The 69016-nt window shown below is 50.6% G+C and overlaps 3 protein-coding genes across 9 annotated transcripts in view; 1 reads left to right on the top strand and 2 right to left on the bottom strand.

Annotated features, from left to right (window-relative positions):
• Positions 1-4136, bottom strand: part of Pltp (phospholipid transfer protein) — a 17646-nt gene extending 13510 nt beyond the window's left edge. Inside the window, exons 1-5 of the mRNA XM_027423440.2 lie at positions 3998-4136; positions 3297-3407; positions 3114-3213; positions 1548-1676; positions 914-1069 (exon numbers count right to left, since the gene is read on the bottom strand). Coding sequence (XP_027279241.1) covers positions 914-1069; positions 1548-1676; positions 3114-3213; positions 3297-3396 — 485 coding nt within the window. The 5' untranslated portion in view covers positions 3397-3407; positions 3998-4136. The remainder of the gene's footprint in view (positions 1-913; positions 1070-1547; positions 1677-3113; positions 3214-3296; positions 3408-3997) is intronic.
• A 22312-nt stretch (positions 4137-26448) lies between these two features.
• Positions 26449-38481, top strand: Pcif1 (PDX1 C-terminal inhibiting factor 1). 3 transcript variants are annotated; one of them, XM_027423430.2, is made up of 17 exons: positions 26449-27141; positions 30140-30312; positions 31372-31514; positions 31597-31721; positions 32666-32803; positions 32965-33095; positions 33187-33341; positions 33777-33924; positions 34009-34092; positions 34291-34390; positions 35471-35633; positions 36194-36366; positions 36497-36583; positions 36665-36849; positions 37518-37611; positions 37704-37879; positions 37981-38481. In XM_027423430.2, exons 1-17 carry the CDS (start codon positions 26965-26967, stop codon positions 38207-38209), a joined length of 2481 nt encoding a protein of 826 aa, XP_027279231.1. In that variant the 5' UTR covers positions 26449-26964; the 3' UTR covers positions 38210-38481. The 3 variants fall into 3 exon arrangements, with proteins under 3 accessions (XP_027279231.1, XP_027279234.1, XP_027279233.1); XM_027423433.2 differs by having other exon boundaries at positions 26449-26599; positions 37981-38209; XM_027423432.2 differs by lacking the exon at positions 26449-27141 and adding an exon at positions 27622-27758 and having other exon boundaries at positions 37981-38209.
• Znf335 (zinc finger protein 335) lies at positions 29966-58602 on the bottom strand. 5 transcript variants are annotated; one of them, XM_035446614.1, is made up of 28 exons: positions 58469-58602; positions 57553-57803; positions 56137-56374; positions 55118-55195; positions 54624-54929; positions 54396-54542; positions 52734-52880; positions 50255-50498; positions 49985-50162; positions 49416-49528; positions 48634-48652; positions 48395-48511; positions 48243-48319; positions 48003-48163; positions 47362-47591; positions 46031-46124; positions 45834-45928; positions 43412-43671; positions 42334-42466; positions 41878-42252; positions 41004-41146; positions 40762-40904; positions 40528-40631; positions 40022-40099; positions 39789-39872; positions 39638-39717; positions 39475-39556; positions 29966-39380 (listed from the first exon to the last, which is right to left on the bottom strand). In XM_035446614.1, exons 2-28 carry the CDS (start codon positions 57751-57753, stop codon positions 38952-38954), a joined length of 4356 nt encoding a protein of 1451 aa, XP_035302505.1. In that variant the 5' UTR covers positions 57754-57803; positions 58469-58602; the 3' UTR covers positions 29966-38951. The 5 variants fall into 5 exon arrangements, with proteins under 5 accessions (XP_035302505.1, XP_035302507.1, XP_035302506.1 ...); XM_035446616.1 differs by having other exon boundaries at positions 42334-42445; XM_035446615.1 differs by having other exon boundaries at positions 54396-54539.
• Between the last annotated feature and the right edge of the window lie 10414 nt (positions 58603-69016).

The raw sequence follows: 69016 nt of genomic DNA, 5'->3' as shown, positions 1-69016 counted from the left end.
TCCTGCCCTGTGGCCTCCTGACAAGACTCAGATGCCTCCTCTACCAGGTGTCTTCTCCATTCGCCCTCCATGGAAATCCCACCACCCTGAACACTCTCTGGGTTCTACTTCCTGGGTCCTGCTGACACCTTTTTAAATCCTAGCTGGGCTCTAAACTGCATTCTAGATCTTCAAGGCCCAGGACACACTATGCTTGTTGAACAAACACAATCTGACGGTGTGCAAACACCAGATGACCGATCTATCATGTTTCCCCTCCAAAAACCAACACCAAGGACCTAGGACCCCCAATGTGTCACTTTTTGTTATTATTATTGTTGTTAAGAATGCAGTACAGGCCCAGTTGTGTACACAGTTTCAGGGTGTTCTGGGTTTTGTTTGACACAAGTTCTCACTGTGTGGCCCTAACTGGCCTAGAACTCAAGACATAGTCCAGGCTGGCCTCCAACTCACAGAGTCCCTTCCGCCTCTGCCTCCCAAGTGTCGGAATTAAAGGCGTGAGCTACCATGCCTGGCTCCTGTTAAATTTAGGTGCCGGGGATTGAACCCATGGCCTTGTGAATGCTATTCAGGCATCTACCACTGAGCCAGCTCCAGTCCCTGGCATCCTAATCCTAACAACTACTTTTAATCTCACACTTAGACATTTATTATATGCCAGGGACTGTTCTGAATATTCTGTGTCTGACAACACAGTGTCCACAATGATCTGGTAAAATAGATTCCACTCTCCTCATCTTCCAGAAGTTGAGGTACTGAGCTTCGGCGACTTGCCCAAGTTCACACAGCCAGGAAATGGGGGGACCAGAATTTGGACACATTCAGTGGGATTCCTAAGCTTAGCACTTGTCCTTTTCTGCACTAGGAAATTAGACTGTGGGCTCAAAAGATGTGCACTGGGGCTAGGACTTACTTGAAGGTTCCCCCGAAGGCCATATTCATCCTAGAGACAGAGGCGTCACAGGAGACATTGGACACTTTAATCCGACCAGTGGGATCTTGGGAGAGTTGCAGCCCTGTGCGGATGGACACACCCTCGGCCGAAGCGTTGATGTAGCCCCCATCATAGCTGCCGAAGGGGGGGGGGGTTCGTGTTCACCCCAGTGAGAGATTAACTGAGGTGTCACTACCCTTCTCTTTACCTCATACGACGCGATACCTCTTTTTTCATTTCTTTATAAAATGTGATCACTTGCATCCCCGTTGCCCTCGCATCCTCCACGCCTGAACCCCTCTCCCCAACATGGCCTGCCTTTACTTTCATAACTTTTTTTATGATCTAATAAATTTAATTAGCGTTGTTTGCATAAGCATGGGTGTGGAGTTACTCAATGGAGTATGCGCAACGTACCAGCATCACCAACACCTTTAGGAAAATGACCCCCGTCTCGGGCATTTGCTGACTCACAAACCCTCCCCATACCTCCTCTTTACCTTTACCAAACAGCCTACCAAACCCTCCTCTTGATTGGAGAAACTGAAACCTGAAAGGCTAGTGGCTACGGGGCCCAGCCTCCAGCCCCTCCCCTGAGCACGTGGGTCCTCACAAGAACCAGTAGAGAAGCTGCCTCCGGAAGTGCAGCCCCAAGGATGCATTGGAGATATGCAGCAACAGCTCCTGGTCCGGCTGGAAGTGGAGTTCCGAGGATATCAACTGCAGCTGTGTGACCTTCACACTGCAGAGGGCAGAGGGCAGGGGTCAGGGGTCAGGAGCCAGGAAGCAGGAGCCAGGAGGCAGGAGGCAGGAGGCAGGAGTCAGGAGGCAGGAGGCAGGAGGCAGGAGGCAGGAGCCAGGAGGCAGGAGGCAGGAGGCAGGAGGCAGGAACCAGGGTCGGTTCAGGGCCAAGGGGAGCAGACTTACCCAACCACAGGGACTTCATCCCTCCTCTTCTAGCTACAGGCTGGGGGAGTTGGGTGGGATGGAGTTTCCTTTTGCCCCCTAGGAGCCCAGCCTGGATTAGGTAACTCAGAGATGCTGCTCTCTGGACCCAGGTCTTAAAAATGGCCTTCCTCTTCTCTTACATATTTAATGTTTAAAAGACAGTGGAGCCAGGTGGTGGTGGCGAACACCGTTAATATATATATATATCACACACACAGAGGATTTTTTTTTAAATCCAGGCATAGGGGCACATGCCATTAATCACGGCACTCAGAAGCCCAGCTTAGTCTATAAAGTGAATTCCTAACCAGCCAGGGCTACAGAATAAGACCCTGTCTTAAGAATAAATAAATAGGGGCTGAAGAGATGCTTCAGCAATTAAGAGCACTGGCTACTCTTCCAGGGGACCGGGGTTCAATTCCCAGCACCCACATGGCAGCTCAGGATTATGTAACTCCAGTTCCAGGGGATCCAACACAGACATGGATGCAGACAAAACACCAATGCACATAAAATAAAATTATTAAATCTTAAAAAGTAAGTAAAAACAAAAAGATCTACATAGTCTTGTTGCTTGCACCTCATCCTGTGCCCAAACTGTGATTGCTAGATCTGTTTCTGCTGGTGTTTTTTTTTTTTTTTTTTTTTTTTTTTGAGACAGGGTTTCTCAAAGTCGTGGCTCTATAGACCAGGTTGGCCTGGAACTCGGGGATCCTCCGGCCTCTAGCTTCCCCAGTGCTGGGATTAAAGGCGTGCGCCTCCACCGCCTGGCCTTGTTTTGATTTTTAAAGCCCAATTTGGCCTATTTAACTTGCGATCCTTCCCCAGCCGCCCCTTCCCCCGTAATGCCCGGATCACAGACGAGTGCCAGCCTCTGCTTTCCACCTGGTCCTTTGACTTCGCAGCCATCACTTTTACTCACCGCACATCACGGCTCTCCCATCTCTCCCACCCCAAACTCCCTGCCTTTAGCGCCACCCTACGCCGAGACTCCACTCTCATCCTCTGGTAAATTCTTGCATCGCACCTCCCCAGTGTTCTATGGTGCAAGCTTCCATTCTACTGGTCCGTAGTCCCCTTTCTTGGGCCCGCCTACCTCCATCCATTACCTTGTAGCCCCACCCGTTCCTTAGAGTCCCACTCTAAGTGGACACGCCCCTACTTGCCTAGTCCTGGGGTCTCCCAGGTCATCCCACCCACCTGCGAGGCCCCTCCCCCAGGCCCTCCTTACTCGGAGATGTTGTAGTAGAAGCTGCCCTTTCTGCCGTACAGGTCCGGGATGGTGATGGTCTCCAGCTCTTGCTCCAGAAAGCGCAGCCCCTCCTGCTTCACTGAGGCAGCACGGAGACCCTCAGCTCCCGCGCCCGCAGCCAGAGCGCCCCACCCGCTCCACGCCGCCCGCCGCGCGCCTTACCCAGCTCCAGCGCCGCGGAGGTGACCCGGATCTTGCATCCCGGGAGCTCGGCAAGAGCACCTGCCAGGAGCGCTAAGAGGAGGGCCGGGAGCAGGGCCATGGCGACCAGGCCTGGGGGCAGGATGAGGTCGCAGGAGTCATCCGGGCGCCTCAAGTTGCACTCCTTGGACATGCAACTAAAACTGGGTGCTGGCCCGGACCGTTACTCTACATGGAACTGTTCGGGGCACTCGAAACCAATTATCTTGTCTCCTTTTGCTAGATGCAGAAACCGAGGGTCCGAAGCGCGGTGCGCCTTGCGCTCTGCCTCCGGAGGATTTGGGGCTCGGTTCCCTCGTGTGACCTCCGCGTGGCGAGTTTGGACCTCAGGAGGATGAACCACCCCCACCCCCCTTCCCTTTTCCTTCAGAGGAGGGCGTGTGCTGGCTTGTATGTTGGTATGGCAACCACCACACTGTGCACATTCCTGCTGAGTGGCTTGCGGTCTCCCAGGCCGCGCGCAGGGGTGGCCCGCCTGACCGCTATCCCCTGGGTTCCCCGGCTCCCCCGGCTCCCCCAGGTCCTAAATCTCTCCCACCAGGCATTCAGCCTGGTGCCCCATTCCCAACGCTCTCCTTCATCCGCCCTCCCGTCCATCTGGGTTCTGTGGGCCACGCGGCGCAGGAGGGTCTGGGGTACGATGGGAATGCGCCCCAACTCACTTAGTGTTGAGCCTGGGGGACGGCGCGGTCACGCGGGGTGGCAGGCAGTGCAGGGGATCCGGGCGGCGGGGTCTGGCGGGCAGCGCGGGTCCAGCAGCCTTTATAAACCTGGGCCTCCCGACCCCCCTCCTCTCTGCTGTTCTCCCCTCCCCCTTAGGGGCTGGGAGGGGACGGGGCGGGACGCCGACAGCCCTGAGGATGGAGAGGGCAGTACCGAGCCTGTGACAAGCCCGGCTGCTGTCTGGACAAGTGGGGGGACTTGCTTCTAAAAGAGCGAGAAAAGTGCAGAAGGCGACTTGCCAAGCCACGGCTGTCAAGTTCCAATCACCTAAGCTCTTCCTGCACGCTCTTCAGAAAAGCGCTTACTTTACCACAGACACTCAGTTCCCTCATCCAGCACAGAAACATTAGGGGGGGGGGGGAGAGGCGGGGAGACACTCCCGTTTCGTCATCCATGCCAGGCCCCAGTCTATTTTCCCTTTCCTTTCCCTCATAGCCATCTCCTTGCTGGCTTTGTTATGGAACCTCAATCTACCAGAGGATCCCAGGACCCTGGGATCTTCTCCTCTTGGGGAAGCAAGTCCTAACAAGTATTTTTAATCCCAGAAGGACACCGCAGAGGCAACTAGAATCACCCCAGAGGGAGGTTTGTCCTTTCTGGGGGGACTGTGAATTCCTTAGTGAACCCCTGAGGCTGGTTGGCTCGCACAGTGCCCCTACACCCCATGCTCCGCCCACAGAATTCCAAGAACCAAAGTGGACCATAGAGAGGAGATGCTGGCTACCTTTTTATAGCCTTGTGGACAGCGAAAGAGAAATGGGGAACTGCTAATGATGATTACTAAGCGTGTACACTCAGCACTCGGCCAGCTCAGCTGACCAAGTAGTCTCATTTTGTCCAGGACCTTCCTAGATTCAGAACTGTGCATGGGGATCCACTCATGCTCAGGCAAACCAGAATGGCTAATCACCCTAGATCTGGTTTCACCTTCTTATAGTCAGAGGCCGGCTCTCTAAGGAATTCTCTCTGGCAGGAAACTGGAGGTTGAGCCCAATTCTGTGACTGTTACTGGAGAATTCAGGGATTATTTGTAAACAGTGGGAGGTGGATTGGATAGCCCAAGAAGAGGCCTAGACTCTTCTGTCTGAGGGACCAGCATTTACAGCCTAGGATGTCTGTCCTTAGGAGCCTCATTTAATCACTAAGGTTATTTTCTCCTAAAATGGCAACAATTAACACAGAGGTTAGGGAGGAGGAGTGTTCTTTGGTTTTTGAGACAGGTTCTCATGTAGCCCAGGCTGGCCCTGAAATCTCTATGCAACTAAGGATGGCCTTGAACTTTGGATCCTCCTGTCCCCATCTCCAGAGTGCCAGGTACCCAGATGTGCACATCACTCCTGGTCTATGTGGGTGCTGGGATGGTACAGAGCCTTGTGCATGCTAGGCAAAAAGCTGCCAAGTGAACTACATCCCCAGCCTTAATAGAAGGTTATTGTAAATATAAAAGGATCTATTGCAAGTGCTGGGCATAGCCTACACCATACCATTAGCAAGGAATGAATGCCATTATGATCAAAGGCACACACCAGGAGTGAGCCCAGCAGGGAGCAGAGTATGGAGGCCATCCAGAGGATTACAGGTCTGCATGGCTTTGAGTTCAGGCAAGTAGTCTTCCTGGATTCTGACTCAAGATACCAACTTGGGGTCTGGAAAGATGGCTCAGAGATTAAGGCCCTACTGTGCGCTTAAAGAAGACCTGAGTTCAATTCCCAGCACCCACATCTGGTGGTTCACAGCATGAAACTTCAGCTCCAGGGGATATGATGCCTCTGGCTTTGGCAGGCACTGTAGTCACATACACACTCTCCAATGTGCTCGAAAAAAGTCACATAACACATAATTAAAAATCAATTAAAGAAAATGAAGCAAACCTGGAGTCTGGGGTGCAGCTCAGTGCTGTGAGGTTTCCTTATATGTAGTAGGCCTTGGGTCAGTTCCCAACACCCTCCAAAAGAGACTTTCTTTCAGCCTGGCATTGGTGGCACACACCTTTAATCCCAGCACTTGGGAGGTAGAAGCAGTGAGTTCAAGGCCAGTCTGGTCTACAAAGTGAGTTCCAGGACAGCCAGGGCTGTTACATAGAGAGACCCTGTCTCAAAAACACAAAAGAAAAGAGAAAGAGAAAGAGACTTTCTTTCCTTCCTCCCTCATCTCCTCCAGCCTCTTTCTCTCCTGCCACCTTCTTTTTTCAGATAGTCACTGTGGTGCCCAGTTGCTTGAAAGTGTTAGCTATAGTTGTTGCCATTTCTCTCCTGCCTCCCCGCTTGCTCTGGTCCTCGCCTTTCATCCTGCCTCTCTCTGCACACTGTCCTTTCTAGTCCTTGAACATGCCGCTTTCCCTCGCTCATGGTCTTTGTATCTGCTGTTCCTGCTGCCTGAATGCTCTTCCACTTTCTTAAGGCTGGCTCTTGTCATTCTGTTTTTTAGTTGAATGGGGACATTTTTCAGGACCTTCCTGACTCCCAACCACACAGCCCAATTGGTTTTCTTTTTGTCTTTGTTTTTGTTCTGAGAATAGGTCTCGATATGTAACCCTGGCTGGCCTGGAATTCACTATTTAACCCAGACACTAGTGTGACCTGGTGGGGTAGGAGAAGGTGCCTTCCCTCACCCTGACTCCTGGGGCTGGCAGGCTCAGCCGCCTCCTGAGTTGTGTGGGTTTCCTCACAGTGTGTTGTATTGGTCTCACACCAATGATGCTGGCAGAGTACTGCCCGGAGAGGGCTTTAGCAATCTTCTTGAGTGTCACAATTTGCCTTGTGTGATGGAGTGGTAAGCCCTTGCCAGAGCCCTTCACGTTGCCCCATGTCTTTGAGGAAAATGGAGACCTCCTGGAACTCAAAGGGAATCCTCTGTGCCTGGCCATCCCAGCCATGTCACTGACACCAGGCTAGCCCATTAGTCGAGTGCTCTGTAGCCACACAGACCTGGTTCAAGTCTTTTGCTAGACTATATCAGCCAGTTTTTCTGGGAAAGGGCCAGAGGGAACATATTTTAGGATTTGTTCAGCTCTGCTACTGCAGCATGAACAGACATGACCAGCGTCTAAGTGGATGGGCTGCAGGCTGGATAGGGGCACATTGTTCTAGACAGCATTTCTCAACCTGTGGGTCTTGACCCCTTTGTGGGCTGAATGACCCTTTCACCGGAGTTGCATAAGACCACTGGAAAACACAGTTATTTTTTTCTTTTTTTTTTTAAGATTTTGTTTATTTATTATGTATACAACATTCTGCTTCCATGTATATCTGCACACCAGAAGAGGGCACCAGATCTCATAAGGGATGGTTGTGAGCCACCATGTGGTTGCTGGGAATTGAACTCAGGACCTCTGGAAGAACAGTCAGTGCTCTTCACCTCTGAGCCATCTCTCCATCCCAGGAAATAGCAATTCTGATCCTGAACCTCAGTTTCCACATCTGCAAAATGGGGGTGATTAAGAGGCAGTGAAGGCTTATATGATAAAGTATACAAAGTGCTCCACCTAGCACATACATGCCAGAGGACTCATAAAAAGAGCTGGTAATTAGTATTAACTATTTCAGATGCCTTGAAAATGTGAATTCACCCAACACAACTTTCATGTGGTGGGCTATAAGATGGGCAGCATCGCTCCCAACAGGGTTCGGAATTAGCTCAAGCCAGTAGGATGCAGAGCCCCTCCCTGCTCATATGGTCGCCCTTCTCCTTTTCTTCTTTTGTTGTTGGTGGAGGGAAACCAGGGCCTTGCTCGTGCCAGGCAAGGCCTCATCTCCTGAGTTACACCTCCAGCCTTCTTACAAGTTTATTTTGCTTTTTATTGGGAAGAAGTAGTGTGCAGAGGCTGGAGATAACTTGCTTGAGTCCTTTCTCTCTTTCTAACATGTCGTCCTAGGGATTGAACCCGAGGATTCAGGCTTGGCAGCAAGTGTCTTCACCCGCTGAGCCATCTCACTGGCCTCCCAAGACTGCTTTCTACTTCTTACTTTGAGGCAGGGTTTTACTAAGGTTTCCAGGCCTACCCTGCACTCTTCGCTGTAATCCAGCCAGGCCTTGAGTTTGGGATCCTCCTGCCTCAGCCTTTTGAGTGGGTCGGATGACTGGGAAGTGCCACTGTTCCTGTCTTACTGCCTCTCAGTTAAACAGATTGAGCAACTGAGGTACAAGGCACAGGGAGCAGGGGATATCTGGTTGAAGCAAATAAAGACAACCTTCATTGACCCCAGGATGCCAAGTTGGATTTCTGCCCAAGATGTTAGCACGTATCATCTTCTCCTGACGCTCTGGCTCTCCCTTCATCATCTCCAGCTGTGTTTTCTTTGGATCGCAGCCCAGCTTGGGGAAGCTGAATCAGCCATCTCCCCTCCTGACCACCCCCACCCAGTGCCCACCCAAGTTGCTCCTCAGGAAATAAGCCCATCCCAGTCCCCCATCCACAGAGCTGCAGCTCCTGTGCCTGTGTGGGTCATCATAGGCCTGCCTGCCTGCCTGGGAGCACATGACAGGAGACCTGGGGTGGCAAAGATGGGAAAGGGCAGTCTTCTGACCAAAAAGACCATGATTACATCTGTTTCCAGAACGCAGCCGGACAAAACAGTCCCCATGGGGCCTGGATATTTACCAAGTAGGGAAAAGGGAAATACAGGGCTAGGGCTTTTTGAGTTCAGCCGGGAAGAAGTGTTGACGGTCTCTCCCTCCGTGGCTACTAATGCTTGGAGATAGATAGTGCTGTGTGTTCCTCTTTTCTTTCCCATTTCCTCCTTGAAAACCAGTTCCCTTTTCTGGGGAAAGAGCCTTCTGCCTGGTCCCTAGATGCCTTTCCAGGTTTGAAACTAGAGGGTTTGAAAGTTTCTCCCTAGGTTGTGTTTCGTCAGGTCCTTTCTAGGGTCATTCAGCCCGCTGACCTGACCTGGGCCTCTCTATCTTGACCCTGGTGTTGGCCTTGATTAGCCTCTGACTTTCTTATTTTATTCATTAGTTTTTGCTGTTTTCTTACGGTGGCACTGGACCTTGTCTGTACTAGGTAAGCGCTCTACACTAAGCTTTTATCCCCAGCTCTCTTCCTCCCCTCTTATTTGTTTAATGGGTATGAATGTTTCCCTGGCATGTATATAGTGCACAACTTGCTTTGACTGGTGGGCAAGGAGGTCAGAAGAGGGCATTGAATTCCCTGGATTAGAATTACAGACCATTGTGAGCTGTCTTGTGGGTGCTAGAATTGAACCTGGGTCTTCTGGGAAAGACCAGTGGGTACTCTTAATCACTGAGCCATCTCTCCAGCCCCCTATTTATTTATTTTTGAGACAGGATCTCTCTATGTAGTCCTGTCTATCCTGAAACTTGCTATGTAGACCAGGCTGGCTTGAAACCCTCAGAGATCCACCTGCCTGTCTCAACCTCCTAAATACTGAATTAAAGGTGAGCCACCATGCTGCTGGGCCCCTGTGTGTGTATGTGTAAGGTGAAAAAGAGAGAGAGAGCATGAATGTGTGTGTGTGGAAATCAGGTTTCCTGTATCAGGTGCCTCAACCTTTCTTTCTTTCTTTCTTTCTTTCTTTCTTTCTTTCTTTCTGAGACAGGATCTCTCGCTTGACAGGATCTCACTAAGGGGCTGTGTAGACAGGGAGCCAGCCTCAAGACTTCTGCAGTCTCCACTTCCCCAGCAATAGCTTTCTTGCCACCACACCACACCCAGCATTTTCAAAGGTGTTCTGGGGTCCAGCCTGAGCTGCTCACGCTTTTCCTTCAAGCTCTTCATAGAGTGAACTATCTTCCCGCCATCCTTCCCGCCTCGTGCTCTGCCTTCCTGTCCCATTTCTCAGCCTCCTTCAGCGGCCTAACACTGACTCACAGGAGCCTCGGCCCGCCCTTGTCCCAGGTCTTTTGACTCTCTGAGCTTCATTACACTCCACATGGACTTCCCAGCCTCAAACCGTTGTGGGGTGGGGGTGTTGGGGGGAGTGGGGGTGGCATTCTAGCAGGGCAGTTTAGGTGCCTGGTGACAAAATACCTAAGCTACAGCGGGAGGGGGAAGCAGAGGAAGGGACTTTCTCTTTAGTTGGGCCGCCACTGCCAGCTTTGGTGTTTTGTTTTGTTTTCAAAGGTTCCTGAAGGTTACGAAAAAAAAAAAAAAAAAAACCACTCAACACATTCCAACTATTGAGATTTTCAGGATACACTAATCTTAACATCTCTGGGGCCAGGCCAAACAACACGGGCTTTGATCTAACAGGGACCATCAACTCACAGCTTCCAGCCCGCCTCCTCTCTAGATCTAGGTTGTCAACCCTACCTGACCAGTACCCAACTTTGCACATCTGTCAATCTTCTCCAACCTGGATCGTGACACCCTCCTTTCCCCAAGCTGGAGTCCGTCCACCACCCTCAGCTCAACAAATCCTGGTGTTTCCAAAAGATGTTCTGTGCTATACCTCTGCCTGGATCCGCACCACCAGAAGTATCAAGTCACCTTTTGGAGACTTCACTCCCTTCCCTACAGATCTAGTCTCTCTGTAGCAACCAAAAGTTTCTTTTAGAGAGTGGAAGAGAAGTTGAGAATGGTGGCAAATGCTTTCTTTCTTTTTATAAAGTTAATTTCTTTATTTTGTGTGCATTGGTGTTTTGCCTGCATGCCTGTCTGTCTGTGTGAAGGTGCCAGATTCTTCGGAACCGGAGTGACAGACAGTCGTGAGCTGCCATGTGGGTGGGAATTGAACCCAGTTTCTTTAGAAGAGAAGCCAGTGCTCTTAACCTCTGAGCCATCTCTCAGCCCGCAAATGCCTTTCTAAAAATTAAAACAGAAATAAATAAAGTGGAAGAGTGAGAAAGAGGAAAACAAGGATGCTAGGCATGGTAACACCTGCCTAGAATCCCAGTATTTGGGAGGCTGAGACAGGGGGATCAGAAGTTCTAAGTCAAGCCGAGTATAGTGGCACACGCCTTTAATTAATCCCAGCACTCAGGAGGCAGAAGCAGGTGGACCTCTGTGAGTTCAAAGCCAGCCTGGTCTACAGAGCGAGTTCCAGGACAGTCAAAGATACACAGAGAAACCCTGTCTCAGAAAAAAAAAAAAGGAAAGAAAAAAGTTCAAAGCCGGACAGTGTCAACTAAGGGGGCAGGGAGGTGGGTAGAAACAACAGCATTCTCTACCCTTTGCAACCCTCTACTGGTCCCCCATCACACACACTACACACCTGACTACGTCAAGATGTCAAGATCCTGGCTACCTCCCAGCAGTAAGGGTTGTAGCTCTTGCTAACCTTCTCCTGTGAGTCCACCCATTTGCCACTATGTGCGCCACATAACAGGCTTGTTAAGCCTCAGGCTTTTCGTTACTTTTCCTTGACATACAGAGTGAAAGTCCCCTCCCTGACATCAACTGCTTTTGTGTTTGCTTAGTTTCTTTTTTTGACCCTCCCCCCTCTTTTTTAGGACAGTCCCATTAAGGCTGTCCTTGAACTCATTGTCTCACTATATGGCTGAAGATGACTTAGAACTTCCGTTCCTCCTGCCCCCACCCTCCTGACTGCTATGGTCACTGGTGTGTGCCACCACACCCAGGTTTTTTTTGTTGTTGTTCTTCAATGCCTGTGTTTTCCAATACACTCTAAACTGGAAACCAGGGCCAGGCAGGAGCCTGATACCCATGTTTACACTAACTCCATAAACATTTGTTGGATCCAAGGACCAGACCCCTCAAAGGGAAGAGAGTCAATGGCTGGCTGTGTGGGCCCTGGCCTAGTTTCCTGCTGAGCCTCTAAGCTCTTTTCTGCTGGCACCATCCATCCCCCTTGAATTTCTTCAGGGTTATGTAGAGCTGGTCTGTAGCCAGGAATTTCATAATTTCCTAATCTCAGAGGCCCACAGATCCCTATGGTCATGGGAGGTGTCCCCTTGGGATCTCAGTTGGCTGAACACAAATCTACACTTCTTAACCCAGCCTGCTCCCATCCCTTTCCACACACCAGGCTGCCCTGGAGCAGTGTGTCTACCTGCTTTGTTGGGGAGGTAACATATCTTCCATTCAAAACTCAAATGTTTCCTGGTGTGGGAGAGGTCGCTGGCCACGCTGAGCTCTCTCATGGTTTCCTAGGGCGGAATTTCAGGCCTGCGGTTAGACCAATTTAGCTCCCGAACAATTTGTAATATAGCAGCTTTTCTTTCTTTCTTTATAAAAATGTGTTATTTTTTTAACGATTTTATTTATTTATTATGTATACAACATTCTGCCTCCATGTATATCTGCACACCAGAAGAGGGCACCAGATCTCATAAGGGATGGTTGTGAGCCACCATGTGATTGCTGGGAATTGAACTCAGGACCTCTGGAAGAGCAGTCAGTGCTCTTAACCTCTGAGCTATCTCTACAGCTCTAAAGATGTGTTATTTATGTGTATGTGTTATCTGGGTGTATATATATGCTCATGTGAGTGCAGTGCCTATGGAGGCCAGAAGAGGGCGACAGACACCTAGAGCTGCAGTTACAGGCAGCTGAGCTGCCTAACATGGGTGCTGGGAACCAAACACTAGTCCCCAGAGAGAATAGAACATGGTCTTAACCACTGAGCCATCATTATAGATCCAACAGCAGTTTTTCTCCTCTCTCTCTTCCCCACTTTCTTTCTCCCTTCCTTCCTTCCTTTTATTTTTCAAAAGAAACTGAAGGGACCAGCTACGGCAGCCATAACAGTCAAACACATATTTGTCTGACTTTGTCTTGGTCACTAAGGTCAGATGCCTGCCCCTTTCAGCAGCCATGACAGTAACACGTGCTTTTCTGACCTTGCCTTGGTCACTAGAGGTTAGGTGCCTGCCTCTTGGCAAGGAACCAATCAGAAGTTAGCTGGTGGTGGTATCTTTACGGCTCTGGGTGTGCTTTATGGACAAGTGCACAGCAATGATGCGCAGAGCATAGCAACCACCCTGGGAGGGCCTATGGGCCATAACAACCAGTTGGCCAATCAACACAGGGCAAGCCCTCCAAGCCTGGAGGCACACCAATCCTGAGCCTGTGCATACCCCCTAGACACTCCCTTTACGCTACCCTATAAGATCCCTATGCAGTTGCTTCCGAGCTGTCTTTGCTAGCCATCCGCCATGGTGGATGGATGAAAGACCCGAGCTAACATGGGGTTAGCTCATTAAACAACAATAAAGCCTTGTGCAGTTTGCATCAAGCTTTTGACTCCGCATGGGGAGTGGGGTGGCTGAGGTCCTGGCCTAAGATCCTGGAAGCCTGAGCTTTCCGGGTGTCTTACAGAAACATCCAAATTAAAACTTATTAATTATTTTCAGGCAGGGGCATTGGTGGCGTATGCCTTTAATCCCAGCACTCGGGAGGTAGAGGCAGGCGGATCTCTGTGAGTTCAAGGCCAGCCTGGTCCCCAGAGCGAGTGCCAGGATAGGCTCCAAACTACACAGAGAAACGTTGTCTCGAAAAACAAACAAATATATATATATTTTTTTTTCAGGCAGTAGTGGTGCACTCCTTTAATATCAGCACTTGGGAGGCAGAGGCAGGCAGATCTCAGTGAGTTTGAGGCCAGCCTGGTCTACAAAGTGAGTTTCAGGACAACCAGGACTGTTACACAGAGAAACTCTGTCACGAAAAACAAACAAAAATCATTTATTATTATTATTTGTGTGTCATGTGTATGGGGACATGAATGTACTGTCATGCATGTGAAAGCCAGATGACAACTTTGAGGATTGTGATCTCTTTTCCACCTTCATGTAGATCCCAGGGATTGAACTCATGCCATCAGTCTTGTGCAGCAAACACTTTTACATGTACCTCAATGGCTTTAAAAAGAGGTAGATATTGTTAAGTTAGGTGAAAGGTTCAGGCATTATGCTGGCCTGCCCTTGTTACCTGGTGGAATCCACTCAGGCAATACCCTGGTCAGCCCAAGGTTCCATGGGAAAGAAGTCTGCACGCAGGTGCAGAGGACCCCTTTAAAAGATAGGCCCCTGCACCTTTACGCTCTCTCTGCCCCTTTACTCTCTCTCTCTCTCTCTCTCTCCCCCTGTCTCTCTCTCTCTGTGTGTGCTCTCCCGTCTCTGTTTCCCCGCTCTGTCTCTCTATGGCAACCGGCCATGGCGGTCAGCCATTTACCCCTGTTCCTCTTCTTAGTCTCCCCATTCTGCCGGTCCTTATAATAAACTTATAGTCTTATGTCTGTCTCAGCAATTTCTCTTTTCTTCTTTTTAAACAAAACAATAACATTAGGTGTGGTAGCTCTTACTTGTAATCCCAGCATCTGGGAGGTTGAGGCTGAAGGATTGCTGTGAGTTCCAGGCCCACACAAGAAGACTGTCTCAAAAAGAACAAGGTTTGGAGATGTAGTTCAGTTGTTAGGAGTGCTTGCCTGCCATGCACAAAGCCATAGATTTGATTCCCAGCGGCTCATAAACCAGGCATAGTGGCCCACATTTGTCATCCCAGCACACTGGAGATAGTGACAGGAAGATGAAAGTCCCCCCTGGTTACAGTGATTTTTGAGGCCAGCCTGAGATTCACAACACTTTGTCTCAAAAACCCTGAAAACAAAACAAAACCCAGCCATAAAACATAAACGAGGAAGGAAGGAAGGTGGCTAAGTTTTTGTCCCAAACCAAGACCCAGATCCTGTCTTGACTGGATTCGGGCAGAGGTAGGCATTTATCTGAGAGGGTCTTAAAGGACTCAGCTGGCCTTGAACTCAACTTGTAGTCAAGGAAGTCCCTGAACTTCTGATTCTCCTGCCTCCACCACCAGAGTGATCACAGACATTCGACTAGAACTCTTTAATGGTCCACAAGATGTAAACAGTGTAGCTGCTTCAGGGACCAGCTCTGCAGTTTCCTGCGGTTGAGGTGTATTTACACAATGGTTCTTACTCCTAAGCCTTACTCACCAACAAAGGGAAATGTATGCTCACACAAATGCTTGTGTGTGGATGTTCATAGCAGCATTCATTATCCCAAAGTGGGGAGCTGGGTGTGATGGTGCAAGCTTGTAACCCCAGCACTCGGGAGGCAGAAATAGGAGGACTTCACGCTGGCCTGGTCCATCTGGGGCACTCAAGGGCAACCAGGGCTATGAAGCAAGATCCTGTCTCAAAGAAAGGGGGGGGGGAGGGGAGACGGAAATGGGAAAACAAAGTAATTGTCTCAGGGTTTCTATTGCTGCCATGAAATACCATGGCCAAAAAGCAAGTTGTGTGGGAAAGTGTTTACTTGGCTTACACTTTCATATCACTGTTTATCATCAAAGGAAGTAAGGACAGGAACTCAAAACAGGAGGCAGGAGCTGATACAGAGGCCATGGAGGGCTGCTGCTAACTGGCTTACTCAGCCTGCTTTCTTATGCAACCCGGTACAACCAGCCCAGGGGTGTCACCGCTCTCAGTGGACTGAGACATCCCCCATCAATCACTAGTTAAGAAAATATCCTACAGGATTTTAATAGGCTCCTCCTCTCTGATGAGTCTACTTGTGTCAAGTTGACAAAAAACTAGCTGGCACAGTAGTAGACTCCTGTTATTTAGGAGGCTGAGGCAGGAGGATCAGAAAATCAAAGTCAACTAGCTGTGGTGGTATTCAACCTTTAATCTGAGCACTCAGGAGGCAGAGACAGGGAGAGTTCTCTAAGAGGTCAGCTTAGTGTACATGGTGAGTTTCAGGTTAGTCAGAGCAATACAGTGAAATCCTGTATCAAGAAACAACAACAACCAAACAAAAAATAGAGGGCTGGGGAGTGGCTCAGTGGATTAAATCGCTTGTTTCTAAGCAAAGAGGACCAGAGTTCAGAAGTTTGGATCCCCAGAACCCAAGTAAAAGTTTAGTGGACATAGCAACCACCTATGCTCCCAGTGCTTGGCAGGCGCAGGCAGAGACAGGGAACCCTCAGGGCCAGTTGGCTTGCTAGACTGGCAGAATCAGTCAAATCAGTTCCAGTTTAGCAAGAGACCCTGCCTCAGGGATCAAGTGGAGACTGATCAAAGTTGACACCCAATGCCAACCTCTGATGTCCACATTCACACACAGGTGTGCATCTTACCCAGGTGAATATACAAACAAACATACTGTGGGGGGGGGTGAGAGGAGAGAGAGAGGGAGAGGAAAAGGAGGGAGGGAGGGTGGGAGGGAAGAAAGGAGAACCTTTATGTAGTAATGGGGGCACAGCAGGAACATATCTCCAAACCGGGAATGTTAACCAGGCAGGATTGTCTTTCCAATGGGAAACATGTAAAACCTGTTCTTCCACCCAGAAATCTGGGAATTGGAAGTGATTAACAGCCTGGTGATCTGTGTTTTCTGTTGGGCCAGGCCATATCACTCTCCTACAACCAGGACTGGAGGTGGCAGTAATCTAAATGACCTTCTCAGCTAGGGGCTCCCCAAGCTCACACAACCAGGACCAGAGGTGGCTAATGACCTCTATGCTTGCTTTCTGTATGACAGAAACAAGGCCATACCTTTCCTTAGGCTCGTAAGGTAGTACGGGTGGCCTATCTCTAGTACCCATCTTCTTGGAAGAAATGACCTGTACCCCGATTTGAATTTCAATGTAATTGTTCTTCCTACCGTACTGGGGATTGTATTATACCAGGAAACTTTTTTTCCAAATTCGACTGTGTTTAAATTTGTTGGGAATAAACTACCTGTTATTCTTTTGTTTAAAAAGAAGAAAAGAGAAATATTGAGACAGACATATGACTATAAGTTTATTATAAAGCAGAATGGGTAGACTAAGAAGAGGAACAGGGTAATGGCTGACCGCCATGGCCGGTCGCCATAGAGAGACAGAGCGGGAAACAGAGAAACAGGGGGAGAGAGAAGCAGACAGACAGAGACAAAGAGAAAGAGGAGTAAAGGTGCAGGAGCCTATCTTTTAAAGGGGTCCTCTGCACCTGCGTGCAGACTTCTTTCCCATGGAACCTTGGGCTGACCAGGGTATTGCCTGAGTGGATTCCACCAGGTAACAGGGGCAGGCCAGCATAATGCCTGAACCTTTCATTCCCACCTTTACTTATTATTTAAAAAAGGTGGGATTTATTATTGTTTTGTTTAAAAAGAAGAAAAGAGAAATTTCTGAGACAGACATATTGACTATGTTTATTATAAGGCCCGGTAGAATGGGGAGACTAAGAAGAGGAACAGGGTAATGGCTGACCGCCATGGCCGGTCGCCATAGAGAGACAGAGCGGGAAACAGAGAAACAGGGGGAGAGAGAGAGAGACAGACAGAGAGAGAGAGAGAAAGAGGAGTAAAGGTGCAGGAGCCTATCTTTTAAAGGGGTCCTCTGCACCTGCGTGCAGACTTCTTTCCCATGGAACCTTGGGCTGACCAAGGTATTGCCTGAGTGGATTCCACCAGGTAACAGGGGCAGGCCAGCATAATGCCTGAACCTTTCACTACCTGGCATCAGACTCCCTAGAAGGTTTGATCCAGGTTGATGAAATCAATCTGAACCCATTTTTCATTCTCACGTCTTTGAGGTTTGTTTCCCTGCATGACACCTGTAGCATCCCCCTCAATATAGGACCCAGCAGTGCCATTCCTGGGCATCCAAAGTCAGTATGTCACAGAAATTGTATATCAGTATTAAGTGTAGCTCTAGCCACAAGAGAGTGAAGCTATGGGACAATGCTCAAATTAGTCACGGCAAAGAGGAACCTCTGTTGAGGAATGGCTGCCATCAGGCTGACCTGTGGGAATGTGTGCTGGGCATTTTCTGGATTGCTAATTGATGTAGAAGATTCAGCCCACTGTGAATGGTGCCATCCTTGGGCAGGTGGTCCTGGGTTGTATAAGATAGCAATCTGGGGGGCTGGAGAGATGGCTCAGTGGTTAAGAACACTAGCTGGTCTTTCAGAGGTCTTGAGTTCAATTTCCAGCAACCACATTGTGACTCACAACCATCTGTAATGAGATCTGGTGCCCTCTTCTGGCCTACAGGGATATGTGTAGACAGAACACTGTATACATAATAAATACATCTTTTTTTTTAAAGATTTTATTTATTTATTATGTATACAGTCTTCTGCCCGCATGCCAGCAGACACACCAGTTCTCATTCCAGGTGGTTGTGAGCCACTATGTGGTTGCCGGGAATTGAACTCAGGACCTCTGGAAGAACAGTCAGTGCTCACCGCTGAGCCATCTCTCCAGTCCCCATAATAAATATTTTTGTTGTTGTTTTCTGTGGCTTTGGAGGCTGTCCTGGAACTAGCTCTTGTAGACCAGGCTGGCCTCGAATTCACAGAGAGCCGCCGCCTGCCTCTGCCTCCCGAGTGCTGGGATTAAAGGTGTGCGCCATTAATGCCCAGCTAAATAAATCGTAAAAAAAAAAAAAAAAAGATAGTAATATGGGACTAGAGAGACAGCTCAGCCATTTAGAGCATTGCTGCTCTTGCAGAGGACCTGGCTTCAGTTCCCAGCACCCATATGGTGTCTCAACTATAACTCTAGTTTCAGGCACTCCAATGGTGCACATATATAAATATAGGCAAAACACTCACACATACAGAATTATCTTTTTGTTTGTTTGTTTTTCAAGACAGGGTTTCTCTGCGTAGTCCTGGCTGTCCTGGAACTTGCTTGGCAGACCAGGCTGGCCTCAAACTCACAGAAATCTGCCTGCCTCTGCCTCCATCAGTGCTGGGATTAAAAGTGTGCCCCCCAAATACAATAATCTTAAAAAAAAAAAAAAAGACAAGGGATTGGGGATTTAGCTCTGTGGTAGCAGAATGCTTGTCCAGTAAGCATAAGGCCTTGGGTTTAGCCTTTTTTTTTTTTTTTTTTTTTTTTCAAGACAGGGTTTCTCTGTGTAGCTTTGGAGCCTATCCTGGCACTTGCTCTGGAGACCAGGCTGGCCTCGAAGTCACAGAGATCCACCTGCCTCTGCCTCCCGAGTGCTGGGATTAAAGGTGTGTGCCACCAATGCCCAGCTAGGCCTTAGGTTTAGTCCTTAGCCCCAGGAGCATATGTGAAAAGCAGGCTGATTGGGCAAAGTTCCTCCATCTTTCTGTTTTCAGCTCCTGCCATGGCTTCCCATAATGTTCTCATAATGGAACATAACCTGTAAGTCAAATAAACCCCTTCCTCCCCAAATTGCTTTTGGAGCCATGCTGTTTGATCATAATAGAAAAGCAAACTGGAGAAGAGAAGAGAAGAAAGAGAAAAACAAAAAGAAGAAAAAAATATTAAAAAAAAAGAAAAGCAAACTAGAAAAATTTGCAGCCCACAATAGATTTTATGTTTTAGCCATAAAGAAGTTATGTTGTTTGCAGGAAAATGGATGCAGCTGGAGATACTGAGTAAAGAGGCAAATATCATGCTTTTCTCTTTCTTATATGGAGGGCGAGCCTCCAATCCTTGCACTTGAGAAACAGAGGCAGTAAGCTAGAAGCCAGTCTAATCTAGATTGCATACAGCTACATAAAACCGTGTTTGTATTTGTGACGTGAAAGTAAGGCCTGCAACATAGATGACTAACACATGTAATGGGGTGAAAGGGAGAAGGAAAATGGAGTCAGAGCCAGTGGAGGTGGTGCACAGCTTTGATCACAGAGCTGGGGAGGCAGAGGTGAGGCCAGCCTGGTCTGCAGCATGAGTTCCAGGACAGCCAGGGCTACACAGAGAAACACTGTCTCAAAGGGGGAAAAAAAGCAAAAGTGAAACTGCCTCCAAGAACAAAGGGGCCTTATGGAAGGTGAGTGCTCAATGTACTAGAACAAAAAACCAAGAAACAAACCCTGGGGGCCTAGGAAGATCACTCAATTGGTAAAATTCTGCCCTTGAAAGTGTAACTAGACTATGTCTGTAATCCCAGCATTTGACAGGCAGAGACAGGTAGATCCCTTAGGCTCACTAGCCACCCTGCCCAACCTAAATGTTAAGTTGCAGGCCAGTGAAGGAACCTGTGGCAAAAGAAAAGAGGCCAGCACCTGAAGAATGCTGACATGGCAGGTCATCCTCTGGCTTCCACGTACTCCTGTGCACACACAGAAATCTGAATTGTCATGTTGTATGATGCTAACTTGCTGAAAGCACTGGTGTGCATTTTTGAAACAGATATTATATACAGATGTGTTTGAAACGAATGAGTATCAATGTAAGTCATATTCCTTTAAAAAGTTTTTCCAGCATCAAGGCACACGCCTTTAATCCCAGCACTTGGAAGGCGGATCTCTGTGAGTTCGAGACCAGCCTGGTCTATAAGAGCGAGTGCCAGGATAGGCTCCAAAGCCACAGAGAAACCCTGTCTCAAAAAACAAACAAAAAGAGAGAAAATAAAAGTTTCTCCAGCTAGCGTTGAGCCCTCTGGTTTTAGAACTTAAGTGTCCTAGGAACCCTTCAGCTCTGATCAAGGTGTCTTCCTCGCCCTCCTCTCTAGCACACAGTTTTCTATGAGCTCAGAGTTCTAGGCACTGCTAGCTGTCACTGGGTCTCCTCTTTTGGAGAAGTTTGGAGTTTAAATCTGCAGACTCAGCCCCTCTGGGTGTAAACAAGTTTGCTTTTGACCAAAGAAGAAAAATGGATTGTAAGGGATATAGTCGAGGGTGGAGGTTTGTCACTGGTGGCCTCCAAGTATGGTGAGGTGCTAGCTGCCAGTATCTCAAATCCAGGCTCTGGTAAGGCCTGCACCTTTCCCATTCCTCTTCTGTGCTAAGATTGGCCTGTTCTCCAAGTTCACCATCCCCTGTCATACCTCCAGCCCTGGGACAGGCTGTCCCCTTTCCTCTGCTACCTGGAAACCTCTGCATTGTCATCTCCTTTTAAGGTTCCTTGGCACACTCACTGGCCTGGTATCCCCTTGCAGCCTTATCTCCCTGCACAGAAGGGTTGTTTATGTGCCTGCTTCCCCCAAGGCTCTGTGGGGGCTCCCTGGTCACAAAGCCTGGCTTATTTATTGCTTGTTCCCAAGGTCCTAGTACAAGCCCCAATACATATCCTGCCTAGCCAAATGAAGAAATGAAGGGGCCCTCCCTCCACATCACACAGGGCCAGGAAGACCCAAGGAGACACCCCTTTCCCTGGTCTATTCTTGGCTGAAGGGCTTCTCTTATGTGATCCCAGAGAGTCGCTCCCTTTAGTAACCTCATTCCAGGGCAGAAACCTGCCCTCTGCTTACTTTGAAAACTGCTTTAAGTGTAATTGAAACCACAGAACAGGGTCCCAGAGCAGCTGCCAAGAGCCCAGAGTAGGAGCCTTGCTGGAGCATCCCTCCCACCGTTGCCAGGACCTGGGAGGCAGGAAGAAATCTTGTTCTCTTGGGGACTCTTGCTGCAGTGACAGAAAACAAGGTTAAAATGCATGGGAACCTGAGCGAGTATGGCTTTTTCCATCCAAGCTGTTTAATTTATTCTCTTGTCTGATGTATGTGTGGGCCCATGTTCAGAGGTCAGAGGACAACTCTGTCAAGTCAGCTCTCTCCTTCCACCTTTCCCAGAGGTTCTGGGAATTGAACTCAGGTCTTCAGACTTGTGGAACAAGCACTTTTACCCACTGAGCCATCTCACCTGCCGTTTGTGTGTGGTGTGTGTGTGTGTGTGTGTGTGTGTGTGTGTGTGTGTGTGTTCGATCTCACCTGTCCTGTGTGTGTATGTCTCTGTGTGGTTATTTTTTGAGACAGGGTTTCTCTGTGTAACTTTGGAGACTGTCCTGGTACTCGATCTGTAGACCAGGCTGGCCTCAAACTTGCAGAGATCCTCCTGCCTCTGCCTCGCATGTGCTGGGACTAAAGTCCTGTGCAACCACCACCCAGCATGTGTGTGTAAGGCCAACCTGGTTTACATAGTGAGTTCTAGGACAGTTATGTAGAGAGACCCTGTCTCATAAAACCAGAAAAGAAAAAAGAAAACCTCTATGAAAGGGGTTAGCTCAGCAGTTAAAATCACTTGCTGCTCTTCCTGAGGGCCCAGGTTTGAGTTCCAGTACTCTAGTTCCTCTTCTGGTGACCTTCTGGGATTACAGGTGTCACTATTTTTGTCTCACTGTGTAGCCCTGGCCAGCCTGGAACTCACAAAGATATGCCAGCCTTTGCCTCCAAATGCTGGAATCAAAGGTACCACTTCATGGGGCTGTAGCAGGTTTTCTCTTTGGGCTACCAACCAGCTCCTAAATGACAGAGAGACTTATTAGTTATGAATGCTCAGCCTTAGCTTAGGCTTGTCTTACTAGCTCTTCTAACTTATTTTAACCCATTTCTCTTCATCTACATTTTGCTTCTGGGCCTTTTACCTTTGTTTCATTCTGTATGTCCTACTTTCCTGTTTCCTCCATGTCTGGCTGGCTGTCCCTGGGTGTTTCCCTCTCTGTCTCCCTTGTTCTCTCAAGCCTAGATTTCTCTTCCTACTTATTTTCTCTGCGCACCAGCCCCACCTCCCTCCTCTGTCTAGCTACTGGCCATTGAGCTTTTTAATCAATCAGTGGCCTTAGGCAGACAAGGTAAAACAGCAACACATCTTTACACAGTTAAACAAATGCATCATAAATAAGTGCAACATACTTTTATATAGTTAAAATATTCCATAACACTGGGTCTTTCAAGTGCGCGCGTGTGTGTGTGTGTGTGTGTGTGTGTGTATTTGCGCTTTGTCTGAATGCATGGCATGTATGGTCTGTGTGAGGGTATTAGATCCCCTGGGATAGGAGTTATAGTTGTGAGCTGCCCTGTGTATGCTAGCAATTGAACCCTGGTCACCTGGAAGAGCAGCCAGTACTCTTAACCCCCGATGAGCTATCTCTCTAGCCCCAGCTTTTTGTGATATATACATACATGTTTTTTGAAACAGGGTTTCTGTGTCGCTTTGTCGCCTGTCGTGGAACTAGCTCTTATAGACCAGACTGGTCTCGAACTCAGAGATCCACTTGCATCTGCCTCCTGAGTGCTGGCATTAAAGGCATACACCGCCACCACCTGGCTAGCTCCAGTTTTAATTTTTTATGTGGGTGTTTTGCTTGCATGTATGTCTGCACACCTCATGCATGCCTAACACCCATGGTGGCCAGAAGAAGTGATTAAATGCCCTGGACCCAGAGTTACAAGTGGCTGTGAGCTGTTGTGTTGGTACTGGGAACCCAACTTGCAAGAGCAGCAAGTGATTTTAGCTGCTGGACCAGCCCCTTTCATATGGGGTATTGTTCTTGTTTTTACTTCTTTGGTTTTGTGAGACAAGACCTTTCTACACAGCCTCTGGCTGTCATGGAACCAAGTAAAAGAGGTTGGCCTCAAACTCATATCTACCTACCATTGCTTCCCAAGTGCCAGGGTTAAAGGTATGTGCCACAACACCTGCCTTAGAAGGCTTTTAAAACTGGTTTAGGGGTTGATCCATCTCACTTTGTTTTTTCAGTCCTTGCTGTGCTGTCCTGGAATTTACCTTGTAGACCAGGTTGGCCTTCAACTCAAAAGATCTGCCTACCTCTGCTTCTAGAACACTGGTCTTTTGTTGAGACAAGGTCTCTTGTAGCCCAGGCTGGTTTTATGGGGCCTAGATTGACCTTGAACTCCTGATCCTCCTCTCCAGCCTCTACTTCCTAGTGTTGGGCTCTTTTTTTTTTTTTCTTTTTTGAGACAGGGTTTCTCTGTGGCTTTGGAGCCTGTCCTGGAACTAGCTGTTGTATACCAGGCTGGTCTCGAACTCACAGCAATCCGCCTGCCTCTGCCTCCCGAGTGCTGGGATTAAAGGTGTGCGCCACCAGCACCTGGCCCTAGCGTTGGGTTCTTGATCTTGGCCAGGCTTTTGAAACTATCAGCAAAATTGAGATTTTGAAAGATCTATTTGTGTGTGTGGACTGCAGAAGCCAGGAGAGGGCATCAGACCTGGGAGCAGGAGGTGTTTGTGAGCAACCAGACCAGGGTGCTGGGAACCAAACTCAGATCCTCTAGAAAAGCAGCCATTCACTGAGGTTGTAGTTCAGTGTTTCTCCCAGGAATATGGGGGCCCTAGGTTTGACCCCCAGAATCTTGTGTATGATTCTAGTGACAGAACATTAAACCAACTACAGGGCTTTAGCACATAGATCATGCTCTGCTTGGGTTTCCCAAGGGAACCACTTCCATGTTTCTTTTGCAGAAACCAGAGCCTGGGATAGAAACAGGGACACCTCAAAAGCACTCAGCTTTTCCACAGCGTGTGGCCTGCCTATGGTCATCAAACAAGCACTGTCAGTCAGTGCTGGGTATGGAGGCAGGTAAGGGTTAGGCTCACTCTCCTTAAGCAGTAATGAGCTGTTGCTAAATTCTTAAGATGCACACACTGGTTCCTCTATTCCTAATGTTCCAACAGCACCCCAAGGTAGAACTCCAAAGATCCTGCCCCCCTGGGGGGAGGAAGCAATTCCTTTATTAGGCATACATACAGAAGAATGGGTAGAGTTACAGGCAAGCGCATTAAGTGGGAGCTCTGCACCAAGAAATGATGGCTCCCCAATGGCTGCAGAGGTGGAACTCCCTCCCTCCCTCCTTCCTCACTTACATCCTCTAGCTCCTCCCTTAATACTGCATGCAATAGGGCAGGCTTGCATGGCTGGCTGGATACTCAGGTGAGAGCCCCACCTTCCCCACCATCTGTTTCCACGAGGGAAGTAGTTAACAGGCCCAGCTGTCATCTTTTTTTTGTTTTTTGGAGACAGGGTTTCTCTGTGGCTTTTTGGAGTTCTACCTTGGGGTGCTGTTGGAACATTAGGAATAGAGGAACCAGTGTGTGCATCTTAAGAATTTAGCAACAGCTCATTACTGCTTAAGGAGAGTGAGCCTAACCCTTACCTGCCTCCATACCCAGCACTGACTGACAGTGCTTGTTTGATGACCATAGGCTGGAACTAGCTCTTGTAGACCAGGCTGGTCTCGAACTCACAGAGATCCACCTGCCTCTGCCTCCTAAGTGCTGGGATTAAAGGCGTGGGCCACCAACGCCCGGCTCCAGCTGTGATCTTTCACAAACTGGTGGAGCAAAACTCCCAAAGATGGTAGCAGTTGGGCAAGGAAGACAGTATACAAACACGGGCAAGGAAAGCGGCCACATACCATAAGAAGAGGGAGGATGAATTGGAGCAGGGGAGGAGGGGAAGAATTCAGGGAGGATACTTGGTGCTAAGCCACTGCAAGTAGAAGAAATTAGTGACAGCACTCAGGATACATGGGGTGGGGGCAGAACAGACACAAGGTTGCTGTATAGCTCAGGCAGCACAGCTGACGGCCAGTCCATTGTCCGCTGCTGGCTACTCTGGTTTTGCTTGAATGCTGACCTATGACTTAGGGTGCCCCTGCTTCAGCTTTTCCAGTGCTCGAGTACTGTTGACTCCATCTACTTGTCTGAGACGGCTCTCTCACTATGTACCTCTAGCTGCACTCCAACTCCCTAGGTAGATCAGAGTGCCGGAGTTAAAGGAGACCAGCAGCAGCGTGACTTTTTTTTTTTAAGTACAGGTACTGAGTCAGGGACTAGGGAAGATACTCTATTACTGAGCTACACACCCCCAATCTTTTTTTTTTTGTTTGTTTATTGAAACAGCTTCTCAGTAGCTTTGGAGCCTGTCCTGGAACTCGCTCTGTAGACCAGGCTGGCCTCCAGATATGGCTGCCTCTGCCTCCCAAGTGCTGGGATTAAAGGCCGCCACCACCACCCGGCTCCAACCAATCCCCTTTTAAAACTTTCCTGTTTGAGGCAAAATTTCACTCTTGTAGCCCTGCTAACTCCAAACTAATGTTGACCCTTCGGTCTCAGCCGCCTCCTAAACGCTGGGATTACAGGTGTGAGCAAAAAGGCGCAGCTGCTACCACTGTTGTTAGATAAGGCCTCATGTAGCAGAGGCAACGTAGCCCAAGATGACTCCTGATCCTCCTGCCGCCACCTCCCCAAGTGCTGGCAAGGCACCCCGCCCCCCCCCCCCAAAAAAAGGTGATTGGCAAGGCAAGGAGAGGTGTGCCTTAATCCCGGCACTCAGGAGGGAGACGGATTGAGGCTCTCCTTCCTGGTCTACATAAACGTTGCCTCAAAAAAACAAAACAAAAAACAAAAAAACTGACTGTACATGACAGTACATTCCTTTACTCTCAGCACATAGGAGGCAGATCTCTGGCTAGCCCGAGTTCCTGGCAACCAGAGTTCACAATGTAAGACTTAAAGAACCCGGTCTTTCCCCAGCCATCCGCCATGGTGGATGATGAAAGGCCCGGTTAGCTCGTTAAACAACTGCAATAAAGCCTCTTGCTGTTTGCATCCCCCCCCAAAAAAAAAAAACAAACAACAACAAAACCCTACAAGCAGCCAGAGTCAGAGCATCAGAGGCTGACCAGCTGGGGCATCTGCTGCTCCAGTCCAGCAGCAGGTGGCAAACGTGTCCTCCTTTCAAGCCACCTTAACTGGGCGACAGGTTCCTTGGGAGGCCGCAAGGGGGTGGAGCTAGTAGCCTAATTCCGGCGGGGAGCCGGGTTAAAGGTCCCCGGCTAAGCTCAACTGGCTAAGCTCAACTGTGTAGTCTTCGCAACTTTCCCACTGCCCGAAGCCGGCTTGACCCTACCAAGGCTGCTTCCACGGCTAGATTACTCAAGAGCAACCAGCGAACAGGTGGCTAACGGGAGAGGGTTGGTCTTGCTCGCCACCTGGCCTCTGGGCAGCAGAGAGGGGGCAGGACCAGCTGGAAGCCGCAGGGCCCCGAGGAGGCTCGCGCCCTGGTGCCCCGGGGCCCACGTCACTACTGTGCCTCTGCGTCGGCAAGCGAGCCGGAGCCCTCAGAAGACTCCCCTGAAGTGCCCAAGGAGATGCTCGGCCCCCGCCAGTGTGTCCCGCAGGGAAACTGAGGCAGGGCGTGCGAATGGATTCTCTCCTTCCCGCCTACATTCCAGACGGGACCACAGGGAAGGACGGGGAGATGGGGAGGGGGTCGAAAGCAAGCGAGGTCTGGGGAGCCGGCCGACATTGCCACACTCAAGATGGCGGCGCGGCCGCGGCGAGGTCCCTCAGAGGCGGTACCAACGCATGCGCAGCGCGGAGTCCCGGCCCGGGACACAAGATGGCGGCAGCGGCGCTGGGGAGGGCGAGGCGGAGGCGGCAAAACGGGCGGTCGAGCAGAACGTGTGGCCGCGTCCCCTCGAGTCCGCTTCGGGCAGGTAAGAGCCCCAGGAGGCCATGGTCCCGCCGCGAGCCGCGCCAGGGTCCGGGAGTCCGAAGCAGGACGGCGAGGCCCCTCCGGCGCTTCCCGCTCGGGGCTGCCGCTCGCCGGGTCTCTCTCGCCGCCGCCATCTTAGAGCCGCGGGCGGGCAGCAGGGCCGCTGGCCGGGGTGAGCGCCGTGGGCCCGGAGAGCGCGGACGGGGCGGCCTCTAGGGCCCCTCCGCTGCTGCCGCCGCCGCCGTCGCCACCGCCTTTGTGTCGGGCTCCGACTCTGAGTCGCCTCAGCCCGGGGCGGGAGCGCGCGGCAGGGCGGGGGCGGAGCCCGGAGATGGGCCGGCGCGCGCGCGCCAAACATCCCGCCCCCGCCGGGCCTGGGGGAGGGGTGCGCGGGAGCGCGCCGGGCAGGCCCCGCCTCCGCGCCGCCGCGCCTGCGCACTAGGCAGGCCCCGTGGCTCCTCCCGCCAGCGGCGGAGCACTGTGATTGGCCCGCTGGGAAGTGCCGCCCCGCGTCCCTCCAATCCCGGAACCGGGTGCTTTGCCTCTGCCTGCCGGGTTCCGCCGGTTGCGCAGACACAGGCGCTGGTCTGTAGACTCCGCTGTGCTCCTCCGACTTTGGTAGGCGTGGGGGTCCGGAAGGAAGGCAGAGGCTTAGCGAAAACACGAGCCCGATGGGAGCCGCGGCGAGGGTGCACAGTACGCGCACTACGGTGCAGGGGTCGGGTCGGCAGCACGGCCTTCCCGCGGCCTGGTGTGGGTCTGGCTAACTTCCGAGCTGGTGTTTTTTGGCCCGAGACCTGCTGCACCCATCGAAGCGGATTTGTCTCATTTCTTATTTCAAGAGACAGGCTGTCTCTTGTGTAGCCCTGCCTGTCCCGTAGACCAAGCTGGCCTCGAATTCACAGAAATCCGCCTGCCTCTGCTGGGATTGAGTAAAGGCGTGCGCCACCACGTCCAGCTGGTTTAATTTTTAAATGATTAGGGTGTGTGTGTGTGTGTGTGTGCGCGCGCGCGCGCGCGCCCGGGCGGTCACTGCAATACGGAGTTTCGCCACTAGCCCTTAACTTCTAAGTCACAAGCCCTGTCAAGTGAAAAAGTTAGTCGTCTTGTTTCGCACCCCCACTTGTGGTGTGTCTGAAAATTACAAAGTCTTGTTTGTCGAGGGCAAGACCTGGAATGGCACAGACCTGGAATTCTAGCACTTAAGAGATGGAGGCAGGATTGGACGACCAGGGGCAGTCTCAACAGTTGGAAATGCCGGAAGGATGATTAGGCGTTTAAGGCCATTTCCGGCTATGTGAGACCCTCTCCTAAAGTTACCAATTCTTTTGTAGCTCGTTTCCCTGTTTCTGATTCCTAACAGGTGTGATGGGGTACAACAATCCCCTAGATGAGCTGGTTTGGCAAATGCTGCAAATGCTGCGGCTTGGGTGGCACTGGGCTGGGCTGCTTCTGCTTTCTCTAAACAAATTAATTCATCTACCAGGTGCATCCTGTCATTTTTCAATAAAGGTGAATGAGATGTGCTATATGTGTTTGCATGTTTTTATTTTTACTTAAAATGTTTTTGAATAAGACATTATTCATAGAAGTCTGTCTTTTACTAGTTGTGGGTGACTTCAGATAGTGCCCTAAATCTTCCCTATGTGTGCTCTGTCCCCTAGTTTTTGGTCTACAGACACTCGTATGGGGCTTTAGTGTCGGAAATGAAAACTTCATTGCCATTGGCATGTGTCTGTAACCCACTTAATGGGAAGGCTGACGGGAAAGGATCTTTTGAGCCCAGTGGTTGAAGATCAGTCTGGGCAACACAGACAAATCCAATTCAGAAAGGAAAGCAGATCATGGTGGCCCTCACCTGTACTTGGGAAGTCAAAGAAAACAGATTAGAAGTTCAAGGTCATACTCAGCTACAAAGTGAGTTTGAGGCCAACCTGGAATATTTGAGTTCCCATCTCAACCCAAGAAAAAAAAATGTCAATTCCAGGATTGCAGATGAGACTGCTTATTGGACTGCTCACTTAGCACCTTCAGATCTGGCTTTGTTCTCCAATAAAGCAAGTTTTTTTCTTGTAGTCCTGGCTATACAGGCTCTAATCTCAGCTAACTCCAGGATGATCATATATTTGAGGCCTTCTTGAACTACAGATCAAGGACATTCTTGTCCACTTTTTGAGACCCAGTCTCAAAAGCTTTTTTAAAAAAAAGATTTATGTACTGGTGCTCTATCTGCATGTAGATCTTTGTGCCAGAAGAGGGCAGCAGATCTCATTACAGATGGTTGTGAGCCACCATGTGGTTACTGGGAATTGAATTTAGGACCTCTAGAAGAGCAGGCGGTGCTCTTAACCACTGAGCCATGTCTTCAGCCCTGTCTCAAAAACTAAAGAGGCCTGGCTCAGTGGCAGAACAATTATCTAGCATGAGCAAGGATCTAGGCTCCATCCCTAGTAACTCATGTATTTGTCAAGCTATACATAGTGGTCTCAACCAAGGGCTGGTGATGTAGCACATGAGAGAGTACTTGCCTGTCATCCCTAGCACTTCAGAACAAACAACCGACTTCAGGGTGATGTGAAAGCAAGCCAAGTTTAGAGCTTTGCTGATAAACCAAGTTCAGGGCTAGGAAGGCAACCTTTGTTGGTTGAAAGCTTGAGAAGTACATTGATATTTTTGTTAAAAAAAAAAAAAAAAAGGCCAGGTGATGTTGGTGCATGCCTTAATCCCAAGCACTGGGGAGGCAGAGGCGGGCAGATAGGGGAGTTCCAGGATAGCCTGGACTAAACAGAGAAACCCTGTCTGGGAAAAAAGACAGCAACAAAAAGGATGTTTCAGCATATTTATTTAGACAGTATCACACTATATTCACCAGGCTTGTCTTGATCTCTGTGAGAAGTACCTTGAGCCTCCAGACCCTCCCAGCGTGTCCTTTCTCTCTTCTGTTGTCCCTGCCTAGTAAGGTTTCACAGGCTAATGACTCTTTTCTGTTTGCTCTCCAGCTGCTGATGCACGGAGTCCCCTGCGTCCCTGTCAACTACACTGCTGACCAGCCTACCTTCCTGTGCTACACCTTCCTGTGGGCCTCCCCTCTGCTTCTGTGGGACCCTGTGACGTGGGTTCAATCCAGCCAGAGAAGAAAACCCTCTCATGCTAGTGTTGCAGACCCCAGAGGGTGAGAGAAAAGGGGACCTTATTCAGCCTTGAAAGCCATGGGCTCAGCCTTCCTAACGGAGTTACTCCAAACCTTTCTGTGATCATGTGTCTTGTTGCTGCAATTCTTATCTGCCAAAATGTACAGATAAAGTAACTATTGATTTTCCCTTTCCAAATTAACAGACATCTCTGAGTGTACAATAAAATAAATATTCAATGATTCCTATGATGTGTCAACGAGTCAGGGACCCTGATCAGCTTCTAAAGAAAACCTTTGTGGTCTTACTGTGGGCGAGGGTTTCTTGTGGGTTCTGTTATACACTAAAAACAACATGAGCACCATCAATCCCATCTCAGGTGGCCCCTAGGTGTGTAGTAGTACCAGACTGGGAGCACCTGGCCTTTGAGGCTTATGCTAGGTGTGCTCTGGGAGGGAGTAGTGGGGAATACAGATATTCCTTCAGTGTTTAACCTGGGGCTTCTGAAGGACTAAACCCTCTTCAGTTATTACACTGGTTTCCTTAGCAACAAACTACAACCAGAGTTCATGCTTCCCCAGCTGGTCCACTGACTTTACCTAGTGGGAGCAATAAAACTCTGTCTTCCCAAAAGAAGTCACTGGTCCTTGGAGGGCAGACAGTAAATGTTTGGAGGATTAGTAGAGCTCCTTTTGAGTCCAGGTGGCATTCTTAGCTCTGGAGAGCGACACACTGGACCCAGTCTAAGGAGACAGTCCCACTGTGTGCCTAGCCATGTAAGTACTATGACCCATTTTCAGTGACACTGCGGAAGAGCTTTGTCCACCAACCCTGGGAAGAGGGCCAGGAAAGAGCTTTCCTGGAGGATGAGAGCCCAAGGATAAGCCAGGCCATTAAAGCAAAGGATTTGGCTAGGTGGGTACCCCATCTTACAGGTGAGGGACAGAAACTTCAATCTCACTGCCCCTATGGCACTAGCTGGCTAGCTGTCTACGACAAGACTGTGTTGAATTTCTCAAATCTCTAGATAAGTTACCAGAGCCCTAGGTTGTCATTGGTGAGTAGGATGGAGTTGACACTCTTGGTCCTCTGTGTGGCAGGTCCCGTGTGGCTGCTGAGATGGCCAATGAGAATCATGGCAGCCCCCGGGAGGAAGCATCCCTTCTAAGTCACTCTCCAGGCACCTCCAATCAGAGCCAGCCCTGTTCTCCAAAGCCAGTCCGCCTGGTACAGGACCTCCCAGGTACTGGAGGGAGTGGTATGGGCTGGTAGGAATAGTGAGTTCTGTGGGCAGCCCTGACTGTGGGTTGTACTCTTGTTTGCAGAGGAGCTGGTACACGCAGGCTGGGAGAAGTGCTGGAGCCGGAGGGAGAGCCGTCCCTACTACTTCAACCGATTCACCAACCAGTCCCTGTGGGAGATGCCCGTGCTGGGCCAGCACGATGTGCTTGTGAGTGCCAACTTGGGGCAAGGGTCTCAGCAGGCCTGTGGCCTTCCATAAATGTATGTCACACAGCTAAGTGTCTAGCCCTGTGCAGATAAAATGTCAAGCAAGACAATCCCTGTTTTCAGAGATCCTGCAATCAAACAGGAGACAGGGGAGCAGATTATTAGTGTAGCATGCTGAACACTGGGTACCATGCAGAAAGGTAGGCGCCAGCAAGACAGACGAGCTCCCTGTCTTTGCAGTATGCTTCTGTGGCAGACAGTAGGATTCTAGTTGTGGACTTATTAAAGAATGTACTGAATTCCATTGGGGATCCTGGTCTGGGGAAGAGAAGGAAGAGCTCTGAGAATCAGAGTTTATGGTGAGGCTGACTAAGTGGGAGGAGAAGAATGTTCTAGGAGTATAACCACAGGCTTCCTGAAGGAACCTCAGTTCTTGGATCCCTCAGCTGGAGCAGCCCTTACTACACACAGTCAGGCAGGGGCCTCTTTGTTTTACAGGCAAAACACTGAGGTTCAAAGGGAAGTTAACTGGCCCAAGGCCATATGGCTGCTTGTAGTAGAGGGCTAATTGCAGCGATTCTTGGTGTCACTAAAGGAGGTCCAGGCAGAGCCTTGCTTGTCTGAAAAATGTTCCCTGACTGCTCTTGATTCCTCATTTCTATTTTGTTCTTAAGGCACTGATCTAATGCCAGACATCATAGCAAGCCACTCAGTGACTTGTGTCACAATGTCATTGGTGAGGTGGGCTTAACATGGCCTTTCCAAAAGTGAGGGCATCAGGAAGCAGGTAGCTCACCCCTGGCCACAGCTGCAGGTCACAGGCAGTAGTGGAGTCCAAGGTTCTTCATCTGTATCCCAGGCCAGAGCAGGGTGTGAAGAGTTTGAACTATTGGGGCTCCTAAGCCACTGGCCCTGTTTGTAATTCTGCTGTTTTCCTTCCACTAGTCGGACCCTTTGGGGCTGAATGCAACCCCATTGCCCCAAGACTCAAGCTTGGTGGAAACTCCCCCAGTGGAGAACAAGCCCAGAAAGCGGCAACTCTCAGAAGAGCAGCCAAGTGGCAACGGTGTAAAGAAGCCCAAGGTGAGTATCTGGGGGGTCCTAGACCTGGCTGGTAGGTGGTTACCTTGGGTGTGTGGTCAGCAGCTCCCTGCAAAGGGTGGGTCAGGAGGGCATCCCAAGTGCAGCTGGTGGGCCTGGCTATAGTCTTCTGACTTGACATCTTTTGGATTCTTTTCCTTCAGATTGAAATACCTGTGACACCCACAAGCCAGTCCGTACCCAGTTCCCCCAGCATCCCAGGAACCCCAACACTAAAGATTTGGGGTGGATCTGCTGAAGATAAACAGCAGGCAGCTCTCCTCCGACCCACCGAGTGAGTCACTGCTGATGGCCAGTCTGCTCAGGACTGTGTGGGGTGGCAGTGGTGGGCAGGCCATTTTCACAACTCCTGTCTGTGCCCCTAGGGTGTACTGGGACCTGGACATCCAGACCAATGCTGTCATCAAGCACAGGGGTCCTTCAGAGGTCCTGCCCCCACACCCTGAGGTTGAGCTGCTCCGCTCCCAGCTCATCCTGAAGCTACGCCAGCACTACCGGGAGCTGTGCCAGCAGCGTGAGGGTGAGGGCTCTGCAGCCTCCCCTTGGCTTCACACTTGGGTTTGGGTGGGAAGGTGGCCTGGTGGTTCAGGGTTTGCTGTAGGGAAACAGACTTGTTGGGGTCCCAGCTCTGTGATGTGGAGTGTGTTTCTCAACTTGTCTGCAGTTCCCACACCTGTAAGTTGGGGACTAAAATTCTTAGAGAAAGCATGCTTGGAGCTCACACCTCCCAGCTCTCAGGAAGCTCAGGCAGGATTTCAAATTCCAGGCTAGTCTGGGCTGCATTACCAGACCCTGTCTTAAGAAAAAAATACTCATGAGTCTCAGAGTATAGTTTGAGAAAATGAAGCCTAGGAAATAAGCATGTGAAAAAACACCCACAGCTCTGCCTTTTTCTGTCTCAGTGGACCCTGTTGACTATTCCAGGTCCTTACCTTAGCAACTCTTTGTCCCACAGGCATTGAGCCACCTCGAGAATCTTTCAACCGTTGGATGCTGGAGCGCAAAGTAGTAGACAAAGGCTCTGACCCCCTGCTGCCAAGCAACTGTGATCCAGTTGTGTCACCGTCTATGTTTCGTGAAATTATGAATGACATTCCCATCAGGTATAGCTCCACAGTTCAGCTGCTAGGTTCTTGTGCCAGGTCACATGTAGGAGGGCTCTAAGTCTTGTCTCTTTTCTAACTCAGGTTATCCAGAATCAAGTTCCGGGAGGAAGCCAAACGTCTGCTTTTTAAATATGCAGAGGCTGCCAGGCGGCTCATCGAGTCTAGGTTTGGCTTTCTTGGCCCCACACAATCAAAATGGGGTGGGAGAGGGCAATACAACCGGCTAATGCTCAGGCTGCCAAGGACAGGTGGGTGGTAAGCCTAGAGGCTAATGCCTGAGATGGTAGCGAAGTAGGAGGTGGGCAGGAGCGGACACCTAGCAGCTGGGCCTTGCAGCTCATTTCTCTTGCTATCAACCCGCAGGAGTGCATCCCCTGACAGCAGAAAAGTGGTCAAGTGGAATGTGGAAGACACCTTCAGCTGGCTTCGGAAGGACCATTCAGCCTCCAAGGAGGACTACATGGTGAGAGGGCCCCAGGGTGAGGCCAGTTGAAAGGCTCTGCCTGTCAGGCTGCGTCCACAACAGCCCATGTGCAGTGTGGCAGACCTTGCTGCGCATCAGTTCCCAGAATCACTATGGAGATGCTCAAGCCCATGGCTTTCTTACTGCAATCTCAAACATTGCCTTTTCAACCGGATGAGTGCGCAACATGTCAGCTCAGTAGATCTGTGAGAACAGTCTGCCTTTTCCTGTGTGTGTCCATATAGTGCAGTTAAAAGACACCTTAGGGGGGTTGAAGAGATGGCTCCACAGTTAAGAGCACTGGCTGCTCTTCCAGTGGATTGCGGTTCAATTCCAACACTCACATCTTGTCTGTTATAAAGGGATCTGATGCCCTCTTCTGGCATGCATTTGGTATCCAGATGTAAGTAATGGTAAAACACACACACACACACACACACACATGAACAGTTAGCCGCCATTGAATTCAGCCCCTCCTCTTAGCATATCCACAGCCCTTCTGTTCTCTGGCCCGTGCCTGTCACTCATCCATCTCCATCAGCACTTGCAATGAGCTTTTTTTTTTCAGGACTGTCTTTCACAGACATGCTTTACACATTACAACGTAAGTGTCCTGGACATGTGGTACAAACACAGGTGTACTCCCTGGCTAGAGTGACTTGTTCTCACAGTGCAGTTCACAGGTATAATTCTCTTTACAAGGACTTAAAAGCAGCCTTTGAGTCCGCACCAAGCCAGTTCGCTGGAAGGCAAATGCTGTAAGGAGAGGGCCTGCCTGGCTTGCCTCTTTCTCCACCAGTTATCTTGGGTTCTGCCAATGTAACTGCAACAAAACCTGCAGCCATTCATTGGATGCTTACACGCAGAGCCTTGGTGGGTCAAGGGAATGACACTTACTGTTCACAATGTCTTACTTGCTAGCTTCAGTTCCCTTGGTAGGAACAAGATTCAGAGACGTCCAAGCAACATGGCTAGTAAACAGATCCATTTTCTGTTTACTGGGACATCTGAGGTCCAATAGCCCCAACAGGAGATGCCAGCCCTTTTGCCACCAGTGTCCTGACCAGGGCTTTTCTCCAGGACCGCCTGGAGCACCTGCGGAGGCAGTGTGGGCCCCATGTCTCTGCTGCAGCCAAGGACTCTGTGGAAGGCATCTGTAGCAAGATCTACCACATCTCCCTGGAGTATGTCAAACGGATCCGAGAGAAGCACCTCGCCATCCTCAAGGAAAACAACATCCCAGGTAGGGCCCACATGGGGAGCCAGCTACAATGCCATCTAGTCTGTGTCCTAGGCCCTGGCTGGGCCTCACAGCCAGGACTGGACTGACCTGGGAGAGTTATTTCTTGGGAGTAATGTGTTAGTACTCCTCTGGGAATGAATCGATGAGCCAGAAGCTGATGAAAGATGGGCCACTTAGTTAAGCAGACCTGGGACAAATCCGTTCCCTAAACCTTCGCTTTTCCCAGACCCTAGTGTAACTGATGCTTGCCATAACAATGTGAGTGTTCATAGCCAAAAACTACACAGGCCCCAAAGATCCCTGCATAAGCAAACTTAACTAGCCAGACAAAGGCCACTGTTTTCATACTTCCAATTTGTCTGGTGGGCCTTAGGCATTGCAAATCTGCTTCAATGCTGAGTGTGTTGATACATGCCATCAGTTAATGCCAGTTGCCTGGTGGCTTTTTTTAATGGAAACTGTTTCATTACCTGATCCATGTAAGCACTGCACAATGGGTGCGAGGACTGTCTAGGCTGTCTAGAGTTGGACAGCCCCTCACTATCCTTCCCTGCCCACAGAGGAGGTGGAGGCCTCAGAGTTGGAGCCCCGCCTGGTGTACTGCTACCCAGTCCGTCTAGCTGTGTCTGCACCCCCCATGCCTAGTGTGGAGATGCACATGGAGAACAGTGTGGTCTGCATCCGGTATAAGGGAGAGATGGTCAAGGTCAGCCGCAGCTACTTCAGCAAACTGGTGAGAGCTGGGGAGGCCCATGCTACGGAGTGAGTGGAGGCTTGGGGTCTTCCTTGACCACAGCCCTCAGCAGCTGGTCAGTGATGAGGTCACAAGATCACTGCTGAACCCCCTTCTTTCTGTCATACAGTGGCTCCTTTATCGCTACAGTTGTGTTGATGACTCTGCCTTTGAGAGGTTCCTGCCTCGAGTCTGGTGTCTTCTCCGTCGGTACCAGGTATAGATCTGGGGCCAGGGAGGACTCCCTTGGACGGGAGCACGGAGATAGAGCCTTACACTGACTAAGGCTAATCTGCAGATGATGTTTGGCGTGGGCCTGTATGAGGGGACTGGCCTGCAGGGATCGCTGCCTGTGCACGTCTTTGAGGTCCTGCACCGACTCTTTGGCGTCAGTTTCGAGTGCTTCGCCTCACCCCTCAACTGCTACTTCCGCCAGTACTGTTCTGCCTTCCCTGACACAGATGGCTACTTTGGCTCCCGCGGGTGAGATCCAGGGATTGCTGGGGCCCTTCTGCCCATAAAGATGTCTTTTAGGGTATAGGTCCCACCTGAGCCAGTTGCTTCTTAATGCTTAGGGCTTTGGAATCAGACAACCTTGAAGGTAACCCGTCTTCACTATTTACCATATGACCTTTGACATGCTGAGGAAGCAACAAGAGCCTACAGTTTTCTGGCTTCATGGCAGACATATAACAGATACTATCTAAGCTGGCATGTAGGCTTCTCTGTGAATTGGCTTCGGTTTGGATTAGGAGCCCTTGGCTGCAGGCACTGGGGGATGAGAAGGGTAAGGCAGACCTCAAAAGCAGCAGGGTGAGGAGTACAAATGACCAGATATACTATAGGAAGAAAGTGCTCACTGGAAGGAGAGAGGGAGGCTGTGCTCATCAGCTGGGAAAGCCCTGGATGTGACTTCTGCTGTGCTGGCTTTGGACTCTAGTTCAACTTAGTGGACACAGGCATACACACCTAGCCTCTGTCCTCAGGTTACCTACTCAAGGGACATGGTCACTTCCTTGTTCTAGCATAATTAAGGGTGAATGTTGGCCTCTGTCCTGACTGGTCATCTCTTCATTGTGACCGTCTAGAGGTAGGGGAAGTATGTATGAGGACTGGGTGCTGGTGGGGCTACAATGCTCACCTTTCTGTAGGCCCTGCCTGGACTTCGCCCCGCTGAGTGGCTCCTTTGAGGCCAACCCTCCGTTCTGCGAGGAGCTCATGGACGCTATGGTCTCTCACTTTGAGGTGGGTGTGCTACCAACTGACGGGGCAGGCAAAACTACAAACTGCCCTCCAGGGCAGAACCGCATCTCCACCCCATACTTTCCCTCCCGTAGAAACTGCTGGAGAGCTCACCAGAGCCCCTGTCCTTCATTGTGTTCATCCCCGAGTGGCGGGAGCCCCCCACACCAGCGCTCACCCGAATGGAGCAGAGCCGCTTCAAACGCCACCAGCTGGTCTTGCCCGCCTTTGAGCACGAGTACCGCAGTGGCTCCCAGCACATCTGCAAGAAGTAGGTGCCCAGGCAGCAGGGGAAGGAAGCCAGGTCAGGCTGGCAGGCTGGGTGAGCAGGCCAGTCTGTGCCCTATCTTCAGCAGCTCCCTTTGCCCACAGGGAGGAAATGCACTACAAGGCCGTCCACAACACAGCCGTGCTCTTCCTGCAGAACGACCCCGGCTTTGCCAAGTGGGGGCCAACGCCAGAGCGACTGCAGGAGCTCACCACTGCCTACAAGCAGTCAGGCCGCAGCCACGGCTCCAGCTCTTCCTCCTCCTCCTCAGAGGCCAAGGACCGGGACTCGGGCCGGGAGCAGGGCCCTAGTCGAGAGCCTCACCCCACTTAACATATCCTTCGGGGAGGAGGAGCCCCAGGGGTGCTGTGACTGACTGCTGGGACTAAGTCCTCAGGGCTGAGTAGGCTCCAGGGCCCTCCCCTGGGGTGGCAGCAGGACTTGGGCTGCCAAGGACATAGGAATATTATGGCTCTGCCAGGGCTCCCCCTCCCTGCGATTCACCAAGTCCCTTGTAAATAGGCCCATGCCTTCCCAGCCCCACATTGACCCTGTTGCTGCCTTGTTTCATTTGTAAAAGGAAATACAGAAACTCCCTAAGAGTGCGTGAGGGTCTTGGGGCAGTTGCCTCTCTGACCATTCCCTACCACATCTAGGTGCCCCTTATCAAGATCCCTAGGCTTTCATACCATCCCTGGGTCCCTGCAGATCTGAGTCCCTAGAGGCTTCTTAGCTCAGCAGGTTGGAGGAGTCCAGAGCACTACAGCTGAGCCTGCCTGGATAAGTCTGGGACCTGCCATGTCTAAACCAGACTTACAGGCTGCTAAATGCTTTACAGTCAAGGCTCAGGAGCAAATACAGCCTCAGAGGTATAGTACCTGCCCTTTGAGGTCCTGGAGACAGGGAGCCCATGGAGAAAGCAGGGTTCTCTCTAGCTCAGTCCTCTCCTGAGGTCAGGCTACTTTGGCCTGTACTGGGACCACTGGAACAGGTGGGCCAGCTGACTGTGGAGCCAAGTAGCCTCCACTTGTTGAGATTTCTGCCTGCTTTCCTGGCCCTTACCTGGTTCAGGTTATTAGCACCATGTACAAAGAGAGCTACAAGGGCTGGACTCTGGTCCCTTTATTGAGACTGAGGAGCCAGTGGGTCCATCCAAACAAAAATAAACTTCTCTCCCAAAGCCTGCCAGCAGGCTTAAGTACCCAGCATGTCCTGGCTGGGGCCCATGGCTGCCCCACAAGAGCACAGGTCTGGCTCCTTTGGAGTCAAGGGATACTGACTGTCCGGTATCTGGAGGCCCTAAGTAGGACAAGAAAGTCCCTAGTCTCCAGGAGAGCTGGCCCCGATATCCAAGATCAGCGTTGGGCCTTTGTGGCTCAGTCATCCGTGATGGTAATGACGTCGTACTCGATGCCCTGGTGTTGCAGCTGTTGGATGTGTTCAGGCACTGCCTCCTCAGTGCCAAACAGGCCCTGGGCTTGGGCCATGGCAGCATCGGCCACCGCTGCCAGGGGAGGGAAAAGCACAGTGAGCCCAAGGCTTCAGGAGCTAGGCCTGGCCTCAGTTTCCTGGCTGTCAGTGTCTAGCCCCATCCATACCTGTAACAGCAGAATGTGCTGCAGCCTCAAGCTGAGCCTGGGTAACAAGCTGCTGGCCTGGGGACACAGGAACATACTGGATCTGGAGAAAGAAGCCAGTAAGAGGACAGTCCCCACAGGGGCCTCAGCACCCCATCTCTTCCTGTTCCCCTAAGTACCATACCTGGGACTCCTGCAGGAATGGGGTACCTTGCTCATACTGGATGTGTGTGATCTGGCCTTCCTGGACCTGGAGGTAGGAAGCTGGCCAGTGATACTAGAAAGAGGCTGTGCAGCCTTCCTCCAAACCCTACCTTGCCCCAGGCCTGGCCTACCTGGATATGATGGCCATCAGGGACCACGACATACTCCTGAGGCAGCAGGTGCTGAACGCCGTCCTGAGCGATGATATACTGAACCTAACAAAGGAGGGTGAGGCAGGTGCTAGGGCTTGACTGAGTGGGAGCCGGGGTAGATGGGCAGAGTAAAGACACAACTATGGACACTGGCTCAGGTAGTCTGGAAACTTCTAAGGTTGGCCTTGGTGGGTAAGGAGACAGGAGTTTACCTGGTTGTCATTAGTCACTAGGTGCTGTACTGTCTGGCCATCTGCTGTGGTGATTTCCTGGATATAGGCAGCTTCCTCCTGTCAAGACCAAGCCCAACTTAGCCACAGTTCTTTCTTTATTCCTGTGTTCTGTTGTTTTTTGGTGTGTGTGTGTGTGCGCCCCTACCCCTGCATAGAGGCCAAAAGGTCAGAAGAGGGTATCAAGCATTGTTCTTCACTACTTTTTTTTGGCCTGTTTTGTTGAGGCAATGTCTCTCCATGAACCTGGAGTTCTGGCTTGGCTGGAAGCCACACAAACCCCAGGGATCCTCTTGTCTCCCTCCATCCTTCTTAGACCTAGCTGGGCTTCTAGGAGTGTAAGAGACACCAGACACCTGGCTTGTAACATGGTTGGAGCTGGGATCCAAACTCTGACCCTCATGATGGTACAAGGCTTCTAACCTTCTGAGCCACCTCAGTTCTGTCTATCCCATCCTCTCTGCAGAGGCTCCAGACCTTGCTCTTACCTGGTTGGTCACTGTCTGTTCCTGGGCCACAAAGATGTGTTCCTGGCTCAGTGCCTGCTGTAGCCGCTCTGGACCCAGGACCCCATGACTGGACTGGAGGGCAGCTGGACAGAGAGGAGGGAAACTCATTAGGGGGTTCAGGGAAAACATGGATGTCTCATCCCTGGGGTTCCCTTGGGCTGTGGTTCTAGCCTTTGGACTCAAAGGATCTGCCCTGTGCCCAGGGTAGCTCACTGTGCAGTGTGGCCAGTGTTTCCTCCTCACTGTTGAGGATGATGGTCTGAGCTGGGGCTCGGGCTGTAGAAGCTCCAGTCTTTCTGCCATCACTGCTATGTAGCCGCTGGATGTGAAATTTGAGGTGCCCATTCCGGTTGAAACTGAGGAGAGGGAAGAGTAGGCATGAAGTGACTCTACCATGTGTACATGTACCATGTGTACATGGAAGTCCCCCTACTCCTAGCCATCCCCAGCCTCACCGCTGCCCACAGAGGTGGCATGAGAAAGGCTTCTCGTTGGTGTGCGTTAGCATGTGCCGCCTCAGATCCTTCTTGTTCTTAGAGGCGAAGCTACATTGATTACACTGGTGAGGCCTTAGGCTTGAGTGCTGCGCCATGTGAGCCTACACAAGGTAGAGACCAAGTATCAGTGGGTCAGAATGGAAGGCAGCAAGTCGGCACAAAAACTAAATGCACATGTCAGTGAGGATCTGGACCAAAAGCTGGACCTGCTGAGACTGGTCTACGCAGACAGACAGCGAGAAGCCAGAGGCTGTGTCCTTACACCACTTGGGTAATTCTGTCTCAGTGTGTGGCTCTGTTGTAACTTACTGGAGAGGGACCTCCTGCATGCTAAGGCTCAGTCCTGCCTAACTGGGCCTTAGCTTTCCCATTGGAGTGTGGGGCTCTAGGCCCTGGCCCCTTTGGGAGCTCAGAGGATGCATCATGGGGTAGGATCCAGAAACTGGAAACCCTCCGGCAATTGGAAGGAGCTCATGAAATTTATCAGAAGCTGTCCTGCTGTTTTCACACCATCCCACAGTGGCCGTGAATGTCTGCCCTCCCACCATCCTCTAGCATCTTCAGTCTCCAATCATGTTGTCACCCTCTCTGTTCCTATGCCCCACAGCCTGGCTCCATTGCTACTTCTGTTGTCTTCCTAGCACCCTATGCAATGCCTTGCTGACGCTGATCTATACTCTCCCATCCTTCACACTGGGAACACAGTCTGGCATTAGTCACTTGCTGAGTCAACTCTGACCCCTAGTGGGGAACAGAGGACCAGGCGTGAGGAGTTGCTCAATAAAGGGTGACCACAGGAATAAAGGCAGAGGCATGGCGGGAGAGCACTTACCCGGACCTCAGGCCATTGGCGAGCATGGAAGGGGCAGTCAGGGCATTTGAAGGCAGCAGGCCCAGCATGGGCCCGCTTGTGACTCTCCATCTCTGCTCGGCCAGCAAAGGCCTCTGAGCACACCTTGCAGGAGAACTTCTTTGCTGACAAAGCTGCTGCAGACGGTGGGGAAGTGGGTACTACCAGGCCTACAGTGTTGCTAGTTGCAGGGGGTGGGGTGGGAGAGCCCTGGGGGCCTTCCACATGGTGGGTCTTCAGTGGAGATATAACCTCAGGACCATTTCTGGGTGGCCCTTCACACTGCAGCAGGGGCCATTTTGTTCCAGAGGCCAGGGTATCTGGACTTGGGAAGGAGATGGAGCCATCTGCAGTCAACTGTAGAAAAACCCACAGCATGAGGCGCTGAGGAGGGGCAGAGGCAGGACACTGGGTGGGGTAGACACTCCCAGTACTCACCTCGATGTGGTGTAACTGAGTCCCATCAGCTGCCATGATGTAGTGGGTGCCAGCCTCCTTGAGAGAGTCACTCACAACCACAGTCTGGGCTGCTTCTCCAGGAGGCTCTTCACTAAGGGCAGAGGGTGGAGGCCTGAGGTGGGGTTCCAGAAAAGGATGAAAGGCTACAAGAATCCCTCACCAAGCAAAGGTCAAGCTGAAGAAGCCTCAGTGAATTTAGGTCTCGCTCAATCATTTCCCCCTCTGTTGCGCTCTCTCCCTAAATGATTACCAAGAGCTCAGTGTTTCACCCTACTCAAGGGGTGACCCCTATTTCCTTTGGTATGGAGAAGACAGCACTCCAAGGGTCCAACTCAGGTTTGGCCAAAAGGGACAGGAGGAGAGGCCAGCCAACAGGAGGGGACAGAATGGATCTGCTACCCAAGCAGAGAGGGCAGAGGCTGAGGCAGCCTGCCCAGATGCTGGCCCATAGCTTCTGACTCTAATTACAGCACAGGTCAGAGCTCCTCAGGTGGCCTAAGAGTTCAGTGAACAGAGAAACACTTGTCACAGATTTGCACCAGAGGGAAGCTAAGCACAGTTTCGGGCAGCCCATCAACAAAGAAGTCCACACTTGTTCCAGCACTCAGGACAGAAGAGCTCCTGGGGGCAGAGCACTGGAGAGACAATGCAGCACCCGAGAACACTGGCTGCTCTTGCCCAGGACCCAGGATTGGTTCCCAGCACCCACAGTCACAGGGGATCCTATGCCTTCTGGCCCCAAACTCACATAGGCATTCACATTTAGGGGGAAAGGTATACAGGGTTGGGAACCAGGGTTCCAAGCATCTGACCTAACCTCACTAGCTTGTTTCCACATCTGCAAAAGCAGGGACACCTGGATCTTGTGGATGCTAGCTGGCTAGGTAAGACCATTAGTGCAAAGTTCCCAGAACAGCCAATGACCAAAGAATGGCAGCTTCCAACCCTGCACAAGATATAATCTCCTGCTGCCCTGTCACCCTGTACAAATCAGGACCCTGCCTCCTGCTAACTGGGTTAGAGCGGGGAGCCCCTCTTAAAGACTGAGTCAAGTTACCTGTACGATGTGCCAGGAGCTGAGGTCCTCTCTTCCAGAGGGGGTGCTGTGATGACACTGTAGCTGGCCCCACCAAATGATCCAGATGGCAAGGCAATCTGCTGTAGGTCAGAGGGGCCTAGCTGGCTCTCGGCTGCCAAGCTGCTCCCTGGCTCTCCCACATGAAGTGTCACCACCTGTGGCGTGGTATCTTCAGGGGAAGGCTGCCTACCAGTAGATGTCAACTCCGCCTCCATGCCCTCTGACTTCACCACAGCCACCTGCAGTAACACCAATGGAACAGGGCTGCTGTCCAAGATTGTCCTTGTCGCCTTAAAGCTCACCATCCTACCACAGCCTCTGCTGTCACCACTCATTTACACTCCCAAGTACTTCCTAAAACACACTCAGCTGGGCATGGTGGCACACGCATGCCTTTAATCTCAGCACTCAGGAGGCAGAACTAGGTGGATCTCTGAGAGTTTGAGGCCAGCCTGGTCTACAAAGCAAGTTGCAGGACAGTCAGGGTTCTTATATAGAGAAACCCTTTTCTCCAAAAACCACACCAAACCAAACCAAACCAAACCAAAAACCCACCCTCCAAAAAACCCCAGACATCCTAAGAGTTCTTGCGAAGCAATAACAAAGGACTAGCACATCCATAAAAAGGAGAAGGGGACAAGCGGGTAATTCAGACTAAATCTTTGGGCAGAAGTCTAGCCCCTGTGTAATTTAACAGAATTATAAAATAGGACCATAAACTATACCTCTATCAGAGTATACTTTTTTTTTGGTTTTAAAGACAGGGTTTCTGTGTAGCCCTGACTGTCCTGGAACTCTCTCTGCAGACCAGGCTGGTATTGAACTCGTGGAGATCCACCTACCTCTGCCTTCGAGTGCTGGGATTAGAGGCGTGCACCACCATTGGGCCAGACTATACTTCATAACAACATGTTATGAAGAAGACCATGTACACCCAGCAGCCAAGCTGCGTATCACACCTGAACAACAGATCACTGAGTAGCAGAGCAATGAATCTATTCTAAAAGAAATGTCTATATGTTGGTTTGCAGCTAAACAAAATCCTGGCAATCTCTCCTCAGCCCACTACCTGGCTATCAGAGGTAAGGGAAGGCATACTCCAGACTTCCACTTTCTGAATTTAACTTTTTGTTAAGTTTATGTGTACAAGTGTTTTGCCTATATGTATATCTGTACACCACACATGTCTAGTGACTTCAGAGGCCAGAAGAGAATACTGGATTCCCTGTAGCTGGAGTTAAGACAATTGTAAGCTGCCTTGTAGATACTATGTGTTGAACCTGGGTCTACCCAATGCTCTTAACCCCTGAGCCAACTCTTCAGCTCTGTTTTCTTTTGAGATAAGGTCTCATGTATCCCAGACTGGCCTTCAACTCCTTATGCTCCTGGTTCCTCTGCTCAAATGCTGGTATTATAGGTACATGCTCTCCTTGGTCTACACTCCACCCCTTCCAAGAGGCTGGGATACAGAGGTGCTGCTGAGTGTCCCTGTGCTTGAGGGACAGAGGAAAGAGGATGAACGGGGGTGGGGGTTGGGGTGGGGGCGGTGGTAGGTGTGTGAGACATGAGATGGCATCACGGCTGATGAGAGGCCAGATAGAGCTCTGAGCTAGACAAAGCCTTGGGAGTGATCTGGCTGCAAGTGGTGTTTACACAGGAAGCTGCTTTAGACCCAGAGGAGCCCGCACAGTGCCAGTAGACATGGTGAGAAACAAGCCAAGCGTGAGAACCACATGCAGTAACACAAACCCCTCAGCACAGAAATGGAGTGGGGGTTTGAACGAGAATGGCCCCACAGGCTCATCTATTTGAATGCTTAGTCACCAGGGAGTGGAACTCTGAAAAGACTAGAGGTATGGCCTTATTGGAGTAGGTGTGGTCTTGCTGGAGGAAGGGTGTCATTGGGGGTGGGCTTTAAGATTTCAAAAGTCCATGCCAGGGTCAGTCTCTCTCTCTTTCTCAGGCTGCAGATCAAGATGTAGCTCTCAGCTACCGCTCAGTGTCATGTTCCCTGCCATAATGACAATGGACTAAGCCGCTGAAATTGTAAGCAAGCCCTCAATTAAATGTGTTCTTTTGTAAGAGCTGCCTTGGCCATGGTGTCTTCACAGCATAGAACAGTGTCTAAGACAGATGGTTGCTGGTAACTAGACAGTGCACTGGGAAAGACTGTCCTCCTTGGCCATGGTGTCTTCACAGCATAGAACAGTGACTAAGACAGATGGTCACTGGTAACTGGACAGTGCACTGGGAAAGACTGTCCTCCTCGGCTCCACAGAGCCGGTTCTTTCAAGTTTGCCCATCAGGGTTAGGTGGATCTGTCCCCAGCAGGGTAGGATGGCGTCACTACTGCAGAGCTGTCATGTTTAATAGCTGGGCAGGGGAAGTCCTGGGTGCTTACCTGCAGGGCTGTGGCCCCTAGCTCCCGCTGGGAGCTCATGTTCAGCAGCAGATCCAAGGCTGTCTGAGTGGCCATCGCAGTGGACTCCTCAGCTCCTGGGTGGGGTGGGACCTGAGCTTGAGAACAGGCTGGACACCTGGACCACCCAATGCCACCCATGCCATCTTCCTACCCTACTCCCTGCTTTTAAGGTTCACCTTGCTGGTAGATGATTGTGGCACCACTTAGGGCATCAGGACAGAGTAGTGGGGGAGTCTCAGGTGACTGGAAAGGTGCTGGCTCTTGGGGGACCTGGGAAGGGAAAGGAGTCAAACCTGAGGCGGGGGCAGACCCAAGTGCATTTCCCAAGCACATCTGATGTCATCATTTCCCACAAGTCCCTTGTTGAGCTCACTGTTTTTTTAATGATTTATTTTTATTTCATGTGCATTCATGTTTTGCCTGCATGTATGTCTATGTGAAGTTGTTGGGTCCCCTGAAACTAGAAATATTTATGAGCTGCCATGTGGGTGCAGGGAATTGAACCCGGGTCCTCTGGAAGAGCAGCCAGTGCTCTTAACTGCTGAGCCATCTCTCCATCCCCTCACTGTTTTTAAAGTTATTTACCAGCTCAATGGAAAGGTGAGGTTCAGAAATGTAAAGGCATGGGACACATACCCAAGATGACCACCAATTCCAGTACTATCTTCCTAGTGTGGTCATCTTCCTAGGGCAACTGGGAGCTCCCATGACAGAATACTAGATGCCTTCCCCAAATCCAATCCATCCTCCTCTTTAATAAAATTACATTTATTTTGTGTGTTTGTGTATAGGTACGAGTGCCACAGTGCAGTTATGGATATCAGAGAACCACTTTGGGAAGTCACTTCTCCACTTCCACCACATAGGACCTGGAAATCCAAATCAGGTCATACCGCTTGACAACAAGCACCCTAACTCGCTAAACCATCTCACAAATACCTTTGCCTTCCTCCTTGTCAACAGTGTGCCCATCTACAAGATGACACTGCTCAGCATCTCCTGGCTCTAAGAGTGTAGCAGGTAACTAAGCAGTGACTTCCAATAAGCTTCATGAGGAAGACGTGGATAGATGACAGCAAGCATCATTCTTACCATCTCCCAGCCCTTCCTTTCGATGCTGGCATGGAATGTGGCTGGGAAGGTGTTCCTAAAGCCATGATGAACCATCAGGGCCACCATAAAGACCAAAGACAGATCCTAGGATGTTGTTCGAAAATACTCAGCTTCTCCCTGACCATCAGGGTTGGGGCCAGAGCAGCTCAGGACTGCTGAGCTTTGCAATTATTTCACAGCTCAGAAAAATAAGCTACTGTTGTAACCAAGCTACGGGTCTATTTGCAGTTCAGACCAGCACTGGAAAGCTACCCTCCTCTAAGCTTAGAACTGTACCCATCACTTGGCTGGTGTCTGCCACAGTGACGGAGGCAGGGATCATCCTGTTGGATCACAACGTGCAAAGGAGACATGTTTGTTCACACTGTGTGTGCTGCCTCCCAGCAGGACCTACCTGGGGTCCTGGTGCACTGGAAGGTAGGCCAGGGGCTCCAGTGTGCTGCTGCTTCAGCTCTTCTATCTGCTGCACAGAGAAGAAGGGGCGGCGGCGGGAGGGGGGATCCTCAGGGTGGCGCCGGCCCCACTCCTCAAAGCTGTTGGCATGTCGGCATCGTACGTGAAGGCGCAGGTTCTTCTTGTGACGAGTGCTGAAGTGGCAGTACTCACAGGCGAAGGGCTTGGCCCCTGTGGGCACAGGGGAATGCTTGTGCCCACGCAGCCTTCCAAGAGGCCATCTTCTGGCCCCAGGGAACCCTAAACTCATTCTAGCAAGTCATTTCCATGTTTGGATACACACTGCTGTCCACTCTGGTAGACTAGAGCAGAAAGGACCAGGGACACGTCCACATTTAACCTTTCTGCTACAGTCAACTCTCAAGGTCCCCTTCCTGACCTGACACAGTAGACACCTCCCATTTCTCTCCTTCGTAACTAGGGCAGAGAAAGCAAGCTGCTGGTGCTGGGCTCAGCAGCAAGGCAATGCCATAGGAATCCCGTGATAGCACAAGGATAAGTCTATCTGAGGCTTGGGCTGTTGAGAGGGGCAAAGAGAGCTGAGCTCTGATTGGGGAGTTGGGACTGGAGGGCTGGCCAGACCTGTGTGCTTGACAGCCACATGGGATAGCAGGAAATCCTCACGGAAGGTTCGGTAGGGACAGAAGCTGCATCTGAAGGGCTTGTCGCTAACATGGGACAACTGGTGGTTCAACAGTGCCTTCTTGTCGTCACAAACAAACTCGCAGAACTCACATTTGAACCTGGAGGCAGTTTACAGGGAGCTGAGAAATAGGAGGGGTTCCTTCCTGACCCCGGGACCTCGCTCTGGTAGGGCCATACCTGCGGTGGGCAACAGCCTGGATATGTGTGAGCAGATGCATTTTGAAGGTGTAGCGTTTCTTAAAGGACTTTCCACACTGAGGGGGGAAGGCAGGTTAGACTCGGGCGGCCAGGGAAGGCCCTGCCTCCCGCCGCAGCTCTGACCCACCCACCTTATCACACATGTGCGGCTTCTCAGTGCTGTGCGTCTTCATGTGCTGTGTGAGCCTCTTTTGCATGGGGTACACACGGCCACACACTGGGCAAGGGAAAGAGCTCAGCTTTGGGGTCTGGGAAGGTATAACGAGAGGTCAGAGGGAGAGAGAAGGGGACAGAGCAGGAAGCTCTCACCTCCTACCCACCACCCTATCAGCAGCCCAGGGCCCTTCCCAGGCCAAGGTCCCACACTCACCGGATCTGGCCTCTTCTTTCTGGGAAAGGAGAAACCAAGTGTCACACCACAGCTTCCCCATGGCCATCGGGTCTCAGTCCTGACCACCCCTCCCTCCCTGTTACCCATGGAAAACCAGTGGGTGTCCATTGGGAAGAAGGCTGAGGCTCCACAAGTGACAAGCTCTATAATGGTTAAGCGGGTCATGGTCCTCTCCCCTCCATTCACACAATACACTTTTGCACTAGAGGCTCCAAGAAGCTCCACGGGAAAAGCCCTGGTGACCGGAATCCTAGCAGGCTACACAATCCCTTCTCTTTCAAGAATCTTGGAAAACTGTCACACACCCTGGTTGCAGGACCCCACGGGTCCACCCTCTGCTCACAGGTCATATGCTAAAAAAGTCAATAGGTCTTTGCCGAAGCCATAGGCCTAGCTGGAACTCACTGAGCAGCCACCAGGCCTGAAAATATGATTTGCTCAGTCCTAATCTGCTCTTAGCACTGAGGGGAGGGGAGCAGGGCCACACCTGACCAGCATAAGACCTTCTAGTCACCTATGAACCCCTGTGGTCACACAACTTCCTGCAGACCCCTCTACTTTCCATTTGAAGGAAGAGCCAGGCCCTGGCCCCAGGGGTTCTGGGACCAACAATCAGGTAGGATTCGCCTTGCGTCTCTGAATGTTTGTTAACACCATGTGAATGAGACATGACCAGACCAGTGTGCTACAGAGGACCTATGGGACTTCTGACCACATGTTCTTCCTGCCTAGATTGCTCTGCCCCTGTATAACTCACTGACCGGTCCCGGCTGTGCACGGCCGCATGGCGGATGACATCCTTCCGGTAGACACTGGTGTAGCTGCATTCGTCACACTTGTAGGGCTTGCTGCCCACATGGTTGAACATGTGCTCCTGAGAGAGACAGATGGGGCTGGAGGCTTGGCTTCCCCTCCCTCTTCCTCACCCCACCCTACTCGCAGCCTTGGGCTGAGTGTGGACAGCGATCTACTGCCCGGCTGAGGACTCTACCTAGAGAGACACCTGCTGTGCCAGGCTTGGTGCTGAGTTACCATCTGACCAAAATGGAAATGAGGCGAGAGGGGCACTTCCCTAAGACATACCACTGCCACCTGCTGGAAGGACTCAAGTACTGTGAAGGAGCCACCCACCTGGCCAGTCCGGCAGTGAGAATAAGTCATCTCTACTGTGAACTTTCAAAGTAAGGTGTCCCTCACTGGACACCTTGTCAACTGCCTGTGGCAGCCCTCCACAGACCCCCATGTCCCAGTACCCTTTCCAAGCTAGACGACCACAGTACATAGGCAACTCCACACCTTCCTGCTGTGTGACCCCTTCTGGACAACACACCTTGAGTGAGGACCAGCGGCGGGAGCGGTAGCTACATTGCAGGCACTTGAAGAGTTGTGGGTCACCAGCTTCATGGGAATTGACATGGAAGCGCAGGTCCTCAAGGGACAGGAAGCGTGAGCCACATATGCGGCACAGGTAAGGCCTAAGCAGTGGCTTGGGAGACTTGTAGTAGTACCTGTCAGGAAGGGGTGGAGAGGCCACTGGCTGGGCTGCAGGCCCAGGGAACTCCCCCGAGCCTGTCAAGCTCACCTCTGCAACACTACCTACTTTCGGTATTTTTTCCCTAGGAACCTCCTGGAGGGTCGCCCTCGGCGGCGGGGAGGGACATCAGGTTCATCCTTGCAAGAGTGGGCTGCATTTTCAGCATCTGACTGACTCACACCGGATTCCACTGGGCCCCTCCCCATCTTGCCCCATAGGCATCCTGGGCCCGAGGAGCTGGGAGCCTCAAGATCCTGCAGTTCTGGAGAACTCTGTGTGCTCTGGGAACTCACCAGAGGCTCTGCTACACCTGCCACAACACAAAGATCACAATCAGTCACACAATCCAGGACCAGAGGCCAGTCAACTCCCAAACTGACCAGTGATGGGCACCCCATCACAGAATGGACACAGGTAGCCCATGGTCAATGCAGATGTCACCCTGCTCCTGACCTACTCAGCATAGCAGGACAGAAACGGGACAGTATCTCAGCAACAGTCCAGACAGCCAGACACTAGACTCAGCAACCTCACTGGTTTCTGTGCACCCACAGACAAAGGCCCTTCCTTCCTGAGTCTCATCTGTCCCATCTTACGACTGGTCTAATGACCCACAGGGACACTGTGGATTTGGGAGACAACAGTGACTTTGACACTGTGAGGTTGGTGACCCAAGGGAGGGTCCATGGCAAGAGGACTTCCATAGACAGTTTACAAACTCTCTGAGTGCTGGGATTAAAGGCGTGTGCCATCACCACCTGGCGTGAAACATTTTCAAACTGTTTAAAAATACTATTCCAAGGGATGGAATGATGACTCGGTGGTTAATAGCACTGGCTGCCCTTCCAGAGCACCAGCTTCAATTCTCTGCACTCATGTGGCAACTTACACCCATCTAACTCCAGTCCCAGGGGATCTGATGTCTCCAGACACTGCATGCACATGGTAAACAGACATACACACAGGCAAAACACCCAAACAAGTAAAAATAAGTAGAAACAAACAAACAGCAAACAAAACCACTTCAAGGCTGGAGGGGTATGACTCAGGGTTAGAGCACTTGCCTGGCATGCACAACACCGTGGCCTGCATCCCTGGAACCATCAACAAGTTTCACTACTTTAAATATTAAGGATGGGGGCCAACTACCCCCATTAATCTCAGAACTTAGAAGGCAGGCAGGAGGATCTTTGAATTCAAAGCCAGTCTAGGCAACATAATGAGTTCCAGGCCTGCTAGAGCTACCTAGAGAGACCCTGTCTCAAAAACAACACCACAACAAAATAAACAGAATGAATGGGTATGAGGCTTAGTGAATAAACAAAGCCCTTTATGCCCAGCCTGACACCTGAGTTCAATCACCAGGGCCCACAGGGTGAAAGAGAACCAACTCCTATAAGCTGTCTTCTGATTCACCCGGGCTCCACATGGCATGCTTGTGCACACACACAAACATGCACTAATTCTTCTTCTCTTTCTTTTTCTTTAAATGTTTTATGTAGGAATGCTCTGCATGTACACCTGCAGGCCAGAAGAGGGCATCAGACTGCACTATAGATGGTTGTGAGCCACCATGCAGTTGCTGGGAATTAAACTCAGGTGCTCTGGAAGTAAGGACCTCTGGTCAGCTTAGTGGCTGAGCCATCACTCCAGCCCTTGTTTTTTTTTTTTTTTTTAATAAAGAACAATACAGAATGGAAACAGTGTCTCCTTTGTGTGTGCTGTACAAGTAAGATACATGCACCTGTTCTTGTACCAGAAAGGCCACAGGAGGATATCTGCTCTTTATTCTTTGCCTATTCACGTGACACAGGGTCTCCCTATGAAGCAGAAGCTCCACATTGGCTGGATGGCCCATGAGTTCCCAGGATCAGTCTGTTTGTGACCCCCAACACTGGGAACATGGGCACACACAGCCACTTCAAGTGCTCCTTCCGTGGGTGCTGGGCCCTGAACTCTTACCATGCTTTCACAGCAAGTTCTCCCCCACTGAGCCATTTCCCTGGCCCCTGGAATCAGTGGCATTCCTTCTCATTGTGAACCGTTGCCTGGGTAGGTTATATTTACTTTTCTGCACACTAGCTCTGGAGAGACTCCAGAATCTACCTCCAAACTCTACAGACACAGTGGCTACCCTCCACTCATACACAAGAGATCCAAGCGGTAAAGTGACAATCTCTAGGTCAGAGCTTGTACTCACATCCACAATAAGTAATATCCTCTAGGAACACAGCAGCCACCAGGTCTTATTTTTCTCTTCTCATTTCAGTGCCATTTAAGGCTTTTAATGGTTCACTTATAAAGGCTCAACCCCTTCTCCTGCTGTGATAATTTGACACTGGAAGGCATCTGCCTAAAGCCTAAACAATCACCAAAGTTGGGTTTTTCGGGCTGGCCGGGGCAGGAGGGCTCCTTTCTGTGAAGCCTGCAGCCAGTGGATTGAGACTGCTGCTCTGCACACACTCAGTCTCCCAAGTACCCTGGAAGCATCAGGCAGCAGAGCCATGTGTCACCCACACAGAGCTGTCCCATGACCAAGTCTTACCATCATAGAAGTCTGCAGTCTCTAGGCGGGGCAGTTTTCGGGGTCGGCCAGGCCTCCTTCGAGGTCTTGGGGTACTGGGGGTGGGACGCTGGAGCCGTAGCTGCCGGCCCCGGGGCTCATCCTCAGCTGGATTGTAGTCACTGTCCTCTGTGAAGACATAAAGGACAGTGTCTAGATCCACACTCCTGACAAAGGCCACTTCCCCATCACTCCTCTCTCCACCAGTGAGGTCCCTCCAAGAAGAGCCCTGCCCTCCTCCACAGAGGACTACCCTCCCTTTCCCTGCACTGCCAATAGCTCACCATCTTTGTAATTACAAAGAGGTACCTGGTTCTCAAGCCACTTAGGCCACTGGGAGTAAACAGGCAATGAGCACTGAGACTACAAACTCCCAGACTGAACTGTCCCATCTGGTGGACAGCAGCCACACACGGCCATTAGTCCCAGCACTCGGGAGGCAGAGACAGGCGGATCTCTGTGAGTTCAAGGCCAGCCTGGTCTACAGAGTGAGTTTCAGAACAGGCTCCAAAGCTACACAGAGAAACCCTGTTTTGAAAAAACAAAACACACACACGCACACATTAAACAAACATAGCCATTCAAACGTAAAATGAGTGAGCCTGCTTCAACTCAGAAAAACTTAGTTATAAATGCATTCAAGCTCTCATAAAGTACAGGAGAAAAAGAAGCCAGTTATGGTGGCACACACCTATAATCTCAACATTCAGGAGGAACAAGAGTCTGAGGTCACCAAGGGCTACACAGGAAAACTCCACATCAAAAAATTAGGTTGGGGAGGGGGAGACTGGAGAGATGGCTCATTTGCTGTTTTTGCAGAGGACCCAAATTCAGTTCCTAGCACCCATGTGGAATAGCTTACAGCTAGCTGTAACTGCAGCTCCAGAGGATTATGCCCTCTTCTGGCAGCTAGAGGTATTGCACTCAAGATTCATATATCCACACACAGACACACATAATTAAAACAACCACCAAAAAACTTTGTAGAAAAACAAGGGGCTGGGGAAATGGCTACATCAATGAAGCACTTGCTGCCAGGCATGAAGACCCGAGTTCAGCCTCCCAGAACCCATGTCAAAAGCTGTGCAGACAGTGGGTGCTAATAGTCCCAGCACCAGAGACACCGACAGGACAGTCTCTGGTACTTCCTGGCTAGCCAGTCTATCAAAAACAGCAAGTTCTAGGTTCAGTGAGAGAGCCTGTGTCAAAAAGTAAAGTAGAGAGCAATGAGGAAATCATCTGACATCAACCTCTAGCCTGCGCAAGCATCCACACAAATGGTTATGTGTGTGTGTGAAACATTTTATTGGTTTGAATTGGGGTCTCATGTAGCTCAGGCTGGCCTCTAACAATGTAGTGAGAGTGACAGTGAACTCCTGATCTTCCTGCCTGCACTTCAGGTAGCACTGTGTCTGGTTTTACTAATAGTTTTTATGACCATACATAAGTAAATAAATTGTGACAAATGAAGCTATGAAAAATGTGTGTGTGTGTGTGTGTGTGTGTTTGCTTGCATTCTATTTCTTCTGTTGTTCTGTTTTTCAGTATGCAGCCTGTTCCTCAGCCTGACCCCCTTCTGTACTGGAGGGGCTCAGTATGTGTAGATGGGTGTGGGGACAGAGGCTACCCTCGAGAGTGGCTTACCCTCTAGATCATCAATGGCCCCGGCATCCACAATGTCATCCTCCTCCTCCTCCTCGTCCTCGGGCCCTTCCTCCTCCGTGGTCTTGTGGGTCGATGTGCCCCACTTCCGTAGGCGTCCCCTCTTACCAGCGGCGGCTGCTGTTGCTGCTGCAAGAATAAAACAAGCTGCTATGTCTGGCTGTGTGTCCGCCCCCATCAGGCCTAAGTAAGTGGCTGCGGCAGGTGCACCTGGGCGGAAGTGGCGCTCGCGCATGTGGCGGAGCAGGGTTGCCTTGGTGCTGCTGCGGTACTGGCACATCTTGCATTTAAACTGCTGCACGACCACCACCTCCATCAGGGCCTCCAGGCTCTGCAGCTCCAGCTCATCAGGGCCACAGGCTGGCAGTGGCTGCGCTGCAGAGCTGTGCTCTCCCTGGGGCTCCTCCGGAGGCTCGAGGCACGTTGATGTGGACGTGGGGCCGTCGGCCACGGTTTCAATGGCTGACAGACTATTGACCAGGGTGGAAGTAGACATTGGTGAGGTCATGGGAGCACCTGAGCACAGGAGAGAAAACAGAAGGCAGGACTGTCCATGAGCATCAGCTGCTCTTCCCAGCAGGCCCCAATTCCCCACAGAGGCCACCTTGTCAGAGGCCAGGGCAATGGCTAACCCTCTAGGGTCGCATGGACGTTCTACTCTGATCTATCACAGGGCTCCCTAGGACTGGCAACAGGTTTCATACCATCATCTGGGCCCTGTAGGATCAGGTACTGAGTGGTTTCAGCTCCTCCTTCTTCAGCACTGGTCACAGTGATGCATCCTGACAGAAAAGGCAAAGGGTGACAGTCCTCAGAGGGATCTTGGCTGTAGGCCCACCCTTGGGCTCTACTTGGCAACTGGAGACCAGTTGCATATCCCCCCCCCCCCCCCCCCCCCCCGAGCTATGGGTACTTCCACTGCAGGCTGGTGGGAGGTCTGGTGAGGGGATGTGCTAGCCCAGGCACCAGGATGCCAGAGTTAACCCAGCTGTCCAGTCTTTGACAAAAGGGTCTAGAATGTCTTCCTCTGCCCTCTCCACACGTCCTCAGGATACAGATCCTGCACTATCTTTTTCAGAGTGGTTCTCAGACCAGGCCGGAGCTCTGTGAGGTGCTGGGGACACTGTGCATGTCACTAACCATAAAAGACCCACCATAGTGTCTTGAACTCAGGGTCACCTACCTGGGCTTACTCCAGGCCACCCTCCACTTATCAGAGTCACTGGTAAGTCATTTTTGTGTCTGCTGTGCCTTTAGTTCCCATGTGGGCCAGGTTAATGACAAGATCTGTGACCTCCTGTGTATCAAGTGTTTATAATTGCTCCCAGCACAAAGCCAGATACAACTGCTTCTGTTTTTAAAAATCCGTTCCTATTGCACGTTCCTTGTGTGTATACGGGCATGTATGTGGAAATCTGATGAAAAACTTTGTGGAAATGGTTCTTTCCTTCCACTGTTGGGTGGGTTCAGGAGTGGTCACCAGGCTTGCTTGGCAGGCACTTTTACCAACTGAGCCATCTTACTGGCCTGGCTCCGACTATCTCTACTACTGAGCGCTGTGACATCCAGGCATTATACTAAGAACTCACTGTGGCATCCTGTTTGATCTTTGTGTCATTTACTACTAGGAAACAGCCATTAGTTCCCCTTATACACTCCATAGTAGCTTCATCCACAGAGCTGGCTGTGGGGTTCCGCAGGGCCACACCCTCTCCCTACTCACTCTGGATGAGGTCGGGGCCAATGGTGGACTCAATGATCTTGTCAATGGCAGCACCTAGGTCTGAAGAGGAAGCTGTGCAGTCTGACACCAGCAGGCTGGGGTCTGGGAGAACACTGGAATGCACCAGGGCTGGGGGGCCACCTGGCACCTCTGCCACTGTTCCCCGGGACACAGAAGATGAATCAGGGAGGTAGCCATGAGGCAACGCGTCTGTTGAAATGCTCTCGGATACCTCCTCCTAGCAGCAGGAAGCAGAGGGCCAGGTCAGGAGCCAGGGATGCCGCAGGACAGAGCAGCCTACAGATCCCCAAAACAAAGCACGTAAAGTACCCACACTTCCACCCCACAGAGGACCAGGAGAGCTCTCCAGACACTGAGAGCCCTGAAGCCCATGGATGTAGTCAGGCAGGGCTAAAGGAAGGGCCTCTCTACACCACACACCACAGCCAGGAGGAACAACGTTCGCGCTTTTGCATAAATGTCTGCCTCCGCCTCAAACTCTTCCACACCACCCCATTACCAGGTTGCACCCAGTCTTCTGGCACTGTTTAGCTGCTGCCTCCTCCAAGAAGCCAAGCTTAGGACATTCTCCACGAGCACTTTATAGCGACATTGTCCCCTCCACCACACTGGGCATGATGGCAGGTTGGTCTACACTCCAGAGAAGCTGTGTCCAATTACAGACCCAGGTGCTCAGCCCAAACCTATCACACCCCTGCACCGTAATACTTTCCACACTAGGTTGTGTCCTCTGCAAGGACATGGACCACCCCTGTCCTGTCCCTAGCCGTAACCCCATAATTTAGCACATGTTCAGCCTCAAAGGAGGTCCGTTTCTGCTGAGTTAATGAAACCCTAAACCACACAAGGGCCACCGCTTAGTACTGGCCCGCAAGTGGAGTCCTACCTTGCAAAATTACTCACTAAAGAGATAAACATACTTGTAATTCTCACTTGACAGAGGGGTGGGGGGTGGGGGTAAGACATTAGGTAGCTCACTCAAGAACAAAGTACTGGGTCAGGAAGAGGCGGATCAGGGTGTTTTTCTCCCCTTACAGCCCAGCACCCATACGGAATCAGGCATTCCCATTCCACTTGATAGACGGGGAGACTGAGGTTACTGTGAGATGATCAACATTTGTACCAGAAAGGGCTGACAGAGCCTGAGGGCTCTGGGTAGGACGGCAGATAATGAATCCTGGCTCTGTCCACATGCTCTGCCTCTGTTTCCCTTTTTGCAGGATGTGGAAACAAGTGGTTTTAGGTATGTCCCTTGACTACGGAGTTTGTCAAAACACGACAAAACCTACCACGGCGGTTTGGCACGGCATGGCCTCTGCTTTAGAAACAACAAATGTTTTCTACAAGTAAGCTCTGCGGGATGCCCTTGCCCACACCGTCCCGCCTGGTCCATACCACAGAGCGGCTGCCACTGTCTGAGCTCTGCCCCACGCCCGAGTCGTCGGCCTCCGTTAATCCTGGGGCGGCTGCCGCATCGCTGCTGTCGGCGGACACGGCTTCTGAGGTGCCCACACCCAGGCCGCTCTCCGAGGGCTCCTCGGGCTGCCCAGGCCGAGGGGCGGCGTCGCTACTGCTCTCCACCTCGTTCTCCTCCATCGGATCGGGGGAGCGCCTGACAGCGACGCGCGGGGTACGAGGCTTTCACTCTGCCAGAAGACAGGACCATGGCTGCAACAAGTGGTCCGCCTTTCGGGTCGGGCCAAGCCGTGCCCACCCGGGGGCATCGGTGCGCCCATTCCGCAGATGCAAAGACTGAGCATCCGACCAGGCGGGGCGGGCGGGGTTTCCTCGAGCCCCGGACAGGGAAGCTTCCAGAAGAGGACGGGGAAGCCTCGCCTCTCGGCCGGGGCCCCTCTGGGGAAGGTGGTCGCGGCGGCGGGCGATCTCCGCCCTTTGCTCCTCCCAGAGGCGTGGATCACCCTCCGACCCAGGGCGAGCACGGAGCGGCTCAGCCCTCCGGACCCCGCGTCCCCTCGGATGAGGCGCCAATGGTACGGCCCGCAGGCCCCCGGGGTCAGTGGTTCGCTCCCCCTCCCCGGGCTCCCCTGCGGAGGGGGCTGACAGCGACGGTCGCGGGGCTTGGCGACGCGGGGCTGTCCCCGGCGCTGCCTGAGCTCCAGGCCCGACGCCATCTTGTGGCGGTGCCGGGTTTCCGCTCAGGCAAATGCGAGAGCGGCTAAAGGGCCTGGGACCCCGGGGCCCTGTCCGGACAGCCCCGCCGGCCCGGGAGCTCGCCACCCGGCAGCCCCGCGGCAGGGCCCGAGTGCACGGCAGCGTGCAGCGGGGCGGCCCGCCGCCGGCTGTCACTCACCTGAGGCTCCAGTTGCTGCGTCGCTCTCCGTCTCCGGCATCGACGAGGTCGCCATCCTCTCACCCCCGTCGCGGAGGAACCCATCAGCCTCCCTTGAGCCGGGACTACTTGCGCCGCCGCCCCCGTGGAAAGACAGGCCTGCGGGGTTTGAGAGGGTCTCTCGGGGGTCTCGGGACCGCAGTCGGGTCCGGAGAGGCTCCAGAAGTTTATGCGCTGCCTAGCCTGAGGGGTGAGGTCAGCGGGGGACGGGGACTACTTTCTCCCGCGGCGGATGGTTACATAGGAAGTGCAGTGACGTCACGCAGGTCCCTCCGAGGCTCGCAGGAGGAGGCGCGGCAGAGGCGCCGGGCCCTTGTGGGCGTGGCTCCCGGAGTCTGGCCACACCTCCTGGGGTCGTCCGGGGAGACGGCGCCGCCCCGGATGGTTAGAGGTGTCAAGGGGAGGAAACGTCAGCCATGTTCCCGGCTCTTCGCCCGTGGCTTAAAGCTTGTGTCTAGCCGTCCCGGGTTAGTTTGCTGTGCGGTGCGGAGGGGGCTTCGGGACGGGGTGATGGCGGCGGCCGTCAGGATCCTAGAGGAAGAAGACTTGATGTTTGCCCGTAGTGCGCTTTGCGGCTGTGCCCCCCGCCCCCACCCCCGTCTCCGTCTCCGTCTCCGTGTCTGTGTCTGTCCAGACCTCTGCCTCCTGAGCGCTGGGGCTAACCTTAAAGGCGGAGCCCGGCGTTGGAGACACACGCCTTTAACCCCAGCCTTTAATCCCAGCACTCGGGAGGCAGAGGCAGGTGGGTCTCTGTGAGTTCGAGGTCAGCCTGGTCTCCAGAGTGAGTGCCAGGACAGGCTCCAAAGCTACACAGAGAAACCCTGTCTCGAAAAGCCATAAATAAATAAATAAATAAATAAATAAGATTAAAGGCGGGGTTTTGGGATTAAAGGCCTGTGCCACCGTGGCAGCTCTCAACTTGGTTTTTTAAAGATGTATTGTTAATTATCATTTAGTTTGTTTGATTATATGTGACTGTGTATTTCTTAACATTATTAGGACTAGAGGTCCAGACACCCCAGTTGTCCTCTAGTCATTGTAAATAGTGTAGGTGTGTTCAGAAGTTGGGGTATTAGCTCTGTGGCAAACACAAGGCCCTGGGCTGGGTGTGGTGGCCTTTTAATCCAGCACTCGGTAGGGAAGGCAGGTGACTCTCACTGAGTTCACTTAGATCAGCCGGGAAACACAGTGAGTTATTTGCAGAATTCCCATGGTAGAAGGAGAGAACCAAGTCTTCCAGGCTGCCTTCCGACCTCCACAAGCTAGCTCTGGTATGTGTACATGCACTCACAGACATATGCACAATAAATAAAGAAAATCTAGGCGCTGGAGAGATGGTCCAAAGGTTAGGAGCACTAAAAGTAGCAGATGATTGCAATACGAGAGCCTGAAATAAAGGGAAGTCAGTATTTACTGGGGAGTCATTCAAATATGACAAACAGAGAACTGTGAGGTCTAAACTGCAATCCGATCTCTGACCCCCACTGAAAGAGCAGGAGCACACTCCTTCCCCTTATCAGTTCACCTGAGACGATGCCTTAATGGGCAACAGCACAAAGGCTATTGGCTGAATGAGTTCCCACAGCAATTCCTCTTTTTGTGTAAATAAGAGGGTTCTGGAGGACCTGGGTTTAGTTCCCAGCATCCCTATGGTGGCTCACAGCTATTTGTAACTACAGTTCCAGGAGATCTGACATCCTCACACAGACAAGACACCAATGCCCATAAAATAGAAAAGAAAGAAAATCTAGGCTGGGGGTGTTGACATATGCACACCTTTAATCCCAGCACTCGGGAGGCAGAGGCAGGCAGGTCTCTGAATTTGAGGCCAGCTTGATCGATAGAGCTAGTTCCAGAACAGCCAAGCAGCCAAGGTTACACAAGAAACCTTTTTTTTTTTTTTTGGTTTTTCGAGACTGGGTTTCTCTGTGGCTTTGGAGGCTGTCCTGGAACTAGCTCTTGTAGACCATGCTGGTTTCGAACTCACAGAGATCCACCTGCCTTTGCCTCCCGAGTGCTGGGATTAAAGGCGTGTGCCACCAACACCCGGCAAGAAACCTTTTTTCTAACCTCACTACCACCCAAGAATAAAAGAAATCCAGCAAAAGTGACAATGCTTCATTGAGTTAATCCATGCGGGCTTTTATATTCTTTTCATCGAAAGCCCTCCATTCCTTGTTTTCCCTTGTTGGTAGAGGGAATGGAGCAGGTCTGTGGAAAGATTCCATCCTTACTCTCCCTCTTCCCCACCCAGCAGGCCTTTAGGGCAAACCTTGAGACCTACATCTGGGCTGGCTTCATGGCAGGTTGGCTTTCACACTTTCTTATACCCTTCATGTAGTCTGCCTTCTGCCTCTGACCAAGGTCAGAAGTCAGTGTACACAGGGGTAGCCCCACAGGGCTCACAACCATTGCCAGCCCAGCTGAACACCACCCCTAACCAGATGACAGGACTACAGGAACAGAAAGATGAGGGCCAAGAGAGGCAAAGTATCATCGCTTGTGGCTGGTGTTTTTATTTGTTTGCCCAAGGAAGCAGACTTCTTTACTCTGTTGTTTTGGGGTTTGGGGGCTGGGGCTGAAGAGGTGGCTCAGCTATTAAGAGAATGTACTGTTCTTACAGAGGGAATGAGTTTAGTTCCCAGTATGCTCTTCTGGTGGTTCACAGCTGCCAATAACTCCAGCTTCCAGCCATCTTGGGCAGTTCCACTCACTTGCACATACCTGCACACAGACATTCATGCATACACATAATTTAAAAATAAGCTGGGCATGGTGGTACACATCTTTAATCCCAGCACTCTGGGGCCAGAGACATGCAGATCTTTGTGAGTTCAAAGCCAGCCTGCTCTACAAAGTTGAGTTCCAGGACAGCCATGACTCTTATACAGAGAAATCCTGTCTTGAGAAAAACAAAACTAAAGTTTAAAGAATGAAGATTAAGCAAATAAAAAGACACACACTGTGTCTTATGAGTCTTAGGTTTGCCTTGGATTTGCAGTATAGCCGAAGCTGACCTTGAACTCCTAATGCTCCTGCCTCTCCCAAGGTCCTGGAGTATAGGCATGAGCCACTAATGTAGCAGGAATAATAAAAACCCAGAGACAGATATTGGGGTTCAAGTTGAAGATCAGAAAAGCAAAGCAGCCAACCACTGGAGAGTTCTCACTTTTACCAGGCTCAGACCAAAAGGGGCAATCCTGTCTTCAGTATGACTACTACAGGCCACACTGCTCTCCACCAGACCTCAGACTGCAATGCTCCTGTCTCATTCTGCCTTATGTTCCTCTCTAGTGCTGGGATTTTAAAGGTGTGGGATCCCAAGTGCTGAGATGACCTTTGTGTGAGCTGTTTCTCTTTTAGACAGATTCAGTTTCGGTTGAGGCTGGCCTTGAACTAACAGAGATCCATTTGCCTCTGCCTCCCAAGAGCTGGGATTAGAGGTGTATACCACACTGCCTGGCCTCTATGGCTAACTTGTGTGGCTGGTTAGCCTTGCACTCAGATCTTCAGGCAAGCTTTATTTGTTAGATCATAAACGAAATATTGACACACACTGAGCCCAGTTTAAGCCCTGGTTTCCTGACTACACATGCAGGGTTCTTCCCACCGGAGCACTTTGTTAGAAAGAATAGGAGCAGTGAAAACAGGTGCTCTCATCCGAAGGACGTGAAAGTGGACAATTAGGAAAACAAGCTGAGAGGGAAGAGAGGAGGATCTGCCCTGGGCACTGTGTTGGTCTTTGATGTCCCGAGCTGGCCTGGAACTGGGTGATTCTTGTTTCTACCTTCTGAGCACTAGAATCATAGACATGTCTTAAAGCCATGCCCATAGTATCTTTTTTTTTTTTTTTTTTTTTGATGCAAACTGCACGAGGCTTTACTATAGTTGTTTAACGAGCTAACCCCATGATAGCTTGGGGGGTCTTTCATCCACCCACCATGGCGGATGGCTAGGAAAGACAGCTCGAAGCGTCTGCATAGAGATCTTATAGGGCAGCGTAAGGGGAGTGTCTAGGGGTATGCACAGGCTCAGGATTGGTGTGCCTCCGGGCTTGGAGGGTTTGCCCTGTGTTGATTGGTCAACTGGTTGTTATGGCCCATAGGCCCTACCAGGGTGGTTGCTATGCTCTGCATGCCCATAGTATCTTAAAGAATGGGGGTTAGTGGAGCTCAATGAGAATGGCCCCCATAGGCTCATATATTTGAATGTCTGGTTCCGAGTTGGTAGAACTATTTGGGAAGGAATTAGGAGGTTTGGCCTTGATGGAAGAGATATGTCAAAAGTCCACCCTATTTCCAGTTAGCTTTCTCTGCCTTCAACTTGTGGATCAGGATGTGAGCTCTTAGCTGCTTCTAGCTTCATGCCTGCCCACCTGCTGCCATGCTCCCAGTCATGGTGATCTCGGGCTTTTAACCCTCTGGAACCATGAGCCAGAATAAACGTTTTCTTCTATAAGTTTCCTTGGTCATAGTGTCTCTTCACAGCAATAGAAAAGTAACTAAGATGGTATGCCTTTTTCTTTCTTTCTTTTTTTCCCCATCACTGACAAAATACCTGAGGTAACCAAAAGGTTTGGGGTTGCTGTTCCCCTCAGTGCTCGCGCCATGTTGCTGTCTGCCTGTCTATTTATTAATATCTCTTCTAATAAGTTTCTTTTACAAAGAACGATCAATCTTAGTATAACATTTGAACTCTGTTTTAGGGTGTCTTTTTGCTGTGATAAAACATCATGACCAAAAATGTGTTAGTTTGAATGTAATTGGCCCCCATAATTTCAGGGAATGGCACTATTAGGAGGTGTGGCTTTGTTGGAGTGGGTGTGGCCTTGTTGGAGGAAGTGTGTCACTGTGGGGATGGGCTTTGAGGTTTCCTATGCTCAGGACACTGCTGGATGTCTCAATTGACTTCCTGTTGCCTGCAAGATATCAGACTCTCAGCTACCTCTGCAGTACCATGTCTGTCTGCATACCGCCATGCTTCCCCTCATGTGATAATGGACTGAACCTCTGAAAGTATAAGCGAGTCACCCCAATTAAAGGTGCCAGGATAGGCTCCAAAGCTACACAGAGAAACCCTGTCTCGAAAAACCAAAAAAAAAAAAAGAAAAAAATTTTCTTTGTAAGTGTTACCATGGTCATGGTGTCTCTTCACAACAAAAACCTAACTAAGACAAAAAGCAACTCAGGAAGGACTGGGTTTATTTTGTTACATTTCCACATCATGCTCATCCTCAAAGGATTCAGGACAGGAACTCAACATGGCAGGAACCTTCAGACAGGAGCTGACACAGAGGCTATAGAGGAGCGCTGCTTACTGGCTTGCTCTTCGTGGCTTCTGAGCTTGCTTTCTTCTTGAACCCAAGACCATCAGCCCAGGGTGAAACCACCTACAGTGTATCTGGGCCTTCCTACATTAATCAGTAAGAATTTGCTGCCTACAGGCTACCTACTGCCTAATCATATAGAGGCATTTCCTCAATGGAGTCTTCCTCCTCTCTTGATTATAGTTTTTATCAAGTTGACATAAAACTAGCCAGCACACACCCCAGTTTGAGTGTGTGCATTTGAGTTTTGAAACCTTTGAGTAACAACTGAAGGGGAGGAGGATGATCGCCTTTGGATCATCATGTCAGAGGCTTCAGTCCCCAGTCAGCTGTCTCTGCTTTGGGGTCTGTGATATGTCCTCAACATTAAGGACCAATCACCTCATGGCTGGCAGGAACAAGACAGTACTTCCAAAGGCATGCCTCTAGTGACCTTTCAGGAAGGTACCATCTAATAGCTCCTCAGCTATTAATCCAACTACTTCTCAATTGTACCACCAGATGGAGACCAAGCCTTCAATACAAACCACTTGGGAAGACGCTTGATGCCCAGTTTATAGCAAAAGTTTGTTATCTTCCATGTGGAGACAAGAAACCTGAGGCTAAAGAGACTTCTTTGAGGTCACAGAATAGACATAGGATGGGGACCTGTGGTGGGTGGAAGGAAAATGGTGCCCATAACATCATATATTTGGTTGCTTAATCACCAGGGAATGGAACTGTTTGAGGGTTAGAGGGATGAGGAGGTGTGGCCTTGTTGGAGGAAATGTATCACTGGGGTGGGCTTTGAGTTTTCAAAAGCCCATGCCTGGCTTGCTGTCTCTGCCTCACCGCCTTAGATAAGGATGCAGCTCTCAGCGGCGGCTCCAGTGCCATGCTCTCCACCATCTTGATGATGGACTAACCCAGTGAAATGCTTGTTTTTGTAATGGTTGCCTTGGTCATGGTGTCTCTTCACAGCAATAGACAGTGACTAAGACAGGATCCTCGTGGTATGTAGCTGCCTTTCAAAGCGTTGTTAAATACACTGCCAATCACTATTCTAAGACCAGCCAGGGCTACATAGTAAGACCTCATCTCAATAAATTAAATAAATAAATAAGCAAATCTGAATTATAGCTCTGGCTCTGGGTAGAGACCTAGCATTCCAAGCTCCCCAGAAAAGTAAATCTAGCTCAGCCTGTGAATAGCCTGGCAGCAACCTGCCTCAGGAAAAGTGGCTCACCTTACATCATGCTAAAGAGTTGGGAGGACTCATTACCCTTTTCATGTCCTCTCTGCTGCTCACTCCCTGTGGATGGGCTAAGCCTATTCACTTTTCCAAATTACTCAGGAGTGCATGGCTTTTCATTTTCCTTTCCTTTCCTTTTGGATACTGGCTGGTCTCGGTGTGCTTTCCCAGACTCGCTGGGCTTTCTCCCTTCTCTAATGCTATTCTCCTCCCCCTTCCACAGGGGGATCTGTGGAAGATCTGTGCCCTCTTACAGGCATCGTGACTGTCTCTCTCTCTCTTCTCTGTCTTCCTTCTCTGCCAGGATTTACAACCTGCCTGCTCTGAGGCTTTTCTTTTATTATTTTTATTTTGATCTCTAACAAAATTGTCCTTGAGTACCCTTCTCCAACTATTCTTTTGTTGTTGTTGTTTTGTTTTATGTACATTGGTGTTTCACCTGCATGAATGAATGTCTTTATGAGGGTATTGGATACCCTGGAACAGGAGTTACAGACGGTTGGGAGCTGCCAAGTGGTTGCTGGGAATTGAACCCCGGTCCTCTGGAAGAGCAGTCAGTGCTCCTAACCATTGAGCCATCTCTCCAGCCCCTCTCCAACTATTCTTAAACTCTTTTATTAATGATACTTAAGCACTCAAAGAGGTCCTAACTTACCCAGTAACCTATGGCTCCCCAGGTGGAGTGCCCAGATTACAGGAGAACTGAAATATTCCTTGTTGGAAGGAGGAAGACTCAAGGCTGAGGAGCTAATGCCTACAAACGTTAGCAGGAGCCTAGAAGGTTCCTCATGAGCTCCCTCCCCAAGGTTACTCTCAGAGACTCAGTAGAGCCACCAGCTGGTTAGACAAGAAATTTCAGGGGTGTGGCTTTCTTGCGTCAGTGTTGGGGTGGGCTTCTTGGTGATGTAGCTGCCTTTGAGTCCCCATGCTCTCTGCTTCACCAAGCTAGATTGGGTAGAATTATTCCTTTGGTTTGATGTTGCTAACCTGTCTGGGGTGAATAGAGATAAAAGAGCCCTTCACATCCTGGCTCATGAGGCTGTAGGGCTTGGGAAAGATGGGATTAGTGTGATTGTTTTGGAAATGGAGAAATAAATAAATAAATAAATAAATAAATAAATAAATGCCTATCCCTTCTTGACACAGGCTGTATAGCCTGAAGCAACTCAAGCAAGATCAGTCCCAGGTGGACTGGCCCCTGTGAACCCTGGAACACTAGGTCACCACCAGCTGAGGTCCCGTGGATGTCATGGGTTGAAAGACAACAGAAGAGGGGCAGACATTACTAAGACTATTTTTTTGATGTCCCAGTTCGCTCAGCCTGGCAATGATGTATTCACTGGAGAGTTAAGTTCATTCAGCAGGGACTGCAATATGGAGCTGAGCAGCTTTGCTGAGCCTAGGTCGGGCATGATCTTTACAAGGTACGAGAGGCTCTAGTGGGACTGAATGATGCAGACCAGCCTGTAAATTGGATTCCTAAAGTGCTAAAGCAATCAAGAGGGAACGAGAGAATGGCAAAGAGTCTGTTTTGGTAAATCAAAAGCAGATAGGCAACATTCGAGTGAGGCTAGAGTTCCTAGGAAGAAAATTGGTAGAAAATGCTGTGTTTATGAGTTTGTCTGGTTTTTTTGATTGATTGTTTTAAAAGCTTTAAGGCATGAGCAACAATTTAGCAAAGAAAGAACGGATGATGGAGTGGCACAGGGGAAAATCATTAAACCTGTCTAGGACTTGGCCCTTATTTCCCTTCGGCATACTGTATGCATTTGTCTGAAAGAAAGTATACCAGAGTAGAGATTGTTTGCTCAGTCACAACTCTTTGTGCAGGCAGGTGTGGCTGATTTGTGTGTGTGTGGCTGATTTTTTAAAAAATAACTTAACTTTATGTGCATTGGTGTAAAGGTATCAGGTCCCCTGGAACTGGAGTTACCGACACTTGTGAGCAGCCATGTAGGTGCTGAAAATTAAACCCAGGTCCTCTGCAAGACAATCAATGCTCTTAACCACTGAGCCATCTCTCCAGCCCCAGGTGTGGCTGATTTTAAAGATAGGGTCTCAGTGTATAGCCCTGGCTGGCCCAGAACTCACAGAGATCTACCTGCTTCCCTTCCCAGTGCTGGGATTAAAAGCATATACCACCAAGCCCAGAGTCCTGATTCCTCTTGCCCCTGAACTAGGCTGAGCAATGCAGGACAGCCCCCTCCAAACCCAGTTGGGGTGGAGAGATGAGCAATGATCCCACAGCAGCTCATCAGGGTGAAAGTAGGATAATTTGTAGACAATGACATCAGATTACAAAGAGCTGAATAGGTAGTGACATCCATTCCTGCAACTACCCAGCACTGCTCTTATGAGGAAATGATTGATATAGGGGCGGAAGAGATGGCTTAGCAGCAGATGAGAGCACTGGCTGCTTTTCCAGAAGACCCATCTCCAGCTCCCAGCACCCACCCTGCAGCTCACAAATTATGTAGTTCCAGGGGGTCTTTCACCTTTTTTTGGCCTCAGACATGGCACAGACTTGGTGCAGAAACATTCATGCAGGCAAGACACCTATATACATAAAGATAAACACATAGTTTTAAGAAAGAAATAACTGATACAAATGATGGGTTTTCTTGCTGCATTGGGCCTTACTAGTGTTTCTTTTTTAGTATCCCATTTGCTGCCAAAGATGAATTGTCATTTGCCTGGAACAGATGGCTGTGAGCTTTCAGAGCCCCTGCTCATCCTCTGTAAAAAGAGTTCAGTACATAGTGCTAACCCTGAGTATCTTACAGATCTGGGAGAACGTCTGGAAGAACAATGTCAACAGAAATGGGAGAATGTGAATGCAGGCACCCTGCATGGCTCGGAAAAGACACTCCCAGAAGCCGTAACATTGTTGCATGAAAATCTCTAAATGTTTCTGGACAGGGAATCCTGTGAGGCCCCTCAAACCATTTGTTTGTGTTTTTTTTTTTTTTTTTTTTTGTGCTGGGTAGTTTGTTTTTCTAAAGATTTATTTATTTGTTATGTACACAGTGTTCTGTCTGTACATAAGCCTGCAGGCCAGAAAAGGGCACCAGATCTCATTATGGATGGTTGTGAGCCATCATGTGGTTGCTGGGAATTGAACTCAGAACCTCTGGAAGAACAGCCAGTGCTCTTAACTGCCGAGCTGTCTCTCCACCCCTGTGCTGGATAGTTTTATGTCAACTTGACACAAGCTAAAGTCATCAGAGAGAAACCTCAATTGAGAAAATGCCTCCATAAGATGGGGCTGTAGGACATTTTCTTAATGAGTGAGTGATTGATGGGGAGTGCTGTCACAGAATATTTGTTTACACTGTGAAGATGTGTCATTGTGACTGGTTTAATAAAAAGCTGAACAGGCAATAGCTAGGCAGGAGAGGTTAGGTTAGACTTCAGGCAGAGAGGAACTCGAGAGTTAGAATCTAGGCGTACCAGAGACACCACCAAGACACTAAAGAAGTCAGACACATGGTACGGAGAGGTAACTGAGCCATGTGGCAGAACGTAGATTAGTAACAGGTTAAGTTATAAGAGCTAATTGGTGTAAGCTTGGATGACGTGATCATGGCAAAGGATGACCTCTTTGGGAATGGCACCAAGGCAATCTATCTATACAGGAGCTGGCTTGATGGCCTTTCGGGAATGCAGAATGAAAGTTACAAACAAACAAACAAACAAACAAAAAAACCTAAAGAGAATACTCTTTATAAAAAAAAAAAAATGAGAATGTATCCCTGAGGGGCTCTATTTGTAGTGATCCATGGTTGCCTTCAAGGACGTTAATGAATTTCCCCCACCTAGGAGAATGGGAAGCAGCCCTAAGGAATCCATTTTCTATTGAGTTTTGCTAGTAGAGAGCCTATCTTTTTTTTTTCTTTTTTTTCCAAGACAAGGTTGGAACTATTGAGAGCCTATCTTGAAGGATGCTTTACAG

Source organism: Cricetulus griseus, chromosome 6 (assembly GCF_003668045.3).
Source record: "Cricetulus griseus strain 17A/GY chromosome 6, alternate assembly CriGri-PICRH-1.0, whole genome shotgun sequence".
In the NCBI taxonomy this organism is placed as follows: Eukaryota; Metazoa; Chordata; class Mammalia; order Rodentia; family Cricetidae; genus Cricetulus; species Cricetulus griseus.
This window is presented reverse-complemented; position numbering and strand designations above follow the sequence as displayed.

Bases quoted from the DNA above. Each gene is read 5' to 3' on its own strand.
- Pcif1 (XM_027423430.2), top strand. From the start codon at position 26,965: ATGGCGGCGCGGCCGCGGCGAGGTCCCTCAGAGGCGGTACCAACGCAT. The intron at 33,096-33,186 runs GTGAGTCACTGC...CTGTGCCCCTAG, and splicing joins GCTCTCCTCCGACCCACCGA to GGTGTACTGGGACCTGGACA. The intron at 33,342-33,776 runs GTGAGGGCTCTG...TTTGTCCCACAG, and splicing joins GCTGTGCCAGCAGCGTGAGG to GCATTGAGCCACCTCGAGAA.
- Znf335 (XM_035446614.1), bottom strand. From the start codon at position 57,753: ATGGAGGAGAACGAGGTGGAGAGCAGTAGCGACGCCGCCCCTCGGCCT. The intron at 50,499-52,733 runs GTAAGACTTGGT...GTGTTGTGGCAG, and splicing joins GACTGCAGACTTCTATGATG to GTGTAGCAGAGCCTCTGGTG. The intron at 43,672-45,833 runs GTAAGCACCCAG...GTGTTACTGCAG, and splicing joins TAGGGGCCACAGCCCTGCAG to GTGGCTGTGGTGAAGTCAGA.